This window comes from Marmota flaviventris, chromosome 5 (assembly GCF_047511675.1).
Source record: "Marmota flaviventris isolate mMarFla1 chromosome 5, mMarFla1.hap1, whole genome shotgun sequence".
Taxonomy (NCBI): Eukaryota; Metazoa; Chordata; class Mammalia; order Rodentia; family Sciuridae; genus Marmota; species Marmota flaviventris.
The window spans coordinates 34,552,939-34,625,027 of record NC_092502.1 but is presented as its reverse complement, the minus strand read 5'-3'; the positions used below and the strand labels follow the sequence as shown (position 1 = coordinate 34,625,027).

Genomic DNA, 72,089 nt, shown 5'->3' with positions numbered 1-72,089 from the left:
ATGTTGTCTAATATAAGGTAGTTGTAAATTCCATAATTTTACTCTTCTTTAAAGCTGAATAATGTTCCATTGAGTATATATACCACATTTTCTTTATCCATTCATCTATTGAGGGGCACCTAGGCTGGTTCCATAGTCTAGCTATTGTGAATTGAACAGCTATTCACAATTGTGGATTTGTCTCTGTGTCCTCTATTCTGTACCATTGGATTTGTCTCTGTGTCCTCTATTCTGTGGATTTGTCTCTGTGTCCTCTATTCTGTACTATTGGTCTACCAGCCTGTTTGGGTGCCAGTACCATGCTGTTTTTGTTACTATTTCTCTATAGTATAATTTAAAATCTGGAATAGTGATACCACCAATTTCACTCTTCCTGCTTAGAATTACTTTAGCTATTCTGGGTCTCTTATTTTTCCAGATGAATTTCATGATTGCTTTTTATATTTCTGCAAGGAATGCCATTGGGATTTTGATGGGAATTGCATAGAATCTGTAAAGTGCTTTTGGTAATATGGCCATTTTAATAATATTAATTCTGCCTATCCATGAGCAAGGTATATCCTTCCATCTTCTAAGATCTTCTTCTATTTCTTTCTTTAGGGTTCTGTAGTTTTCATTGTATAGATCTTTCACCTCTTTTGTTAGGTTGATTCCCAGGTTTTTTTTTTTTTTTGAGGATATTGTGAATGAGGTAGTTGTCCTCGTTTCCATTTCAGAGAATTTGTCACTAATATACAGGAATGCCTTTGATTTATGGGTATTGATTTTTATATCCTGTCACCTTGCTGAATTCATTTACTAGTTCTAGAAGTTTCTTGGTTGAACTTTTTGGGTCTGCTAGGTATAGGATCATGTCATCAGCAAATAGTGCTAATTTAAGTTCTTCTTTTCCTATATTTATTCCTTTAATTTCTTCCATCTTTCTAATTGCTCTGGCTAGTGTTTCAAGAACTATGTGAATAGAAGTGGTGAGAGAGGGTATCCCTGACTTGTTCCAGATTTTAGAGGGAATGCCTTCAATTTTTCTCCATTTAGAATGATGCTGGCCCGAGGCTTAGCATTTATAGCTTTTACCATGTTGAGGTAATTTCCTCTTATCCCTAATTTTTCTAGTGTTTTGAACATAAAGCGATGCTGTATTTTGTCGAATGCGTTTTCTGCATCTATCGAGATGATCATATCTTTCTTATCTTTAAGTCTATTGATGTGGTGAATTACATTTATTGATTTCTGTATATTGAACCAGCCTTGCATCCCAGGGATGAATCCCACTTGGTCATGGTGCATGATCTTTTTGATATGTTTTTGTATCCGATTTGCCAGAATTTTATTGAGGATTTTTTGCATCTATATTCATTAGGGATATTGGTCTGAAGTTTTCTTTCTTTGAAGTGTCTTTATCTGGTTTAGGAATCAGGGTGATGTTGGCCTCATAGAATGAATTTGGAAGTACTCCCTCGTTTTCTATTTCCTGAAATACATTGAAGAGTATTGGTATTAGTTCTTTTTTAAAGGTCTTGTAAAACTCTGCTGTATATCCGTCCGATCCTGGGCTTTTCTTGGTTGGTAATCTTTTGTTGGCTTCTTCTATTTCCTCACTTGATATTGGTCTGTTTAGGTTGTGTATATCATTCTGACTCAATCTGGGTAGATCATATGCCTTAAGGAATTTATCAATGCCTTCACTATCCTCTATAATTTCTAATTATCTTCTGTATTTCTGAAGTGTCTGTTGTGATGTTGCCTTTTTCATCCCGTATGCTAGTAATTTGGGTTCTCTCTCTTCTTCTCTTTGTTAGTGTGGCTAGTGGTCTATCAATCATATTTATTTTTTCAAAGAACCAACTTTTAGTTTTGTCAATTTTTTCGATTGTTTCTTTTGTTTTGATTTCATCTTTGATTTTAATTATTTCTTGCCTTCTACTGTATTTGCTGCTGATTTGTTTTCCTTTTTCTAGGGCTTCAAGATGTAGTTTGAGGTCATTTATTTGTTGGTTTTTTTCTTCTTTTAAGGAATGAACTCCATGAAATGAATTTTCCTCTTAGTACTGCTTTCATAGTGTCCCAGAGATTTCGATATGTTTTTTTAATTTCCTCTTTGATGTCTTCTGTAACCCTTTGTTCATTCAGTAGCATATTGTTTATTCTTCATGTGATGTAGGAATTTTTCTTCCTTATTTTATCTTGATTTCCAATTTCAATCCATTATGATCAGATAAAATGCATGGTAGTATCTCTACTCCTTTGTATTTGCTAAGATTTGCCCTGTGACATAATATATGGTCTATTTTTGAGAAGGATCCATGTGCTGCTGAGAAAAAAGTGTATCCACTTGATGTTGGGTGGTATATTCTATATATGTCAATTAAGTCTAAGTTATTAATTGTATTATTGAGCTCTATAGTTTCCTTATTCAACTTTTGTTTGGAAGATCTATCCAGTGGTGAGAGAGGTGTGTTAAAATTTCCCATGATTATTGTGTTGTGGTCTATTTGACTCTTGAACTTGAGAAGAGTTTGTTTGATGAACATAGCTGCACCATTGTTTGGGGCATATATATTAATGATTGTTAAGTCTTGTTGGTGTATGGTTCCCTTGAGCAGTATGTAGTGTCCTTATTTATCCCTTTTGATTAATTGGCTTGAAGTCTATTTTATTTGATATGAGTATGGATACCCCTGCTTGATTCCGAGGTCCATGTGAGTGGTATGATTTTTCCCAACCTTTCACCTTCAGTCTGTGTATGTCTTTTCCTATCAGATGAGTCTCCTGTAGGCAGCATATTATTGGATCTTTTTTTAAAAACCCAGTCTACTAGCCTATGTCTTTTGATTGGTGCATTTAAGCCATTAACAGTTAGGGTTACTATTGAGATATGGTTTGTACTTCCAGCCATATTTGTTTATTTATGTTACTTAACATAATTTGTTTTTCCTCTATGATTAGTTTTTCCTTTACTGTACTACCTCCTGCTGTTGGTTTTCATTGTAATTTTTCATTTCCTCTTCCTGAAATGTTTTGCCAAGGATGTTTTGAAGCACTGGTTTTCTAGCTGCAAATTCTTTTAACTTTTGTTTATCATGGAAGATTTTTATTTCATCTTCAATTCTGAAGCTTAATTTCGCTGGATATACGATTCTTGGTTGGAACCCATTTTCTTTCAGCATTTGAAATATGTTGTTCCAGGATCTTCTAGCTTTCAGAGTCTGTGTTCAAAGATCAGCCTTTATCATGATTATCCCTAAATGTAATCTGCTTCCTTTCTCTTGTGGCTTTTAAGATTCTCTCCTTATTCTGTATGTTGGGCATCTTCATTATAATGTGTCTCGGTGTGGATTTCTTATGATTTTGCACATTCGACCTCCTGTAGGCTTCTAGGATTTGGATTTCTGTTTCATTATTCAAGTCTGGGAAGTTTTCTAGTATTATTTCATTGAACAGATTGCTCATTCCTTTGGTTTGGACCTCTATACCCTCCTGTATCCCATTAACTCTTACGTTTGGTCTCTTTATGTTATCCCATAATTCTTGGATGTTCTTCTCAGGGTTTCTTAACATTCTCGCTGAGCTGTCTATGTTTTTTTTCAAGTTGAAATACTTTGTCTTCGTTGTCAGATGTTCTATCTTCTCAGTGTTCTACTCTTCTGGTAATACTCTCATTTGAGTTTTTAATTTGGTTTATTGTTTCCTTCATTTCCAGGATTTCTTTTTTTTTTTTTTATATAACCTCTCTCTCCCTGTAGAGTTGATCTTTTGCTTCTTGGATTTGTTTATGTAATTCATTGTCAAAGTTATCTTTCATTGTCTGATTTTGCTGTCTAATGTCTTCCTTGAGACTCCAGATCATCTGAAGCATGTATTTCCTAAACTCTTTATCTGACATTCCATCTGCTACAGATATTACCTCTTCTAATGTTGAATTGACCTGCATTGTTTGTGGTCCTTTCTTTCCTTGTCTTTTAAAACTACTCATGTTTCTTTCCAGGTTTGTGAAACTGTTGTGTTAATGATTTTCCCCTTATGTATTTATATTGCTCTTGTATAGGTCCAAAATCTCTCTTTTGTGGAGAAAGACAATGTTAACAGTTCCCAATATCAATAGTACATCATCTAAGCACAAGTTTTCAATTAATACATTTATAGCTAGACTCTAAGTCTACAAATATTGGCTTTAATTATTATTTAAAAATATAGTCATTAGTTTCATAAAAGGCATACCATTTCTGGTGGCATATAGAAAACTGAATTTCAGACGTAGGATGTTTTGTTTAGGGGGAAAGGAGTGAGGGTATATGGTTAATCTAACTTAGCAACTTTGGAGAACTCTATCCAATAGGCTGGTAATTTATGGAATTTACCCTATGTATAGATAGTAAAAGTTAGGGGGTTGAAAGTGGAATAGAGGGAGTAAGAATTAAGAAAAAAAATAACAAGGAAGAAAAGAGAAAAAAGAGAGGTAAAAAGAAAATAAGAAAGAAAAAAGAAAAAAAAAACAGGGGCGTGGTGGGGCATATGCAATTCCTCTATATTATATTATTCTGGTGATTCAGTTGTTAAAGTTCTATTTCATGCACAGTTCTTGGTTTCACATATGTTGAGGTTGTGACAGAGATAGAAGAAAAGATAGCAAAAAAAAAAAGTCTCTCAGAACTCTGTTTTCCTTTCTTTCAGTAGGTGGCGTTGTCTATTCCTAGCTTGAGCCTCTGTGTTCATGGTGGTGGATGTAGCTAGTGTGAAAGGACATGAGCTTCCACCTGTAGCCTCCCTACTCTAGTCTCTGAGATGGAAACCAGGTGCCTGTACAGTTGTTGTTTTGCGTTGATAGCTACAACCCCCAAAAGCTTATGGGCAAAATTTTGAGTTATCACAGCTAAGAGTGGGGGAGTTCGAAACCGGGTATCTGGATCAGCTGCAGAACCGTGCTGGTAGCCATGCTCCCAGGTCTGGCGTGGGGCTGGGCTGGCTTCCTCCTCTGGTCTGGTGCACAGGGCCCGGCTGGGTTTCCTCTTGCCTGTATTCTTGATGATTGCCATTCTGACAGGAGTGAGAAATCTTTATACGTAAAATTGTTTTGGCGTAGTGTCCCTTGAGATGTCATTGCTGGGTCAGTGCTGTATAAAATTCATTTTTTTTCTAAATAATTCATTGAATCACTGTCCTAAGCAATACTACTGACTCACTTTTACCCATCAATATTTAAAGTACTGATTCCCCATACTTAGATCAACATTAGATTTAATGATAATAACATTTATTTCTAAATTGGTAAGTAAAAGGCTACTCATTCTTCTATTTCATTTCTCATTATTAGTAATAAATAAATTTTTTTCCTATTCTCACTAAACACACACACACACAATAAATATATAATTCTAAAAGATGTCTATTTATGTCTTCTATAAAGGAATATCCTCTGTAAAGGATAGAGGCCAATCATACATTTGATAAAAATTAAGTTTTCATTTACTATAATGCCTTTCCAACTAAATAATATTGACCCTGTCATGTAATTCTTGCCAACTTTCCAGGCCAACTAAAGATAGTAAATCTCTTCTTATTATGGAAATACTTGTATTGTACTAGGCTATTGTATACAGTTTAAGGCTAATGATACTCTTATATCAACTTTTTTTTTCCAATTTTTTTTAAAGAAGGAGGAAAATATAACCCTACATGACCCTGCTAAATCTCACAAAATTATTTAAAAAATTTCTTTAAATTGTGATACTAAAAGTCTCACTGCTACTGGGCAACACATGGAATAATAAGGTAAATCAGATTTCAAAGGATAGAATCTAATCTTCTCATTGTTAAAATGGATGAAAAACCTGACATAGGAAGGTAAATCTCCAACCACAGTGTATACATCTATGCAGGCCTTCTGAACTATCAGGTAAGTAAAACCTATGGAGAGACTTCTATGGACCCATTTCCCAAGTCCACCTTTAATGTACCTTGCAATGTGGACTGGAGAATTTATCACACTATTTATTAATGATACCCATATGATGGATACTCATATGATGGATACTCATATGTATGATGGATTCTTAAGATACTCATATTACATCTATCCATGTGACTAGATTTAAGTATACTGGCTATAGTAGGAACCTAACTACATGTTGGTCCCATAATGAACATCCTGGATATTTAAAGGTAACTTTTGAGAAAAGAACAACATAGGAAGGACATAGATCAGCCAATCCTACTGGTCCCTAGAACTTAAGATTATATCTGGACAGTTGTTAAAGTAGAATGATTATCAAAATAGAATTTTTCTCATAACAAGGTAGTTATCTCCACAGAACATTTTCCAATATTTTACTGCCCCAATCATTCTACAATAGATGCCCCAATTTGGCATCTTTCTTAAGTGAATGAAGTATACAAATGCTTTGCTAGTGCAACATAAAATCTCTAGAGAGATTATGTTTTGGATTGATCTTGAAAAAATTGATAAGAGACAGTTGTATCAAGAGGCCACTTCCTACCAGAAAGACCAAAGCCAGGAGGACTTAATGTGGAAGCTTTGCCACTGGTAGGGATTCTGACCAAGGAAATATACAGGGAAGCTTTCCTCCATTGAGCAAACCCTCCAGGGGGTAACTGGCACTCTGTTTCCCATCCTAGTTTCTTCTAGGAGCTAGTAAGATAACTAATACATGTGCTATATCTAGCTGCTGTGGCAATGCTGCATGTGGAGGCTCTGTGCTAGAGTCTTATCAGCCTCCACCTTGATCTCAGGCACATAGCTCCTGGGAATAAAGGAACTCTCTTGTTAGACAACCACATTGTTTCACTGAGCCTAAAACTGTCCACATAACAGGAACTTTATATGATGGACTTTCTTGAGAGCTACACAAAACTTCTAACCTTGCACATTGCAATTAGTATGTAACTGAGGATAAGCTGTACAACCTTGCTAAGTCTGTAACCTGCCTAGTAATCCAATGAACAATATGTACTAATGATGTCAGTGCCCTAAAGTAACTTATTGATATAAATAAAGTTTGGCAGCTTGGCCCTTCTATCATTCTGCCATCATTTTTTCCTGCCTCTGCATCTTATCTCTGTGTCCCTTATTAATTTCTTTATAGCCACTAAATGTGTTTCACTTCTACTTCTTAAAGGAAATTTGCAAACAACCATGTTTAATTTAGATTCTTAATTTAGTAAAAGATCTAAAAAGCTAGATATATAATTGAATTATCTAAAAATATTTTCAGAATAAAAAATAAGATAGCTATACTATCATTTTGATTCTTTAAAAATCCATACATTTTAGATTACTCCCTATTGTTTGAGTATTATTTACAGTCATGTGATGAAGACTAAATTAAATCCTGGCAAACTGATCAATAATTAACATTTGGGTTTATAACAGTCATTTCTTATTTGATGATAATTTGTGTGCTATATATCTTAATGTATTATTTTAGGCTCATACCTGCATCCATATTCACTATATTTATGGATATAATCCATTTTCTCATATGCTATGACTCCTGAAAGTTTCATTGGTAATGTTCTAACTTTTTTCCCCTTTCTCCTCCTGCCTACAGACACATTTTTATTTGTTTTAATTAGTTACACATGACAGTACAATGACCTTGACATATCATATATTTGAATCAGATGGGATATACTTTCTCATTTTTCTAAATGTACAGGTTGCAGAATCATATTGGTCATGCAGTCACATATATACACACAGTAATAATAATGTCTATTTCATTCTGCTATTCTTCCTATTCCCCCTCCCCTCCCCTCCCCTCCCATCACTTCTCTCTACCTAATCTAAGATAACACCATTCTTTTTTTTGGGCTCACATCTTCATACCTGTCTTTTGTATAACGATGATGGTGTCCTTCCACCATTCATGCAATTCCCCTTCTCCCTCCCTTTCTCTCCTACCTCTCTACCTTATCTAGAGGTAATCTTTTTCCCATGTTCTTCCTCCCTACCCTACTTTGAGTCACCCACCTTATATCAGTCCGCATTTTTTTAATCTGCTTTAATGCCATCCATTTCCCTTCAAATGCCATGATCTTTTAATTTTTTTAGTGCTGAGTAATATTCCATTGTGTATAATTGCCACATTTTTTATCCATTCATCCATTGAAGAGCATCCAGATTGGCTCCACAGACTAGCTATTGTGAATTGTGCTGCTATAAACATTGATGTGGCTATATCCCTGTAGTATGCTGTTTTTAGGTTCTTTGGGAATAGACGGAGAAGAGGAATAGCTGGGTCAAATGGTGGTTCCATCCCAGCTTTCCAAGGAATCTCCATACTGCTTTCCAAATTGGCTGCACCAGTTTGCAGTCCCACTACCTTTTTCCCCCCGCATCCTGGCCAGCACTTCTTGTTGTTTGACTTCATAATAGCTGCCATTCTTACTGGAGTGAGATGGTATCTTAGAGTAGTTTTAATTTGCATTTCTCTGATTGCTAGAGATGATGAGCATTTTTTTCATATATTTGTTGATTGATTGTATATCCTCTTCTAAGAAGTGTCTGTTCAGGTCCTTGGCCCATTTGTTGATTGGGTTATTTATTTATTTATTTTGGTATTTAGCTTTTTGAGTTCTTTGTATACCCTAGAGATTAGAGTTCTATCTGATGTGTGAGGGGTAAAAATTTGTTTCCAGGATGTAGGCTTCCTATTCACCTCACAAATTATTTCTGTTGCTGAGATAAAACTTTTTAGTTTGAATTCATCCCATTTGTTGATTCTTGGTTTTAACTCTTGTGCTATAGGTGTCTTATTAAGGAAATTGGGTCCTAACCCCACGTGATGGAGATTAGGGCCAACTTTATTTTGTATTAGACGCAGAGCCTCTGGTTTGATTCCTAGATCCTTGATCCATTTTGAATTCACTTTTGTGCATGGTGAGAGATAGGGATTCAATTTCATTTTGTTGCATATGGATTTCCAGTTCTTCCAGCACCATTTGTTGAAGATGCTATCCTTTCTCCATTGCAGGATTTTGACACCTTTGTCTAGTATAAGGTAGTTGTAATTTTGTAGGTTAGTCTCGGTGTCCTCTATTCTGTACCATTGGTCTACCAGCCTGTTTTGGTGCCAGTACCATGCTGTTTTTGTTACTATTGCTCTGTAATATAATTTAAGATCTGGTATAGTGATACAATGTGTTTCACTCTTTCTGCTTAGAATTGCTTTAGCTATTCTGGGTCTCTTATTTTTCCAGATGACTTTCATAATTGCTTTTTCTATTTCTGTGAGGAATGCCACTGGGATTTTGATTGGAATCACATTGAATCTGTAAAGTGCTTTTGGTAATATGGCCATTTTAATAATATTAATATATTAATTCTGCCTATCCATGAGCAAGGTGTATCTTTCCATCTTCTTCTTTTTTTGAAAAATAATTTTTATTTTTTAAAAGTAAATTTTGCATTACAGGGAAAAAAACACAAGCAAAGAACAAAGTCATCCAGTTACAAGAAGCTTAGTTGGGGGCTGGGGATGTGGCTCAAGTGGTAGCGCGCTCGCCTGGCATGGGTGCGGCCCGGGTTCGATCCTCAGCACCACATACAAAACAAGGATGTTGTGTCCGCCGATAACTAAAAAATAAATATTAAAAAAATTCTCTCTCTCTCTCTCTTTAAAAAAAAAAAAAAGAAGCTTAGTTGGACGTGTCCCTCTAGGTGTGTGCATATATATATACAATATCCCATTTTGTGTGAATGAGATTGTGATGTATATCATGCTTTTCCACACATCATGAATATTCACCAATTCAAAATCCTGAAACTACATGAGTATTTTTTGATAACCAAGAATACACTACACCAACTCAATCTGTTATTCTTTCTTAGGGACAAAAATTTCACTGAAGACAGAAATGGCAACAGGCCTCTAGATAGACATATTGGCAGAGTTACAACTAAAACAATTCATTCCCTTAATGCTCAATTTAAAATGAAACAGCAAAAGAATACACCAAGCTTGTATCGTTACCAGATTTCTACTACTAAAATATTAGCAAGAATGCTTGTTCCCAGTGAATTAAAATATTCCTATAGTACAGCCAGAAGATGCACACACACCAGTGGCTCACATCAATATGTAAATCTTTGAGCACTTGCTCCCATCTTTCCCTGTGCCCCTCTGGTGCTAGCATAATGAACAAATCCTGATACACAATGCCCAGAGATAAAGCAATTCCATGTCCAAGATGCATCTTTTCTATCAATTATAACAAAAAGATATTTACAAGTTGGTTAATTCACTAGCACTACTTTTTATGAAATATAAAGGGCTTTATACAGGTATATTTTCTGTGAAGCAGAATTGGCCATTGTTCTTTATATTTGTGGGTTTTGTTTTACTATTCTGTGTAAATAGTGTATATAAAGGACAAATGAGTCCTATTTTACATCTAGTCTATATAGATGTTAAAGAGGTTGCCAGTGTATGACAAAAGCAGAGTTAGTAAACTAACACACCAAGTATATGTTGTGTTAAATTCATAGGAAAGACTGTTCTTAAAACAACTTAGGAAGTGAAATAGTTAAAAGTCATCTCTAAGCATTACAGATGCATATACTGACCCATTGGTTGATAAGACTAGAAAGGGAAGGGTTCTAGGCCAGAATATTACTGTTTGGAAGACATTTTCAAATTCTAGCCTTTAAAAAAAGGGGGAATTTTGCTTCAAAGTATAGCCTTTGTTAAGTAAGTGTTGCAGTTTATTAAGTGCTACTGTATGTATAGTTGGAAACTTAAGTTCTTGTTGGGAACATCTAGTGTTTCCAGATGTTGAAAAGTGCACAATACATGGGAAAAGTAGAGAGCTAAAGTAATGCCCTTTAAGTATGTTTTGTTACTACATAGGAATGGTTGCCATTTAGGGTAATGGAATTGTTGAACTTGATGTCTTGGAGGGTAGGCTGAAGGTTCACTGGGTAGGGGGTGGGAGAAGGAGAAAATATGCATAGAGAAGCAATCGGTGCCCTTTAGATTAGTTCAGATTGTCTAGCTATTGTTATATGTGCATTTCAGTTAATCTTGCTGGGTATTAAAGGATAAATCCTAATGCCCAAAGTTTGTTAACAGTAACAAAATAATCCCTATGTAAATATCCTGTTGTTAGTTTTTAGGAAGAACTGTCTTCTGAGAATGACCCTTGTTAATCCACCTCTTGGAGCTAGGAGTAGTGTTGAATTTAGACATTGGAATGGTAAAGAGGGAGAAGAGGAAGGGGGAGGGGAAGTGCTCTTTGCTAATGTCTTCATATTTGGAAGACAGTTTTAGATTATAACCATATATCTATATGTGCATTTTTTTGTAAATTGTGTTTTTATGCACAAAGTTCATACTTCATTTCACAACATCTAAGCTTTTTAGAGCCTGAGGTAACAGTGAATCAATTCTTAACTTTTTTTTATGGTGCTGGGGATTGAACCCAGGGCCTTGTGCATGCAAGGCAAGCACTGTACTGATTGAGCTATATCCCCAGCCAGAGTCTTAAATTAAATCTGAAGAAATAAGACAAATTGAGCTATGTTCTGACCATAAATGTGCAGTGACAATAAAGTTAAATAAAGTTAAAATGGCTAGTGTGTTCAGGCCCATTAGGTGTTGAACTGATTTCATTCTTCATCCTCTACTTATTTTTTATTTCACTCACTGATTTACTTTTGATTGGTGCTTTCTACATGTATTTAAAGGTGAAATTCTCTGTGGTATATTTATATATGCACATAATGTGTTTTAGATAAATTTATTCCACATTTCTTCCATTTTTAGTCCCTCCTTCCTTTCTCTGGGTCTCTTTCTTCTTCTCCACTGAACTTCCCTATATCCTTATGATATTACATTTCCCCCTTCTTTCTCTTATTTTGCTCTACCTTTCACATATGAGAGAAAACATTCTACTCTTCAATTTTTTTTTTTTGTAATTGTAGGTCAATAGCATGCCTTTATTTTGTTTATTTTTATGTGGTAATAAGAATGAATCTAGTGCATCACACATGCTAGACAAGTGCTCTGCCACTGAGTTACAGCCTGAGCCCAACATTCTACTCTTAACTTTCTCTTTTTGTGGTGCTAGGGATTGAACCCCCGGCCTTGTTCATGTGAGGCAACTAAACTATATCCCCAGCCCTTTTAAGTTTCTGAATCTGGCTTACTTTACTTAGCATGATCTCCAGTTCCACCCATTTACCAGCAAATATCATAATTTCATTATTCTTTTTTTTTAGTTGTAGGTGGACACAATATCTTTATTTTATTGAACCCAGGAGGATTGAACCCAGGGCCTCACACATGCTAGGTGAGTGCTCTACTGCTGAGCCACAACCCCAGACCCCATAATTTTATTATTTCATATTCTGAGTAAAACTCCATTGTGTATATATGCCACATTTTCTGAATCCATTCATCTATTAATCATCCTCTGGGCTGATTCTATAATTTGGCTATTATGAATTGTGCTACTATAATCATTGATGTGGCTGTATCCCTATGGTATGCTGATTTTAGTTTTATTGGATAAATACCAAGGAGTGGGATATATGTGTCATATGGTTGTTCCATTTCTAGTTTTTTGAGGATTTTCCATACTGCTTTCCAGAGTGGTTTTACTAATTTGCAACCCTACCAACAATATAGAGTGTTCTTGATAATTACCATTCTGACTGAAGTGAGATGAAATCTTTAGTGTAGTTTTGATTTGCATTTCCCTGATTGATAAAGATGTTGAATTTTTAAAATATATTTGTTGGCTATTGTGTTTCTTCTTTTGAGTAATGTCTGTTTAGTTCTTTTACCCATTTATTGATTAGATTGTTTGTCAGAGGAGCAGGTAATAAAGATTTTCTCTCATTCCGTAGGCTCTCTGTCACAGTTTTGTTTTCCTTGCTGTGCAGAAATTTCTAAGTTGATGGCATTCTACTTATTGATTCTTGGTTTTGCTTCCTGAACTTTATGAATCTTGTTGAGAAAGTTAATGAAATGTTGACCCTATGTTTTCTTGTAGCTGTTGCAAAGTTTCCTGTCTAATTCCTAAGTCTGTGATCCATTTTGATTTGACTTTGTGCAGGGAGAGAGAGAGAAAGAGAGGAATCTAGATTCATTATTCTATGTAACAGAGCTCAAATGCTAACCAAAGAGCTGAGTAAACATTTGTAGGACAAAGAAAGTAACACAATGATTGACTCTTTAGCTAATGTTTGTGTAGCTAACTCTAATTGAAAGAGTTTTTTTCTAGACAAACTCTGCTAGGACTCAGGTGGCAACACCCAGTCTGAGAGCTCAGGACAGCCTAGTTTTGTTCTGTCCCCATTCTCTTCACTCCAGGTCCCTAGCCATGGTCTGACAATTGCTTAGATGAAGGCCTGTTCCTAGAACCCCCTCTTCAAGCACTCCAGCATTGCCAGTTCTCTAGTGATTAAGGTAAAATCTTGTCCACACCATATGGGGTTAGAGGCTCCTCCAGGTGGGGAGCAAGGTGACAGGAGTCTATCCACTCAAAAGAGAATTAATTTGAGCTGCCTGCCTGGACCTTGGGAATTTCTCACTTAATAAAGTGTGATCCAAAGGGCTGTGGGCACCTTTGTGTCCCATATGTGGTCTCTGTCCAATTTAAACCCTGGATTGCTCCCTCTGTGCTTGGAAAGAAGCTGCCTCTGCAGGGTTCTGGTGGGAGTTTTACCTCCAGTGGTGACAGCTGTGCTGGTTTCCAGGGAACATTTCCACTTGGTAGGTGCCCCAATGATCTGAGAACAGATCATTACAGGTCTGTTCTCACCCTCTGTACTAATGATACTCATTTTGTTCCCAGAAAGACTTAGAAACAGTAGCTTCAATTTTGGGACAGTGAAGGCAAAACTGGGCATCAGGTTCTAGCCCCCTGAGTGTATTGACCACTCCAGATCAAAGAAGAATGGTCTCAGTGAGACAGATGCAAAAGACAGGTAATTAGTATAGATAATGAATAATAGCATCAGAAATATTGGGGCTAATAAGCTGCTAATGACTCTCTGGTAGGGGGAAGGATCCTGCTTTCTTTTTTTTTTTTTGTTTTCAATGAGGAATTTATTTCTCTTAAAAAAAAAAACACACACACACACACACAACAACAACAGTGGTTGGATATAGATACAGCAGCACTGTGACATGTGACGGAACATGAAAGTTTCAGAGCAGCAGAACAGAAGCAGTTATCCTCAGGAATGACCTCTAAAACAGAGCCATTTTCACCCAACACAATAAAATCTCCGGAAAAAAAACAACCTTTAGAGACTAGAATGATTATTATTATTTTAACAATGCCAATAGCCATGAAGCTCTTCTAATTGAGAACATTTATTTTTGGCCTAATACAAAAACAACTTCTAAATTGACTGGGGAAAGACAGCAAGGTTCTTCTTATTTGGGGGGAGTGTCTTTCTTCCCTCCTAGGAAGAGCTAGCTTTTCACATGTTTTAAATCATTCGTCTGGCACAAGCCTTTAAGTTTAGGCCAGAGGAGCGCCCCGTCCCCCATGCCCCTGCAGGGTTCAGCCTGAGCTTCAATAGCTAAGTGGCTGCTTGTGCAAACAGGTGCAGAAGTTGCCTTGGGGGATGAGGCTTCCCAATTGGGGTCCACTGTGACCTGGAAGAAGTGAGCTCTCTGCTGTCCATGAACTCACACAGCTGTGTGGCTTCCCAATGCGCAGGATTTCGTACTCACGATCTTTCCATAGCAAAGGCTTAGAAGTTAGAGGGTTCATTCCCAGGGCATCAGTTCTGAAGACAGGAGACAACCCGAAGAGGTTGCCCTTAGTAGGGTATAAGTATTCAGCCAGAAGGCAAGCACACAGAAACCCGTGAATGCCAACTCAGACTGGCATTCCTTCTTCCTCTAAGGAGACTTCCAGTGGTCCAAGAAGCCACTATTCCCATTGGCAAGGCTTGGGAAGGAGGCTGTGGTGCCTTCTCTGCACTGTCAGCAGCTCAGCAAGAAATTAGTGGGAAGGTAGAACTGATGACTTGAGGCTTAGGAAAAGAGAGGATGTGGAAGAAAAAGATGGATTCAACAGTGAAGCTGGGCTCTTTGGAGAGGCATGGAAACTTCCTGGCCTCAGCATCCTCTGGAGGCTGCCTGGGCTCCAGGACAGGAATCCACCTCTCACTTGTGCTTCCAGATACAAAGGGGTGTTCATGTGCATTTCCCCAGAACTCACACCAACATCCTCCTGGGGGGAGGTCTACCTGTCAGATGTGCATATCACAGGGCTCCACTCCTCTGAGATGGTGATGCATTTCAGCAGAGTAGCAAGGCCCTGCAGCTGCTGCAGACACGCAACACTCAGCCACAGGGCAAGCGAGCAGCCCTGGAGCCCCGCAGTTCAGAGGCAAGAACTAGCAGATGTGGGATGGATGGCACCCTCTGCAAAGGCGGGAATTGGGCCTTGTTGAAATTTTGCATAACATTCTGGGAGCCCCACATCCAAAAGCTTGACAAACACTCATCAGTGAGGGTGATCATGGCTAAGACTGCCCTGTCCACTGGGGACAGCAGCCTGCCTCCTGAACAGTGGAAGCAGAGATGCTTCTGTGAGACTCTGTGGCTCACCCCAAAGGCACAAAATCAGTGAATATCTGGTGAGAAAAATGTTACACTTGGAGCAAGAAAAGGCTCTTTTGTGAAGAGCTCAAATGCACGAGAGAATTACATCCAGCCACCATCCAACCCGCCATCTCCCGACAGGCAATGGGAAGGAGGGCTCGTTTGGTTTTAATTTAAAAATATCTTTAAAAAATGCAGCTGTAGTGCTGGGCACACTAGTGTGTGTCCTTAATTCCAGGGCTTGGCAGGCTGAGGCAGGAGAATGGCAAGTTTGAAGCCAGCCTGGGTAACTTAGTGAGACCCTCTCTGAAAATAAAATAAAAGGGGCTGGGGACGTAGCTCAGTGGTAGAGCACCCCTGGGTTCAATCCCAGTACCCACCTCCCCCCAAAAAGAGTATAAAAATCAAGACTGGAAGAGGAGCCAGGCAGGGAAGGAACAGGGACTGGGCCTCCTTGGGGAGAGGGGCTGGGTTCAGGCACTGTTCTCAAGATCTGCTCTGTGGTTAAGAAGACATGGATGACGGGCCAAAAGGAACAGGAGGACTGAACAGCCCTCATGACTGCCCCCACCTCTCCTGGCACTAGCAGGGTCAGGTGACGACCAGGAAGGAAGACAAGTGGTCCTGAGTCAGTGCCAAGTCCCGTGTGTCAGGACCGCTGGCACTTCCATGATGCGGAACCCTGGTAGCCAGGCATGGCTTCTTTCCCCTCCCTGGGGTTCTCTGCTGCATATGGACAGAGCCTTGGCTTTGAGGCATGAAGAGCCATCAGCACTGAGCCATCTGGCAGGGGTAGAGTGGCTGTGAATGGGGCGAAAGGAAGGAACCTTCTAGGCAGGAGGCTGGGTGGTGGCTTGGGCTGGTGACCGACCCAGGAGGATGATGGGCCTTTTCTTTAAGGAGCATCTGCAAGAGCTTGAGGATCTTGAAAAACTGACCCCAGAGCGCCCCCCTCCTGGCAGAACCCGAATGCAGCTGTTTGCGTTTGCTTTACTTGGCGCGGCCTCCTGGGCTGCTCTGGAAGATAATACTGTATGGTAGGGTATTTGAGAGGAGTCTGGCTATTTATTTTCTCCATTTGTTTCTAAAATGACCAAAGCCCAGACCCTTTTCTAGCAGCATGTCTGGGGATTCCCACTGAGGTTTGCTGGGAGAGCTTGGAAATGGGGCCGCAAGGCTGACGTACCCATAATGCTCCTCCTTACGTGTTCAAGTCCCAAAGCTGCTGGCTCACCTGTTAGGGACAGTCACATTGGTGACTGGTAGCCTAAGGTGCTGGTTCTCAGACTCCAGGATCATCAGAATAACCTGGTGAGCCTTTAGAAGATGCAGATTCCTGGGTCCCACTCCAAGGTCCCCAGGGGCAAAGCCTGGGAATCTGCATTTTAACAGAAGGCACCACTGAGGCAGGCAGCGTCCACCCCCCCCCCCCCCACCATGAGACACCCTGGCAGCTGCTGGTGGCTGACCAGTTCTGAGGCAGAATGGAAAGCAGGACTAGGTCAGGCAGGGGAGCAGTAGGCCAGCCACTTGCCCTGTCCTGGAGGGGAGCTGAGGGCAGATCTGCTCTTTGTCACCTTGTGAGGTAGCAGGACATGACCAGCAGCTCCCCAGGCTGGACAGCCAGGCTACAAGGGGCCAGGGATGCTTTCAGAGGCCCCTGGTCTGGAAAGCCCCTGCGCCTCCAGGGTCTACTTGTGCCTGAAACTGAGATGCCTGCTTAGACTTTGCTTCTACCCCAGCTCTCCTGCGGGAAGTGACAGTGAGATTGTCTTGAGTTTTTTTGGTGGCCCAGTCTGTCCTTGGACATGCCATTTGCCTGGAGAGATAACCTCATTCATGCCACAATGGTTAATTTGTGGGGGCCTGGTGAAGGTGCCCAGACTCAAGACTTGGTAGACACTTCAGGAATGTTCTGAGCCCTGGGTGAGCTTCCCTCCCCTCTGCAGACACAAAGGCTGAGAATGACCCACTGGATCTCACCTCCTGATGTTCCCATTGTCCTGAGGGTTTGGAACACTCGAGATTCCATGCCTAGTCCTTCCTGTTACTATGCTTCTCTTAGAAATACTATATGACAGAAATCCCCAAACACAGCACAAACCTCTTGGAAACTACTGGCTTTAGCAGCTGGGACCTTGCAGAAAGAGGCCCAGAGCCCACTGGGCTGTATGCAATCTTCTGTGCAGAGTGGCCACCCTGCAGAAGGAAGAGGGGGCAGTAGGGAGGCAGCAATGGCAGCTGTGCCCCTGTAGGGCTGGCTGCACAGTCCCAGAGAGGACATTCTCAGGGGAATTCCAAGTGGGTCTTGAGCACTTAGTTCAGATCATAACAAGCCAATAGAAGTGTGACGCCACCGTGAGGAAAGGTTAGAGATGGATGTAGGTAAATGCAACCAACCCTTTAAAGGTGAAAGGTGAAACATTTTCTACATTTAATAAAAACATTTTCTCATCTGAGTCTCTGGAAGTCTGGAGTCACATTTTTTTTTTGGTAACCCCCCCCCTTCTAAAATGTCTTAAAACACATGGCTTAATAGTGGCTGCACAGAAAAATCTACACCTCAAAGTCTGGACTTTCATTTAAATACAAATATACAAAATGTAAACTGAGACAATAGAGAAATTTACAAAACTTTTCTTTAAAAATAATAAAGACAAAAATTCAGTTCTAGTTAGGACGCCTATTAAAATAGGTGCAAGTTGCCGTATCCCATTGGGTTTCTATTGCAATGTTCAACGAGGGCAAATCCAATCCACCCCAGCTTGGGGCCGCCTTAAAAAAAACAGACCTGAGTGGAAATTTCTTTGAGAAACCTCGAGGTTCATTGAAGAGGTGGACGGTCCCCTTCCCTGGCTCCTGGGGGTTCCCCTGGCCTCCCAGCCAGAGTGGAAGCCCCACTGGCCACAAGTTCTGCTTCCAAGTAGAAGGGTCTGGGCTGGTTCCACTGTGGACTTCAAGGCCAAGGCCAAAACTAGCTGCTTCCAGTGGAGTTTGAACTGACGTGGTTTGAATTGATGTGGTGGTTATAACTGGTCTTGGAATTGGAGGAACTCTTGGAATTGTTCTGATGCTGACGCCGGAAGGGACTCTGGAGCAGGCCTTTCTTTGGTGGTTCTGGAGGCTGACTTCTGTTTAGGTCTGGTGAGAGGGTACCGTCGGGTCCAAACACATTCAGCTCCTTAAAGCATTCTGTTTCTATCATCTCATTTTGCCACGGGATGGACACGGAGCCTGTGGAGAACTTGGAGTAGAAGTCATTGTCCGTGTGGTCCAGGTTGACGCCTTTCACGGTGGAGAACTCTCGATGTCCAGCATGTCCTTACAGTACACGGCCCGCAGATCTGGAATGAAGGGAGGGTCCAACATCCCGGCCTCCAAGCACTTGAAGTTCATGTTCCTGAAGAACGGGTGCCTCTTGACCTCGGCAGCACCCTCCTCCTGGCAGCCCAGCCTCTGCTTGGCGTCTTTGGTGAGCAGCATCTTGCAGATGGACTTGGCCTCCTCGGAGAACTTGTGGGAGTACACCTCCTCTGTCTCCAGGACCCGGCGGTCCACCTCTTCCTGCTTCACCTTCTCCTTGCGACCACGGAACGGTGACTGGCCCTCGATCATCTCATAGATGAGACATCCCAGGCCCCAGTAGTCAGGGCTCAGGCCATATTGCTGGTTGTTCAGAACCTCTGGAGCCATGTAGCTGACCGTGCCCACCCGGCCGTGGATCAGGTCTCCCTCAGGGATCTTCACAGCCAGCCCCAAGTCTGAGATCCTGATGTGGCCATAGTCGTCCAACAGGATGTTTTCAGGTTTCAGATCTCTGTAGACTGTTCTCGCGGTGCAGGTCTTCCAAGCCGCAGAGGATCTCAGCTGCATAAAACAAGGCTCGCTCCTCCTCAAAGCCAGGGTTCCCCATGTTGTAGATGTGGAACTTCAGGTCGCCCCCACTCATGATGGTTAGGACCAGGCACAGGGCATCCTTGGTCTCATAGGCATAGGCCAGGTTGACCACGAACTGGCTGTTGACCTTCTCGAGAATCTGCTTCTCATTGAGTGCCATGGACTCCCCTTTCCTCTTTTTGATCCTCTTCTTCTCCAAGCGCTTGCAGGCATACATTTTGCCTGTGGCCCGAACCTGGCAGGCACAGACCTCCCCGAAGCCCCCTTTCCCGAGTACTCGATACTGCCTGAACGTGTTTTTGGTCACTGGTTGCCTCTCCAACCATTTCCACTGGAGAAAGCGATCAAAATACATGCTGTCCAGATATTCGTGGAATGGCTCTCCGCTCAGGTCGTCATGGACAGACTGAGCACAGGCAGAAAAGAGTTCTTTGCCGGGCCTCTGCATGAGTTTCGCCTCCGTCTGGGAGACCAGGTCTCTGCTAACTTGGGCGATGAACACCGGGGACTTTGGGGTGAGGTACTTGGTCATAATTTCCTTCCCTTTCTCTCCCAGCTTTTCATCTGGTGTAACTTCGTATTCTGCCACCGAGTCCAGGAACTGAATGTAGCACTCCAGCCCAGGCCTGGTTTCGCAGAACTGCCGGAAAAGCAGCCTCCCGATGGGCTGCCTGTCACACAGGCCGCAGTAATCTCTGTCTATGGTCCTCCGGAGATCTTCACACTGGCTGATGTGAGGGAACTTCAGGATTTCTTTCCACTTCTTGCTTTTCCCTTTGCGCTTTCCTCCGCCCCTTTCCCGGGCTTTCAGCAAGACCGTGTTGGCCACGATGTTTTCCAGCTCCATTGACAGTCGACGGTCAGCGAGGGAACCGGCCGGCGGGGCTGTCAGCGCCTGGGGCGCTGCCGCTGCTGCTGCTGCTGCCTTTGCTCGGGCTGCCGCCACGCTGCCGGAGCCGGGAGCCAGAAGCCCGCCTTGCCTACCGCATTATTCCTGCTCCGAGCCCTCGGAGTTTTCCCCCTCTGCACAGAGGAGCCGCCGCCGCCGCTTCTTCCTCCCTCTGTGTCCCCCCTCCCCCCTCCCTCAACACTCTCCCCCCCACCCGCCACCCTCCGCGTGTCTCTGTCACTCCATTCTCCTCCCCTCCGGCTCCCTCGGATGCTTTAATGCCTCGGATGCTTCAGCCTCCCCTCCGTCCCTCCCGGGGGTGTGGTACTCGCAGGCTCGGGCCGCCTCACTGCCGGATCCTGCTTTCTGACACAAGTGATTATCTCCTGAGGCTACTCTTTCCTTACTTTTGGGCATTATGCAGAAAATAAAGAGAAAGTGGTGGTCTATAAAAAAGCAAGATACACCTATTTCTGTGGGCACACACTCTGAGTCCTGTCTTCTCTCTGGAGAAGTCTATCTATGTCTCTTAAATAAAACTCACTTTCTATACTTGCCTCACTATTTCTTGGGTGTTTAATCTTCAACACCAGGGGAATAAGGACCTAATCCTGATTTCCAAGACCTGTGTATCATCAGTTGCCCTTTGCAAATGGGCAGTAAGGTCATTGGAAAAAAACCTATGTAGCATCTCTGACCCTGGTTATTATATGAGTTTCACATTGTGTTTCTGAATGTAAGTGTGTGCATGTGAATCTTGTAAGTATATAGTCATATGGGGTGCATGAAAGGGTAGATCTTCAGCAAAATAATGGAGGGGCACAGTGTTCTTTATAATTTCCTTTAAGCCACTCTCCTTGGCACCTTCTGAGTTGTACTCTGGTTTACTCTTCTCATCTCACTATCCACTGCTATCACAAATTCCCAGATGTGATGTCACTTCCTCATTGTATAAGTGATGTTAAAATTTCAACACAAAGGTTTAACCAACTGATGAACTAATCAACAACAAAAAAAGTGATTTCAGGTGTATAGCACTGATTTATGTGTGTATGCTTTTGTATGTAGATTGGCATTTATACTTGTGTGAATTTTATCATGAGTCAAACCTTGGGAATTTCTCACTTAATAAAGTGTGAAATTTATTCTCTTTCAATAGACAGGTACTCTGTTCTGAGGATAAGAAATAATTACTTTTCTTAGGTGATATTCACATAATTGTGTTTCCTGTTTTTCTGACATTGAACCCACTCTTCCACCACATAGACATTTCACATGGAAAATTCCTGTCTTCCCATCTAGGCTACAGGTATGATGATAGTCCCTTCTTTCTTCATTTCTCCCAGAGCCAATAACACACTGTGGATGAGGGTAGGTGACAAAGTGATTGATGGTTAGAGATCTAGTTCTCAGATGTGTGGGTGCTCTCTTGTCCATTGAGGAGGCCCATGGAACAGGGTAGAGGAGAGTGTGGCTTCAGAGTCACTAATCAAGACCTCTGGAGACCAAGCAGGAAGCAGGTCTGATTTTATTGCACAGTTACCATGTATAATATATTCAAGCAGTAGCTAAGCAGATTATAGGCATCCACCAATGCAATTTCTGCTAACTGCCTTTGCAGTGACCAATTGAGAAGTGGGCATGGAGCAAGTGCAGGGACTGCAACACATGACCTCACCCCCAGGGCTGTGTCTATGAGGTAAGTGGCCTGCTGCTCATGTACCTAGCATGAGAGGAGTGGCCTGCCACTCAGATGCCCTTAATGTATGCCATGTATGCAGTACTCCATGCATTGTCTCCACACTCAGCCATATACATCCATTCACATTGTAATTTACCCCATATGAAGCAGACACTAGGTGCTTGTGCTTTCTGTGCTGAATCTTAATCTACTTCTTCAAATTCCAAAATTCAGAGAGGGAATCACATCCCTGTTGTACAGAAGCAGAAATCAACTTTCAGCCTTTGGCCTTCTGTGGTGTTTTGCTATCTCTGTTGGCATTGTCCTTATCTTCCTGTGTATGGTTACACTTCTCACAGTTGCTTCATGTAGTCATGAAAATTTGATCATCATTTCAAGTATTCATGGTCCCTGGGTTCAGGTTCACTCTGCCCTTACATTGTCTGGAATGCCTGTTTTTCACCTTCACCAGCACAACACACTCTGAGGTTATACTGCCCAGGGGGTACTGTGTGACCTCCATTCCCTTCCTGCAAAAAGAGGCAGGCTCTCCCTTTCCCCGCAAATTTGGATAAGGGAATCAAGTTTCAAGTACAACAGACACTGCAGAGAAAGGCCCAGGGAAATCTAAACAATCTTGGGCAGCTTCTCTGCCTGATACTAGTTGTGTTTCCACTTGTCACTTGTCTTCACTCTACTTAGCTTTTAAATGCTTGAGGAGTCTCCTGCTTTTGTCAAACTCACAAGGACAAAGAACCACTCTGCTGACCTGAAGAAGAGGGACCAGAGCTATTGGAAAGTGGACCACTAAATTCTTGCTGGCTGGAAGGTTTGGAGCTTTTGCAGTTGGCTCACTACTGGTGTTCTCATTTCCTATTGGAGAGGAGAGCAAGAGCAGAGACCTGTAGCTCCTGAGAGTTGCCTAAGGCTCCAGCTAACCAAAAGCTCCAGCTACACACTAATTATCCCTGTACAGACACAAAGCAACATCTGCAGAGGAGACTTTAGCCCCAGGCCTTTCCCTTTCCTCCGTGCTTCCCTCTTCTTTCTCTCTTGCCACACTTTTCCCAGAGCCACTCTTGGTAATTTTTCACCTTAGATGTGATGGATTCCCTCATCTTGGGAGTTCCTCTGTAGTTTTGGACCTGTCTCTTGCCAGAGTCATCCATGGACAATGTGGGCTGTCACCTACAATTGTAAAAGAGGAAGCAGAGAGACTGAGAGGTCTCATTTCTTTTTAAAAATGTTCTCTTTTATTGTAAACTTTGAAAACTTGCTGACATACTCCTTTTCTTTCTCCAGTGTTCCCCTGGCCATAAGAGAGCACAACCTCCATAACTTCTCAGGAGTCATTGTAGACCTACTCTGGCTCCAAGTGCCTCTCTATCCTCTTCTCTCTCACTGAAGCATCTGAAATTGATAGATGATAGTTAAATAATAGGTAGGTAGATGGAGATAGATTCTTTCTCATTAAAAAGCCTGCACTACAGTCGAATTAATCAAATATAACCTTTCTATGTTCATATATGACTACATGACCAGTGTAACTCCACATCATGTACAACCACAAGAATGGGAAGTTATACTCCACATATGCATGACCCATCACAATACATTTTACTGTCATATATAACTAAAAAGAACAATTTAGAAAAAAAGAAGGAAAAAAAGCTTGTACTGTCCAGAAAAGTGTAAACAACATTTTTTCTGGTTTCATTTTTCATTGCTGGCCTCAAACAATCAGCCAATTTTCTTCAGAAATGTGGAGTACACATTAGAGGATGTTTTTTGGTCCTTTCTGCTGCCTCACACAGTGGGTCTCATCATCCCAGGTATCCCAGACAGGGCAGGGCAGAACCTACTTCAGTCCCTTGCTCCCTGCAGTCAGTGATCACCAAATCACATAGTATCTCCTTTCCTAGGTGAGGACAGGAGGTCTGTGCAGAGATAATCCTGTGACACAGGCTATAGCAAGCACTTCACCAACCTCAGCAGTTCTGCTGTTTTATTGGAAACACTGGATCTGATCTCTGACATCAGAAATATGTTTTTTCTCCAGGACTGGAGAGTGAGAAAAACTCTTTGGACTTGTGGTAACCATTTGGTGGTTTTGTGCTGGCTGGTGGAGGCTGTGATTCTGGGCAGCAATCACTCTTCATGTGGCTGTGAGGGAAGTGAAAGACCAGGAGGAGCAAGTCCCCAGTGATCTGTGGAAAGTCACCTAGTATTACTTGCTGGAACCTGTCTTTCATCCTGAAACTCTCCCTCTATCTCTTGGATTCTTAGATCTTTTGTGTAATGGTGTGAATAGCTTTATAATATCTTTGTAGGGCAATTAAGAATCTGAAATGAAAAATCTCTACAGGGCACACATCTAATTTTCACTAACATGAATTTCTCACATTCCCTCCCACTTCTTCCCACTCTTGGTAGATACATTCTCAATGCTTAAAAACAGGGTTCTGAGGATCTTGCTGAGAGGATCTGTGCTGCTGTTAGACTACTCTGATTCTCACAGAAGAAATATAACTTAAAAAAATGAACTTAGGCTTTACTTGCCACATTGAAATCATATGTAGTTTTGTTTTAGTTTATTTTATTTGCAGTGCTGGGATTAAACCCAGGGCCCTGTGCATTCCAGACAAGCACTCTACCATCCAGGGACACTCTCAGCCCCACAAGAAAGCAACTATAAACAGAAGTAAAGTACACACACACCTGTAGGGGAGGTATAGGGTCTGAGGAAAAGGGCAGGGCTTTGTGTAGTTGAAATTTTCTCAGGACATGGAGTGTTGATGTCCAGATCTGTCATTGGTCCAGGCTCTGCTATACCAAGGTCTTTGTGCCCACTGGTCCACAGGTTTCCTTTACCATTGTATATTGCCTTAGACCTGTCTCTCAGATGCCAGCTCACTACTTAGCATGCCAAATTCTATCCTCCATGAATACAGTAAAGGAGATTCCAGGGCATAGTGTTGGGGCCACCAAAGTTTCCGCTATGAGTTTTTCTACAAAGTGTGAAGACATTCCCTTTAGGAGAGTTCCTTTTCTTCTGTGTGTAATTAATCTTTCCTATGGAGCACATCCCTCTGGAAAAAGCCCTCTAGTCATCCTGGAGATAGCACTATGTGAATAGATGTTTTTTAAATTGACAGTTTCTAGATATAATCTTCCTTTCTCATAGCAAATTAATGGAAATCTCCCCAAATAATGTATTAATAATTATTGAGTTGCCTTGCTTTCATCAGATATGTGTATTTTAACATTGACAATTTGAAAAAATAATAGGGAAAATTAGAGTTTCTGTTTATTACTTTAGCCACTTTCTGCCATGTGATCTAAATTCTATCCAAACTCACACACAGGTGAGAAACAGACATTAAGCTACCATGATACAGCTCTTACCACCACCACCTATGGATGTGTTTACGCCCCTTATGGAACATACCCTTTGGTATTCAAGACACCTGGTAAGTCTTGTCTCTGCACTTGTCACCCTCACCTCTCCAAAATAAGTCCTGTCCCAATTTCCTACAGGTCCTGGTGAATGAGGCCTATATAAAGAAGTTTTGTGCAAACATGCTGGCCTGAGCCATTCTTCTTGCAAATATAAAGGTGCTAGTCTCCATATTGAGGTTTCAGACAAATGCAGATTCTGTCTGCATTATTTTCCTATAGCTGTTGTAAAAAATGGAAACTGTCTTATTTGGTGCAGAACCACTGGGGACTGCAGGGTAAACATAAGGTTGGAAGTTTGGTACCAGGGGACTGTAAACTATACCACTTACAAGAGTTAATTGCATCCTTAGGGTAGCAGGAAGACACTGGAGATAAGATAACATCTTAAAAAGGTTTACCACTTGATAGCCTGTTTGGAGGTTTTAGTAGGGGAGAGCAGCTACTCATATATCCTTGACGGAAGAATGGTCCTTCTCAACTGGGAAAGGTTGTCCTCTTTGGCCAAGCATGAAGCTTCAGGAGGATCACACATGGAGCAATGAGGGAGGAAGGAGACACCATCCTAGCCAGCCAAATCAGCTAAATCAACTTTGACAATTAATGAAGTGACAGATGTCTCAGCCAGATTAGTGTCACATACAGTTTATAGTCTCTTTTATCTGAACCCTTTCCTTTAAATAATGAGTTTCAGATTCATCTATGTTGCAGTATATATTAATACTTAAGTTCCTTTTATTTCTGAGTAAGATTACACTGTGGGAAATATCCACTAACATTTATGTTGTCTTTAAGTTTTGTCATGTTACAAATAAAGCTCTGTGATCATTCATATGCAAATATTTTTAAGGATGTGAGCTTTTATTTCTCTTGGTTTTATATGTAGCAGAGATATTACTATATCATAGGGTTATCTTTGCTTTTTTTTTTTTTTAATGTTTGTGGTGCTGGGGATTGAACCCAGGGCCTCAGGCATTTTAGGAAACTGCTCTACCATTGAGCTACACCTCCAACTCTGTTTAAAATTTTTTAAGCCTGACAGATTGGTTTCCAAAATAATTACATCATTTTACATTCTCATCAGACATTTATGAGAATTTTAGTTGCACATCTTCACCAATACTTCTTATGATCAGTCTTTAATTTTAGCCATCCTAATAAATATATCATGGTTTTACATTGTGGTTTTATTTTTCATTAATGGTTAATAATATTGAACACATTTCATCTATATACACACACTTATCTCTATATGCTGCCCATATATCTTCATTGCTGAAGAACCTGTTCAATAGGGGCTAGGGTTGTGGCTCAGCAGTAGAACTCTCACCTAGCATGGGCAAGGCCCTGAGTTCAATCCTCAGCACCACATAAAAATAAATAAATTAATTAATGATATTGTATTCAACTACAACTAAAAAATAAATATTAAAAAAGAACCTGTTCAAATATTTTGTGTATCTATTAAATGTGTTACTTGCAGAAAACAAATAACAAAACAAAACAAAAGAAACAAAAATAAACTTTTTGCCACTTGAAATAAAGGTCACTTGTACTTGACCTAAGTCTGTCTTCCTAAAAATTGCATAGGTGTGTTTAGGGAATTTTGTAATTAGAAACATTATAGTAGTAAGAATAATATAATAACTACCCTTTTTATCCATCATTCAGACTGCATAGTTACATTTTCTATTATATCTATCTGTCCATTTCCTTGTTCCCCAAAGCAAATCTCCCCCCTAACCCACTCTGCAAAATAGTAACTCCCCAAACAAAATCAAGAAAACTTCTCATTTTACCCCTATCTACTTCAGGAAGCATTTTCTTTAAAAGAGAATATTTTATTACAGAAATTCAGGAGCTTGTCATATTCAACAAAATTAATAGTAATCTTTGGTTTTGATTCATGTCCAGTGCATTATTGCATTTCTATGACTGTCTCAAGTATGTTAACTCTTAGTTATTTATAGAATCCCAATTCCATTAGGGCCAATTGTGTTTCCATTTTTCCTTTCTCCCCTAGTCCATAATTCCTTTCAAAGGTGGCTTATAGGTCCTGGGAATGTTCTGCCCTCAAGAATTGGCTGTTTGTCTGTCTGCGGAATCATTTAACTTGTGTCTCCATTTCTGGTATTTCATTTACTTGGAAATTAGCTCTAAATCACACTTTTGCTTTCTCTTTTCTAAAAATCATTTTAATTGCAAGAGATTTCATTTACTTATTATTTACTCAGCTCCTTCTTATTCTCACCTGAAACCAGTTCTTGTTCCCGGAAGAGCTAAGAATAGACGTTGGGATGCCTCCCTCATCTGCAAAGAAAACTGATTCAGATCAGGAAGTTTCCTGAGTCCTAAGGATTCAGGGGATGGAGGAAACCTCAGATTGTGTGTCAAAGTTGAATTTGTGCTTATTAGAGGGGTGTGTTGCTTAAAGATCAATTAAAACAATTAAAGTAACTTTGGCCAAGAAAAGGTGATATCTGACTTAGAAGGGTGCTTCTGTATCAGTCAAATGAAACATTTCTTTTTTATCTTTTTTTTTTAATATTTATTTTTTAGTTTTTGGCGGACACAACATCTTCGTTTGTATGTGGTGCTGAGGATCGAACCTGGGCCGCACGCATGCCAGGCGAGCGCGCTACCGCTTGAGCCACATCCCCAGCCCAAAAATGAAACATTTCTGAGAACTCTGTGATAAGACTCAAGAAGAGAGGGACAAAAGTGAGAGAGGGAGGCAGACAAGACAGGAAGTCAAAGACTGAGAGGAAAGAGATTTTGAAGGAAGGAAGACACTTTGACGGAGAAGCCCTTACGCTGGGCTGGGGTCAAAACCCACTTGTAATTTCAGATTAATCAGACCTTGCCACAACTTTTAGGTTAAACCAGACTTGGAAATAACAGGAGGTAAAGCCACCCCCAGGACAAATATCTGGGAAAGACCCTTCAGGACTGGCTATGTTGAAACCACATTGTCTAATAAGAGCCAATGCCAAACTGATCTGCATGATCAGTCCTAACAAAAGCAAATGAGTCCTAAAGAATGCATTAATGAGTTACAAACATCACCAGTTTTCAGGTTGGATTTTCCTTAACAGTTTAGGAAAAAAGAGAGCCTACCTAAAGATTGTTAATTAAGCATTAATGTGAATATTGATTTGGTCAGCTGATAGTTTGCCTGGCAGTAAGTAACAAATGAACTCTTTTCTTTTTTCTTTTGAGCTATTGCACATCTCTTCTCTGATAGAGCAGTCTAATACCTCAGCTCTCACTTGTCCTCCTTGTTTGCTTGGTCTAGAGAATTTGTTTTCATCTCTGACATAAAAATAGAAGCTGGAAAGAAAATGGGAATACAGAAGTAGGAGTTTCATATGTTTCATTGAGTCATTAAAATGGAGCTCTGGGAGCAGGGTGTGGTGGTACATGCCTGTAATCTCAGGGACTGGGGAGGCTGAGGCAGGAAGATCATTAGTTCAAAGCCAGCCCTGGTGACTTAGGGATGTCCCCAAGCAACTTAGACTGTGTTTCTAAATAAGATATAAAAAGGATTGGGGATGTGGCTCAGTGGTTAAGTGCCCTGGGTTTAATCCCTAGTACCAAATGATAGATGATAGATAGATAGATAGATCAATAGATTAAAAATAAATAAAACAAAGCCCTGGGGGGCCTAGGGAACTTCTATCCTTCATTCATAGCTGAAACCACTTCTACAACCTCTCCTGGCCTCTGGGAGGAGACTAAGAAACCAGCCCTTATTAAAAGACTGGGCTCAATTATACATGTGCATTTTCAAGGTGGTAGGTATATATACAGCATTTATCATTATAGTTCCACTGTAGATTTGAATAAACCTAAAGTTCATCTTTGGAAAACTACTTAGGTATGTTATATCACATTCACTTAAGTAGAATATCCAGCTCCATGAAAGAATAAGAGTGATATGGAAAGATCTCCACAATTCTTTACAAGGTGAAATAAGGAAAATGGAGAAAATACTACAAGAAATTAAAGAGAACTTAAGAAAAGATAGTTATACCACACTCATCATATGTATATGCTTCAAGATTGTAGATGCCAATTCGCAATTACCCCATGGATTCAGTATATTCCCAATCAAAATCCCATCTGGTTTTATTTATTTATTTATTTAAATAAAATTTAAAACTTTTAAATTGAGGTGAAATTCATGTAACGTAAAATTGATCATTCTAAAGAGCCAGTCATTTAGTATAATATTTAGTATAACAATGTTGTGCCATCATTCCCTCTATAATGAGTTCAAAGTTTTGTATATTATGATGGTGAGGGTGAGGAGTCACTGTTGATATTGGCTGCCACATGACCAATGTTCTCAGGAACTGGAAGATAATATTCTTTTTCATAATTTTTCATTTAAGTTTTAAAAACATCAGCATGATCAGAAATACTCACCTGTGCACTTTTGATAAGAAACACAAACCAGAGACTGCCCCTTCCTACAAGTAGACTACTGCAGGAGGTGAAGCCCAGTGATCCAGATTCACCTACACTGTCCTCTGCAGAGCCCAGGTGCACAGTGGGCTGGGCCCACCCCTTTCCTGGTGGGGCAGACACTTGCCAGAGCCTAGCCTCTTGTTCAATACAACCAGTTCTGACCAGTGCACTACTGCAAGAGCCAAGATCCAGACCAAATGGCTCACAACAGCTCACATGGGATCAAGGATTTCACTTGGCCTGTTTTACCCCTCCCCTGGTGGGGTAGACACTGCCAGAGCCTAGCCTTTGGTGCAAGATCATCCCTTCCTACTAGCAGACTACCTCGGAATTGTCAAGCCCAGCAGCCCAGTTCCACCCACTCCAACTTACTCAGGTCCCAGACACAAGATGCAGTAGCATCCATTGAGGGACACCAGCATAATCTGGAAGCCCAACATCAAGGTGAGTTACAGGCAATCTACACAGGTACTACATACATATAGGGAAGAAACTGTAATATCTCAGATCCACACTGCAAGAAAGGAAGACACATAGACACATAGATGAAAAAACAAGGGAGAAATTGTCCCAAACAAACCAGGACACTATAATAACAGAACCTATGGACAGCAAAGTGGATGAAATGTCAGAGAAGGAGTTTAGAAGATTCATAATTAAAATGATCTGTGAATGATCTAAATGAGCAAATACAAGCAAAAATTGATCACTCCAACAATAAGATAAGAGAGCAAATACAGGTAGTAAAAGATTACTTCAAGAGAGAGATAGAGACCCTGAAAAAAAAAGTCAGAAATTCTTAAAATGAAGTATAGAATAAATCAAATAAAAAACTCAACAGAAAGCGTAACCAACAAATTAGATCACTTGGAAGAAAGAACATCAGATAATGAAGACAAAGTATACAATCTGGAAAATAAAGTTGATCACACAGTGAAGAAAGTTAGAAACTATGAACAGAACATACAAGAAATATGGGACAGCATCAAAAGACCAAATATAAGAGTTATTGGGATAGAAGAAGGCACAGAATTTCAAACCAAAGGAATGCACAATCTCTTTAATGAGATAATATCAGAGAATTTCCCGAGCAAGAAGAACAAATTGGGAAACCAAATATAAGAGGCTTACAGGACACCAAATGTACAAAATTACAACAGATCTACAACAAGGCACATTATAATGAAAATGCCTAGCATACAGAATAAGGATAGAAGTTAAAAGCTGCAAGAGAGAAGAATCAGATCACATATAGGGGGAGATCAATTCATGTCTCAGCAGATTTTTCAACCCAGACTCAAAGCCAGGAGACCATGGAACAACATATACCAAGCTCTGAAAAAAATGGATGCCAACCAAGAATCTTATATCCAGCAAAACTCAGCTTTAGATTTGATGATGAAATAAAAACCTTCCAGGACAAACAAAAGTGAAAAGAATTTACAACCAGAAAGCCTACACTACAGAACATCCTCAGCAAAATACTCCAAGAAGAAGAAATAAAAAACAATGATGAAAATCAGCAGAGGGAGGGATTACACTAAAGTAAAACCTAATCAGAGAGAAGAAACCAAGTCATGTTAAATACCAAAAATAAACAAAAATGGCTGGGAATACAAATCATGTCTCAATAATAACCCCAAATGTTAATGGCCTAAACGCATCAATCAAAAGACATAGACTAGCCGATTGGATTAAAAAAACAAAAACAAAAAAATGCTGCCTCCAAGAGATACATCTCATAGAAAAAGACATTCACAAACTGAAGGTGAAGGATTGGAGAAAAGCATACCACTCACATGGACTGCAGAAGCAAGCAGGTGTTTCCATCCTTATATCAAATAAAGTAGACTTCAAACTAAAGTCAATCAAAAAGGATAAAGACACTACATACTGCTCAAGGGAACCATACACTAACAATACTTAACAATTATATATGCCCCAAACATGGAGCAGCTATGTTCATCAAACAAACTCTTCTCAAGTTCAAGAATCAAATAAACCACAACACAATATTTTTGGTGACTTTAACACACCTCTTTTATCACTAGATAGATCTTCCAGACAAAAGCTGTACAAAGAAACTATAGAACTAAATAATATAAGCAATAACTTAGACTTAACTGACATATATAGAATATTCCAACCTTCAACGAGAGAATATACTTTTTTTTTAGCAGCACATGGATCCTTCTGTAAAATAGACTATATATGATACCACAAAGCAACTCTTAGAAAATATAAAAAAGTAGAGATACTACCCTGCATTCTATCAGGTTATAATGGAATAAAATTAGAAATCAATGATAAAATAAGAAATAAAATGGGTGGGTTTGAAGGTGCCTCGGCGGCCACCACTGCTGAATCGACTGCTGGAGATGTGGGTCACCTCCATGAGATGAAAAGGTCTCTTCCAGACACTCCATGATGTCCTGTGCTGTCCCAGGCCCAGAGCAACGTGCCAAGCCCATGGAATGAAACCTGCCAAAGAGATGGATGAGACTGTTGCTGAATTTATCAGGAGGACCATCTTGAAAATCCCCATGAATGAAATGATGTCAATCTTAAAAGCCTGGGATTTTTTTTTTTTTTTTATCTGAAAACCAACTTCAGACCATAAACTTCCAGCAGAGAAAGAAACGTCTGGTTCAGGACTTGGTTCTGCTGTGTGAAGAGAAGTGTGAGAGTGTAAACGATGCAGCCCTTTTAGACATCATTTATACTCAAGTACATCAACACCAAAAAGTTTGGGATGTTTTTCAGATGAGTAAAGAACCAGATGAAGATGTTGAACTTTTTGACATGGAACAATTCAAACGTTCATTTAAAAAAATTCTCCAGAGAGCATTAAAAAATGTGACAGTCAGCTTCAGAGATGCTGAGCAGAATGCAGTCTGGATCCGAATTGCCTGGGGAACACAATGTACAAAGCCGAACCAATACAAACCTACATATGTGCTGCATTACCACCAGACTCCCTATGCCTTTACCTCCTCCCCGCTGAAGAGCCTTATGCCCCTTCTTGGTCAGGCACTGACAGTTGCTAACAAACACCATCAGATTGTGAAAATGGATCTAAGAAGCCAACACCTGGACTCTCTCAAGGCTATTGTTTTTAAACAGTATGATCAGACCTTTGAAAATCACAACTCTACAACACCTCTACAGGAAAGATGCCTGGGACTAGATGTAAATATGGATTCAAGGATCATTCATGAAAACAGGGTAGAAAAAGAGAGAGTCCAAAGAATAACTCAAGAATCTTTTTGAAACTATCCTCAACCACAACTAGAATTTGCACAATATAAGTTTGAAATGAAGTTCAAAAGTGACTTAAATGGGGCATCTTGGCTGAGAGGAAAGAACCCCTCTGGTGCCTAATAAAATTCTCTAGCCCTCATCTTTTGGAAGCATTGAAATCCTTAGCACCAGCTGGAATTGCAGATGCACCACTTTCTCCACTGTTCACTTGCATACCAGCAAGGGAATGAATTATTTTAAAATCAGAGACAAATAAGCTATATATGGTTTTATAGCTTATAAACCCAGGGGCTCCTTGGTGATGGTGTACAAGCATTCCAGTTAATGGTTATATGGACAGCCTCTGGCTATAAGCTACTTTAGAAATTAATCCTTAGTATTGAAAATGTTCATATAATTTTGGGACTGATTCTTTCCTCCTTGTGTCCCCTCTCCCACTTTTCCTGCTAAATATAGCAGTTGTGGGCATTTGAGAGGTCACAGGATATGTATAGGGCTCTGGATTGACCTTAAGCACAGAATGCTTTGAAGCCAAGCATATGGCACTGTGGTTGATCCTGTTGGCCTCATATATAGTGCCCTTTTCCCCACTCCTGCCTCTATTCAATCCTAGGGAGGACTAGTTCCAATTGTTGCTTTCTAGGGATCTTCTGTTAAGCCTTGATCACTTGAAAGAAACTATATTGAACTCAAAACCTAGAAGAATCATAAAATTAGTCCAGAGAATAGAATTGAGTCCACTAAGTTATTACTGGAGGAAGTTACATATCCAATGACTCACTTTTATAAAATAATTGTTTCATTGTAAATATGATACTTTTCATAATGCATTTTATCATACACGTAACATCCAAACTGACCATTACAATACTGATTTGTAAATAAAGATACTGAAAAACTGGTAAATAAAAAAAAAGAAATGAAATCCACTCCATCACCTGGAGACTAAATAGTATGCTACTGAATGAACAACGGATTACAGAAAACATCAAGGAGGAGATTAAAAAGCTTTTAGAGGTGAATGAGAACACAGATACAGCATATCTAAATCTTTGGGACAATATGAAAGCAGTTCTAAGAGAAAAATTCATTGCATGGAGTTCATTCCTTAAAAGATGAAAAAGTCAACAAATAAATGACTTAAAACTACATCTCCAAAGCCCTAGAAAAAGAAGAACAATTCAACACGAAAAGCAACAGAAGACAGGAAATAATTAAAATCAGAGCTAAAATCAATGAAATTGAAACAAAAGAAACAATTGAAAAAATTGACAGAACAAAAATTTGGTTCTTTGAAATAAATAAATAAAATTGACAAACTCTTAGTCATGCTAATAAAGAGAAGGAGAGAGAAAACTCAAATCTCTAATATACATGATGAAAAAAGAAATATCACAACAAACACTGCAGAAATACAAATGATAATCAGAAATTATTTTGAAAACCTGTACTCCAATAAAATAGAAAATATCAAAAGCCCTGACAAATTTCTAGAGACATATAATTTGCCCAAATTGAATCAGGATGATAAAAGAATTTAAACAGATCAATTTCAAGTGATGAAATAGCAGACACTGTCAAAAGTCTACCAATCAAGAAAAGCCCAGAACCAGATGGATACACAGCTAAGTTCTACAAGACCTTTAAAGAAGAACTAATACTAATACTCTCCAATTTATTTCAGGAAATAGAAAAAGAGGCAGCACTTCCAAACTCATTCTCTGAGGCCAATATCACTCTGATTCCAAAAACCAGGCAAAGAAAAATTAAAAAAAAAAAAAAGAAGAAAGAAAGAAAACTTTAGACCAACATCTCTAATGAACATAGATGCAAAAATTCTCAATAAGATTCTGGCAAATCAAATACAAAAACATATCAAAAAGATTGTGCACTATGATCAAGTGGGATTTATCCCAGGGATGCAAGGTTGGTTCAACATACAGAAATCAATAAATGTAATTAATCACATCAATAGGCTTAAAGATAAGAATCATATAATCATCTCAATAGATGCAGAAAAAGCATTTGACAAAATGCAGAACCACTTTGTGTTCAAAACACTAGAAAAATTTGGGATAAAAGGAACATATCTCAACATCATAATGGCTATCTATGCTAAGCCCAAGGCCAACATCATTCTAAATAGAGAAATGTTGAAGGCATTCCCTCCAAAACCTGGAACAAGACAGGGATGTCCTCTATCACCACTTCTATTTAACATAGTTCTTGAAACACTGGCCAGAACAATTAGACAGATGAAAAAAATTAAAGGGATACACATAGGAAAAGAAGAACTTAAATTGGCACTATTTGCTGATGATATGATTCTATACCTGAAAGACCTAAAAGTTCCACCAGAAAACTCCTAGAACTAGTAAATGAATTCAGCAAGGTAGCAGGATATAAAATCAACACCCATAAATCAAAGGCATTTCTGTATATCAGTGACAAATCCTCAGAAAGGGAAATGAGGAAAACTACTCCATTCTCAATAGCCCCCCCCCCCAAAAAAAAAAAACCAAAAACCCAACAACAACAACAAAAAAAACTTGAGAATCAACTTAATGAAAGAGGTAAAATATCTATATAATGAAAATTACAGAACCCTAAAGAAAGAAATCAAAGAAGACCTTAGAAGATGGAAAGATCTACTTTGCTCTTGGATAGACAGAATTAATATTATCAAAATGACCATACTTCCAAAAGCACTATACAGATTTAATGCAATTCCAATCAAAATCCCAATGACATTTCTCATAGAAATAGAAAAAAGCATTCATGGAATTCATCTGGAAAAATAAGAGACCCAGAATAGCTAAAGCAGGAAGAGTGAAGCAGGTGGCATCACTATACCAGACCTTAAACTATACTACAGAGCAATAGTAACAAAACAGCATGGTGTTGGCACCAAAACAGACTGGTAGACCAATGGTACAGAATAGAGGACACAGAGACTAACCCAAAAAACTACAATTATCTTACATTAGACATGCATTGGAGAAAAGATAGCCTCTTCAACAAATGGCGCTGGGAAAACTGGAAATCCATATGAAACAAAAAGAGATTAAACCCCTGTCTCTCCCCATGCACAAAACTCAACTCAAAATGGATCAAGGACTTAGGAATGCAACCAGAGAACCTGCATCTAATAGAAGAAAAAGTAGGCCCTAATCTTCATCATGTGGGATTAGGCCCCAACTTCCTTAATAAAACTCTTGTGTCTCAAGAATTAAAATCAGGAATCAATAAATGGGATGGACTCAAACTAAAAAGCTTCTTCTTAGCAAAACAAATAATCTATGAGGTTAATAGAGAACCTACATCTTGGGAGCAAATCTTTACCCCTCACACATCAGATACAACACTAATCACTTGGGTATATAAAGAACTCAAAAAGGTAAACATCAAAAAATAAAAACAAACAAACAAAAAACCCCCAAGTAACCCAGTCAAAAATGGGCTAAGAACCTGAAGAGACACTTCTCAGAAGAGGATATACAATTAATCAACAAATACATGAAAAAATGTTCATCATCACTAGCAATTAGAGAAATGAAAATTAAAATCACTGAAAGATTTCATCTCACTCCAATCAGAATGGCAGCTATTATACATACAAACAACAATAAGTGTTGGCAAGGATGTGGGGAAAAAGATACACTCACACACTGCTGGTGGGACTGCAACTTGGACACAGTCACATCAATGTTTAAGCAGCACAATTCTCTATAGATAAACTGTGGAACCAACCTAGATGCCCTTTAATAAATGAATGGTTAAATTTAAATGGCATATATACACAATGGAATATTACTCAGCAATACAAAAATAAAATCATGGCATTTGCTGGTAAATGAATGGAGTTAGAGAAGATAATGCTAACTAAAGTTAGCCAATCCCAAGAAACCAAATGCTGCATGTTTTCTTTGATGTAAGGAGGCTGATCATAGTGGGATAGGGAGAGGCAGCATGGGAAGAACAGACAAACTCTAGATAGGGCAGAGGGGTTGGAGGAGAAGAGAGGGGGCATGGAGTAATTAATGATGGTGAAATGTGATGATCATTACTATCCAAAGTACATGTATGAAGACATGAATTGGTGTGAATATTCTATGTATACAACCAGAGATATGAAAAATTGTGTTCTATATATGTAATAAGAATTGTAATGCATTCTGCTGTCATATATATCATATATATGTCAATATATATGACATATATATTGATATATATACATATATATTGACATATATATGATATATATATCTATATATCTTTATATATAGATACACAAACACACAAACACACACACACACACACGCACACCATTAGGATAGCTCAGGTGAGGATAAAGACATGATTTTAGCCACTCTCTAGAGATTTATAAATGGTCATTTTTGTCCCCTGGATGTTCTTTCTCCATGGGGCACCATTTTGTTCATCTCCTCTTCCTGTGAGGGGAAAGGGTAGGGAGGTTGGTGGTGGGGCTGAATATAAATATACACATTTCACAGTCCTCTGTTCTATTCACTTTTAACACTTGGGTTGAGTTAGTGATCCTGGAGGGAGGAAAAACCTCAATCTCTCAAGGCTCCTTTTTATTTCTGGGCCTAGGAATTGTAGCAACCTCTCACATACCTATTGGTGATTCATGTTTCTTTACTGTGAATTCCCTTCATAATTTTTCATCTATTGAGTTGAAGACAGGGATTCTTGGAGACTAGTGCAATGCAAGGTGGGGGAGAGCTTGGTATGCTGAAGCCATGTCTGTTGGAACTTGGTAATAGAAGTGGCACACCTAATTGTATCCCCTTCTGTGGAAGATGGCTGTGGAAGTAAGATTTTCTGTGCACGTTCATGCTCTGCACATAGTCTTGATGAGTGGTGTTTAATAGGCTTTTACACTGATGTGACTAAAAGACTTGATGAGAACAATTTTGGAGGAGGAAGAGTTTATGTGGGGGCTCAGAAGTGTCAATCCATAAAGGGTGAGGCCAGCTCCATTCCTTGGGGCTTGAGGTGAGGAAGAACTTCATGGTGGAAGAGTATAGTGGAGGGGAGCAGCTCATATGATGATCAGGAAATAGCAAGAGACTAAGCTCAGTTCACCAAATATATACTCAAAGGCTACTCCTAGTGACCCTTCTCTTCTAGCCACACCCTACCTGCTTTCAGTTACTACTTGGTTAATCCCATCAGGGGATTGATTTACTAATTGGTTAAGCCTCAACCATTTCACCTCTAAGCCTTCCTGCATTGTCTCACACATGAGCTTTTGAGGGACACCTTGCATTCAAACCATAACAAATGATCATGATGGTGATGGTCAGGGAGTAATTGATGGCTGTGGGGGCTGCATCCTCTGAGTAGATACTCTTCTATGTCCCTCCTGCCCTGAGAGTCTGTACTTCCTTGTTGCTGACTTTGACTTTGGCCCTGGAACTTGCATTGGCCATGAGATGAGGCAGAAGTAACACAAAGAATTTAGGAGAAAAGTGAAACAAAGCTAATTAGGCTCAGTGGCATTCGCAATAGAATAGTTATATTTAGCAAGTGAGATTTCCCTTAGTTTGCAGTGCTATCTCCACAAATGCAAAGGGAATATCAGGTGACACTTTATTTGCACAGGGTCACATTAATGGGGGTGGCTCCATTAATGCTCTTTTCTTTTTTTTTCTTTAAGAGAGAGAGAGAGAGAGAGAGAGAGAGAGAGAGAGAGAGAGAGAATTTTTTTAATATTTATTTTCTAGTTATCGGCGGACACAACATATTTGTTTGTATGTGGTGCTGAGGATCGAACCCAGGCCGCACGCATGCCAGGTGAGCATGCTACCACTTGAGCCACATCCCCAGCCCCATTAATGCTCTTTTCAACCCTGGGGCCATTTATTTTCCCATTTTACAGATGAGGGAAATGAACATCCCTGACAAAGCAAAGACATCATGGTTAAGAAAAAACTTCATGAAAATACCAGGAATGCAATCTACACTGTAGAATTTTTTAGCTATTCATCTGTGAACATTTCTTGACCTAAATGTGACCTAAATGCCAAGATAGAGTGTGGTAAGCCATTGTTATAGATCGTGGCCGCCATTAGAAGATGGTGCCGGCTTCCACTGAGGCCTGTGGTAAACAACTCCTTTTATGGAGAGTTGGCACGCAATCCCTGACCACCCTATGAGAAAGATCCACGTGGCGGCTTAAGATTGGTATGCGGGAGGCTTTATTAGGCTATGCTTGGGTGCTCGGCGGGGGGGTCGCTAGAAGATGATACTTTAATCAAGGCCTGAATAAACTGCTGAAAGAAGAATCCTGTGTCGTGTTTTCCCTTGCCGGCGAGGGGTCGCGACAATAGAGTTGGGAAGTAAGTGGTAAAAAAAAGTAAGGATTTCACTTTATTTAAATAAGTGGGAAATCCCTATGGGGAAGACAGTCATTTGTGAAGAATTGCAGATAGTTTAAGGAACAGAAGATGTTAAAAGGATCAACAAGGAACTTACTAGTGTTTATTTTCTTCTTTTTTCAATGTAGGTAGGGGGTTGAAGCCAGGGAAAGCTGTCCTAGTGATGGGCCTTTAAACTTGGGACTTGAGGGATGAGGAAAAAGTGGGTGAGGAGATTCCTTGGCACAGGGAACAATAATAGGTGCAAGACAAAGGGTGAGGCTCCTGTCAGGAATCTGAAAGTCATTACAACTCTTTGTCCCAAAATTTTCCTTGCATTGAGCACCTGAAGCAGTGGGCAATGGCAGTTAAATAGCTTCTAGGGCTCTAATATGGAAAACTCAAAGACTTCAGTCCTGAGCTTGTCTTTTCCTTTTTTATTTCCTCTTACCCAGTGTTCCACTCATTTTTATGTTGCAGAGTGTTGTCAAATAACATGATAAGATGGGAATTAGAAGAACCATAAGATAGGAATATCATGAGGGACCATCAGGAATTACTTCGGTTGACTGCTGATGTGTGGATGCTGCAAATGTTTATTGAATGCCTACTGGGTGCCAGGTATTCAGTAGAGCAATTTTTCAAAATTACTATGTATACATTTGCCAGGAGCTTCCCTGGATGCAGACATTTAAGTCCCGATGCCTTGGGGTACTGACCAATTATTTAGTCTGGCATGATAGTGCCAGGTTGCAGTAACTTGAGTATTACCCCAGCACAGATAATAAGGTGTCAGATGTAGGTGTCACTCATGGGGGTTGAGTTACACTCACCTTTTTCTTTGTAATCCTACCCCTTTTTGGGATACAATGTTCCATGGAACTTCCCCTTGTGTGTTCCCTATATAAGAATAAAAATTTCTGGGCTGGGGATGTGGCTTAAGAGGTAGCATGCTTGCCTGGCATGCGCAGGGCACTGGGTTCAATCCTCAGCACCACATAAAAATAAAATAAAAGATGTTGTGTCCACCAAAAACTAAAAAATAAATATTAAAAAAATTAAAAATAAAGAATTCTTGTGGCTCTCTCTCTTTTTCCATGGGCACTTAAGGTCACAAAGCCATCCCTGGAATATTGAAAAGGTACTTCTGTGTGTTTGTGTGCTTTCTTTGTCATTTTCTTAAGTTATTAGAATAGTCAGATTTTGTGAACCCAGCATCAGGTCACCAGCTAGGATAGATGGCAACACACATTAAGTCCACCCTTGGATTCAGGGTAGCTGTGTCAATGATAGTTTCACTTCTCAGTATTGAATTACATACACATCCCCTTTCTTTATTTTCCCAAGGGAGATTTAGTGAGCCTCTAGATCAGTTCCCATTTTCTCAAGGGAAAAGAATTAAGGTAGGAGTAGAAGCATTGAAATATCTGGAGTCTTCTCTGAGGGCAGGAGGGCCAGAACTGCTTAAATGTTAATCCATTAGCTGTGTGCCAGACACCAACGACAGACTGAAAGTAGGGTCCACTGGGCCAGGTGCTTCGCTGTTTCCATTTTACTTCTCGATATGCAGTGGTGGGTGAAATATGGAACTTTCATGGAAACCACTTCTGTGAAAGAAGATATTAAAACTAAATGTGTTTATAATGTTGTTTTTTCACTTGTGGGAAGAGAAAACTCTGCCCATAATATCCCAAGTGAGAAAAGGTAACAAGAATGGCATAGCACCCACAGATTCTAATTCCTGTCCTGTAATAAACACGTCCCGGTAGGTCATCTGCAGGTAGCAAATTCTCCTGTCAGCTCCCTTCAATTGGAATTTCTACAGGGTGGTTTGTGTTGAAATAGAACAATTGTAGCCATTGCTAATCAAAGTGTAAAAGAAAAAAAATGTCCTATTTTGATGTTCTGTTACACTTGCGTCAAGAACTTAAGTCTGCAGAGAGGGTATTTTTTAATACTTTAGAATAATAATTTTAAACCACAAAACGAATAGGTATTGAGTTTGAGAAGCCATTTTCACAAAGGTGAAAGAAAGATCAGATGAATTCCTTTTTTGTCAAAACAAAGCAGGAAGTGGATAAGGCTGATGACTCACTTTCTTTACAGTGAGTCCTAAAATTGGGGGTATCCATGGATTCAGTCCTGACTCTGTTCCACCTACATCTGTTTACTCTCTTGGTTATTTCACCCATCCCATATTGTCCAGTACCAAGCATTTGCTGCAGATTCACAATTTTCTACCACCTACATGAACATTTCCTGAACTCCAGATCCCTTCACAAACTCCAGATCCAAATATTCCATTGTTTATAAAATATCCTCTACTAATATGTCTAGGACGATCTTGACTAAGTAAGCATGACAGAACCCAACCCCAAACTCCCCTTCTCTCTCCCAGCCTCTTCTAGTCTTCTTCATTCCAGGTAATAGCAATGCCCACACTACCATTTGCACAGGGGTCAACCCACAATACTTTTTCTCCCCATCTACATTGCCAATGTTGCTGCTTAATATTCCATGTCTATTCAGAATTTGGTCACTTCTCCCATTCTGATCCCTAATTTCTAAATCCTAACCACCATCATCTCACCTGGGATGATTGCAGAAAGTCTTTCAGAGGTATCTTTCCTCTTCCTGTAACTCTCCACATTTATGCTGGAAATAGCAACCAATGGTTTTTCTAAATGGTTTTTCCCAACCTGCCTCAAGCTCTTGCCTCACCTGGAGAAAGCTGAACTCCTCAAGACTCTACTCCAACACTGCCTCACCTCTCACTTTGCTTTGCTTCAATCATCTTCCTATTATTCTTCCAACAAGGCCAAACCTGTTCCTACTTTAATTTTTCTTCAATCTGTAGTTTCAAATACACCCAAGGCTCCCTCTGCCCACTTTGATATTTTCAAGTGGGACTTCTCTCACTAAACTATTTTTTTTCTACAACATTCTTCTTCCTGACCCTCCTCAATGACTCCCTTTTTTATTTCCCCTCTGCACTTGCCAACATCTGAGAGACTGTATACTCACCTTTCTTAATCTATGGGTTTACCTTTCTTCCCACTGAACCCAACGTCTCTTCCATCCATGAGAGCATTTTTGTCTGTTGTGTACCCTACTTTTTCTCCTGTCACTAGAAAAGTACACAATTATGTGCTCAAAAGTACTTGCTAAGAAATTTATATACATGGGATGCATGTACATCCCCCACATTTCAAGACTCTACATGTAGAGATATGAATGAATGTTCTCAGGAGCATGACATGAACTTTCTCTTTGAGAAAGTGGGTGATGCTCTCCTAGTCATCAATATGAAGAGATTCACTTCTAGTTGTTCTACAGGAAAGAACAGTAGCTCAGCAGATGAAGCAGAAGAACTTGATGGGAAGAAACTCCTTTTTACCTTGAAGAATGACTTAAATCAAGCAGTTTTGGTGTCTTCCAATACTCAGCACCTAAAATCACTTGTTTCAGGTTGCTGAAGTTCAGCAAATTGCTTACTAAGCAATGAGCAACTATCCTGCAGAAGAAGAAGGTAAATACACACTGGTCAGGGAAGCCTGAGAACCAGTGGACCAGAAATGTCAAAGTCTAAACAATAGAGGAATATGGATACAAATAGCACATGTCCAGAGCAAATTTCAACCACATAAAACATGTTCAGACTCTACCTCACTTGTGAGTGTGTTTACTTCTGTGCAATGTTACTTTTTTTTCTAAAATAATCAGAGTAGGATATCTAGGGCACAGAGTTTGGGTGGGTCCCCATGACCTTGTCTTTGAATCTTTGAGAATGTGTTTACTAAGGGTGGTAAACAGAAATGAGATGGAATGTGAGAAATTCATATTGATAAGAAATAGGTGTGCTGTGGGTTTCTCATTTCAACTTTTTAATGGTTCTACAAGTATAAGCCTTTACATGTGGAGTCCAAGCAGTAGCAGAATAATTCCAGGATGAGAGACAGGCACCTGAAACCCCAGGCATCAAAAGGGCCTATGTCCCTAGACCTGGCCACACACTGCAGTCTCCTTATCCTCTAAGCCACCTGAATAGGGTGACCTGGCTTCTATTCAGGACCACAGCCTCTATTAGCCAGACTTATCTTAAGTCCTCAGTAACTAGTTGTGTAAATCCAAATAATTTGCTCACTCACCATATCAGGAAAGCAAAGAGGTTTCTAGTTTCAGAGACCAAATCCAGTATTTTAACTAAAACTATAGAAACTGCTTAGGCTGTTGAAGTGCTTACTGTAGACTAAGGCACAGAATTAACCCTTGCACAAAGTTCTTACTCAGGAAGGGAGATACCATGTGCCCCTGTGGTCACTCCAGAGAGAAAGGGGGCTGGTATAGCCTCTGATATGCTCTTTTTGGGGTGATGAGTATGTGTGCAAGTCATCAGGAAGGCCTACAAACATCCTCTGATATGTGCTCCCTCCTACTGGCTGATTATTTATGGCCTAGATTTAGAATAAAAGATAAAAATAGAAAATATTGTTTAAACTTTTCTCAACAGTACAAGTATTGGTAATATATATATATATATATATATATATATATATATATATATATATATATATATATATATATATGACTTTAAGGAGCTCAGAAAATGGGCAAGACCAAGAGGCACTTTCAGCCACAGAAGCACCTGCTGGATGACTCCTGAGATGTCACCTAACAATGATACCTATAGGATAGGCTCTCACAGAGATAGAGGAATCAAGGGACAGGAATAAATGCTATGAGCAAGTTTTCAAAGTTTCCAGGGAATAAGAGAAACATTTTTATTAGGAATGAGTGGAGCTCTGTCTTTTCTCTGTGTCTTTCTCTTCTAGAAGCTCTGATGTTCACTCACTGCCCACATTGTCAATACTTATGCATAAACAGTTCTGGCAAGATAGGTATCCAGAGCCAGGAAGCAACATTTACAGAGAGTCTGTTGCATGTAATTAAAAAAACAAAGTATCTCTACAGGTTTGGGGAAACGTGGACAGATAGAAGAATGGCAAGAAGAGAGGGAAGGGAAAATGCCTTTGTCTAAAGCCTCTTCTGAAGATGTTGTTCTGTGGTTGTAGAGCATCTGGCAGTTTATAGCTGTGGTTTTGAGTTAGATGAGGCTTATGCAATGCTCAGGAAGAATAGGTCTATGCATTGCACATACAGAGGAACTTTTACACAGGGAGCCAGCTTCATGCAATAGCACAACTACCAGCTGTCAAGAACTTAGTAAAACATCTGCAAAGAGGCCCAATACCTATTCTCCAGGTCAGTGATGGTGGTTTTTATCCTTGTGAGTGTGGCAAAGAGAAAATCCCCAAGGGATTAAGAGCTAAGTGGAAGGGAGATATTTCTCCTAAAAAATAATTTGAAATAAATAGTCACAAAAAAACTGCCCAGAATTGTTTAGATTCACCTGAGCTTTCCTTGCAATCTCTGTTGTACTTGAAACTTTGCCCCACATCCAATCTTTGTGGGCATGGGGGCACCCCAAATACAGTGGACACCCCATAACACTCCTTAGGCAGCATGGCCTCAACTCTGTGGGAGGTAAAGATATGAAATAGGCTTTCCAGACAATTTCAAGGGCAGAGTGGACCTGAACTGAGGGGGCTCCTGAACCCTTCAAATGTTGACCAATTTTTCATGGCTACCTGAAGCAACTTTGAGTGGTATAACCACATACAGGAAGATAAGGACAATGCCAAAAGAGATAATAGAGAATCAATCTGTATACGGGGTAAAAATGGGAGTTCATAACCCACTTGAATCAAAGTGTGAAATATGATATATCAAGAACTATATAATGTTTTGAACAACCAACAATAAAAATTAAAAAAATTGCAAATCTTAAATAAGTGCATGCCTATAATCCCAGCCACTGGGGAGGCTGAGGCAGGAGGATCCCAAGTTCAAAGCCAGCCTCAGCAACTTAGTGAGGTCCTAAGCAACTCAGTGAGTCTGTTGGTCTATTTCTCCCAACATAGAAGGAAATGTCCTACTCAGAAGGTAGGAGTTCCATCTGTTTTGTTCCCTCTTTTCATTCAAATAGTAGGTACTCAACCAAGTACCTGTTTTGTAATAGTGGCTTCTCCTTTGGGAGTTGTCCTTGACAGGGTTACTTTTGCCTTCCCTCCTTTTGTCCAGTATTGTAAATTCTAAAGAAGAGCTGCACCTAAATTATGGCCATGTTAATTGCTCAAAAACTTCATTTAGATCTACAGAATCTAGAATATCTGGTGACCTTTGGATAACACCAGAATGTGTAACACCCCTCCTTATTCTTCAATTCTGTGTATCAATGAACAGGGAGCATATAAATTTCTAGGAGGTTTAATTTGTGTAAAATAAATGTGTTTGTAGCTAAAAAAAAAAGAAAAAGAAAATCACAGAAGGCCAAGATTGAGAATCACTTATGAATTCTGTATTCATGGGGTGTGAATCCATCTCTGGATCTTGAAAAGTAAGGAACTGGATAAGGATTAAATACAGAGAGATCCCAAGCTCCTGGGTCATGTTTGGCAAGGGGTAGATTATGTTGCAAGTAGATGCATGCGACTTGAACTAGGCCCCTGACTATCACCTCTTTTCTCATCTATCCTTGTTCATGGTGTGTGTGGATGGTCCACTCTGTAAAAATGACTTTGAAGTAAATGAAGAAAAAATAAACCATTGTCATATGTACAGTCTACTTGGGGAGACTGGAATTTTCCATGTAAAATGTGTACACAGTGGGAGATTGAGTTCAATATTAGAAAATCAGAAAATATGATCCATGTGGTTATCTCCTGCCTTACCTCCTTGCAGTGGGAGCTCAATTGCTTCTGAGCTCCACAAAATGTTGAGAGCCACAGCCGAAGGGGCCCCAGCAAACTTCCAGCTGCCAGCAATCCAGCTGCCGGCTGATGATTGGCTCACAGCGGCCCCAGCAACATCTAGCTGATTGGCTCCTCGGCCCCAGCAACATCTAGCTGATTGGCTCCTCTGCGGTGATGCTCATTGGACTGTTTCCCTGCCCTTTCAGACCACGGAGCTGCTCATTGGGGGACTTTTTGGCTCTGCCCACGTGACCCAGCCAATCGGCCTCAAGAGCAGGAGGATTGTGGGAGGTGGGGAGAAGCTTGTGGGGGGAGAGACAGGCTTGTGGAAAGCCGGTGGTGGCAGTTGAGGCTCTGAGGGGTTTTTCCTGAGAGGCTGTTTGTTTGGCGTGTTTGGTTCTAAAAATAAAGTTAGTTTCTTTTGACAAGTGGCTCCTGATTGTGCCCAGCCAGACTGCGGTATTTGGTGGCCCGTACGGGGAACGAACCCGCGACCTTGGCGTTATCAGCACCAAATAAAACAACAACAAAAGACCACTTATCTATATTGATAGAATACATACTTTGAAACATAATGAGATTCACATACATGCAGATGATCACATATCCACATACACAGATCAAATGCTGCCAAATGACTGAAATTCCTTGTTTATTAATTGGTTGGTTTGTTAACATTTCATGTCTTGAAGTTGAGATTTAAAGGTCAACACTTACATTAGAAAGAGTCAACAACATATATGAGAATTTACAAGAAAATGGGGAGATTGAGATAAGAATAATAAACTGAACTGGAAATCATCAGATGTATAAAATGTGTGTGAAAGGCAAATGGCCAATAAGTACAGGGAAAAAATTCAACATCTTTAGACATCAGGGGAATGCAAATCAAAATTACATAAGATTTTATATCTCAGAATGGCAATTATTAAGAACACAAATAACATTGACAAGGATGTGAGAAAAAGGTACATTCATACATTGTTGCTGGGAATAGCAAATTAGTGCAACCATTCTGGAAAGCAGTATGGAGATTAATCAAAAAAGTAGGAATGAAACTCCATATATACTAGCTATCCCATTTCTTGGTATATATCCAAAAGATTTGAAATCAGCTACTACAGCCACATCAATGTTTCTATAAACACTGTTCACAATAGCCAGGTTATGGAATCAACTCAGATGGCTCTCAATTGATCAATAAATTAAGAAAATGTGTCATACGGCATTTTACTCAGCCATAAATAAGAATGAAATTGTGACATTTCCTGGTAAATGGATGGAACTGGAGAACATCATCCTAAGTGAAAAAAAAACACAGACTCAGAAAATCAAGGGTCAAATGTTCTCATATGTGGAAGCTACAACAAGGTAAAGGGGAAAACAGAGACAGGGAAGCAGCAGAGTTGAAGGAGATTGATGAGGAGAGAGAAGGGATGGGAAAGAGTAGGAAATGAAGAATTTGACAAAACTATTCTGTGTGCATGTATCAACATACCACAATGGATTCCACCTTTGTATATATCTATAAAGCATCTACTAGTGTATGTATGTGTGTGTGTGTGTGTATATATATATATATATATATATATATATATATATATATATATATATATATATATATAACTACAAGGTAGACCAGTAGAACAAAAGAAGGAGAATTAGCTCTTAAAGCTAATTTGTCTCTTAGATCTTCTGAAGGGATTTGTAACTGGGCCTAGAGAAATCCCCAAAGTCCAGGCAGCATCCCAAATTCATTGTGTTTTGGGTACAATTTTTCCCACCATCTGGAGGAGCCTCTAACTCTATGTGATGTAAGTAAGTCAACTCTCACCCATCCTATGACCTAGCAGTCCTGGAGGGTTGAAATAGGAGTTACATTAACAGGCATACACCTGAATTGGTGTTCACATGAACAGGGACTGCAAGCATTCTCTGTGAAAGAGAATGGGGATGTCTGACTTGTCACTGGGTAGATGGGGAGTGAGCTATTAGTTACTCCAGGGCAGTACTTCTGAGCTACTCAGCATGAGTTTTCTTCACATACATGAGAGGGATTGTCTTGTATGTGTGGGACCAACCCATTATTGTGCAGAAAACAGCCCAAGCTACAGCTCCTGTGGGTGCCAAACCACAGAATGAATAAGGGTGACTTTTGAAGTAGCATACATAGCCAGGGTCTTAAAGAGAACCCAACAAAGTAAGATTTCAGTCCCCAAAGATATTACTTTGGGCCTGGGTATTTTTAGAGGATGTGGAAGGAAATATATAGGATGCCATGAAAATCATGGAGATAGGTTGTGAGGAATCAAGCAGATAAGAGAACAGGAACCTGGTGACAGAGACTAGAGGGTGAGCAGATAAAGACATCAAAATTCTGGGTCTTGATCAGATTTTAATCACATAAAAGCCATGTTCTGTTGTTCTGTTCCCATAACTTGCCTGAAACACAAGAGCTTTGGTTAAGTTGATTTCTGCTGCAATAATAAGTTTGTGGTAGCTAGGGCAGAGACCTTATAAAATTGCTATGACAGCTGTTCAGAGTGTATCTGCTGAGTATGAGCAGGAGAAATGGGAGAAAATGTGAGAAATATTAAATAAACCTTAGGTGTTTATCTGTACATATATTCCTCAACCCAAATAACTGTACAAGGATATTATACTGATTTTCACCATCCAATTAAGAATCAAAGCAACTGAAAGGGTGAGAGACAACAAGATTCTTGACTTTGGCAAAGCTCAAGACTAAGATTCCAGGTGACACCCTCCCTCCACGTGCAGAGGCTTTTGCAAAGAGAAAAAGGCCAAGACCACAGTTTGGTGAGGAGAATTGAACCAAGGAGTGGAAATGAAGACACATGGATTTCTATGTTTCTATAATTAGATGATATTCCTTGTCTTCCAAACAAAAGATATTAGATGAGGTACATTAGATATCAGATGTTTTCAGTGAAAGTCACTAACCATTGACACCCCTGACTTTCACATTAGAGGATGTGGAAGGAAATATATAGGATTCCATGGGTAAATGACTATAAAGGAGTGGTCAGAGAAATAAATTTTGTCTGTGACTGGCCTCTAAAAATTTCCCAAGTATTTAAATTATTTGAATGGTTTAAAGCTGCCCTTTAGCCTTTCAAGTCCCTAGCTCTCCAAATTAAGCATCCAAGATTTGTTTCCCTCAGTCCTACAAATCTTTAGTTCTGCTTTTAAGACTATATTAAATCCAAAGTATTTTCTTGCCCACCAGTTTCTGAAAGAAAATAGATTTCTTTTTTTTTTTTTTTTTTTTTTTTTTTTTTTTTAATCTTGCCCTAAAGGCAATTATTTATTTATTTATTTTTTAATATTTATTTTTTAGTTTTCGGCGGACACAACATCTTTCTTTGTATGTGGTGCTGAGGATCGAACCTGGGCCGCATGCATGCCAGGCAAGCACACTACCACTTGAGCCACATCCCCAGCCCTGAAAATAGATTTCTTATGTCAGAGATGAGCTGCAAACATTCTTACTGGAAGAACAGAAATTGCTGTGTCTGATCAAGAGCTCTTTGAAAGCAGGAAATAATTTCTACACAGACTTGTCCTTATCTTGCAGCCCAAGTTCTGCATGCTTGTGTGGCTACCACAAATAAAACATGGGCTGACTTTCATCTGAACTGTGTGTGAAGAGCTGTAGGGCTTAAATTATTTTTGACATTTGCCCTGCCCTCACAGGACTCTGGCCAACAGCATAGAAGGGTATTTTCAGAATACTCAATTTCCAAGAACAGAAAAGTGAAAACAAATTTCTTTAAACCCCTTTTCCCAAGAAATTGAGGCATGCCTGGGAGTCAAATGTGAAAGTCTCCATGGCCAAGGTTTTTGCCTGTTCTTGGCACGATGCTTGAGGGGAGGGCACGGGAGCCTAGGCAGGGAGATTCCCAGTGACCGAGGAGAGGTCACTCCAACCAACCTTAGTCTTCAAGCCAGGCAGCATCTGAATTGAACTTAGGAAATACAAGCTTAAATAATACACTACCACCACCACTAACAATAGCAAGAAGAAGCAGAAGAAAAAAAAAAGAAATGAAACAAAAACCCTACCCAGTAATATAGATCCTGAATGTATGGTAATAAAGAACTCTTTTTCTTCTCTATTGGAAAAAAAAAAGGAAGGAAGGAAGGAAGGAAGGAAGGAAGGAAGGAAGGAAGGAAGGAAGGAAGGACAAAAGAAAGAAAACATAAGCTTGATTTCCATGAGCTTCCCTATGAGCTCCTCACAGACCAAGCTCTATGGGAATGAGGTATAAAGATTATGCTTGGTCTATGTCCCTGGCACAGTTTCAAAAATACTTGGAATTTCCAGTGGTAGTAATATCTTTGTTAACTCACTGTGTGCTCCTGATAAATCATGAGATCCTATATAGGAAGAACAATAAACAAAGGGTTCAGATTTAATAATTGCCCAGAAAACTTAACAGAAATCAGAAAAGTTACTAACAAGTACAGTTTTAATATAAAGGACATACATAGGGCAAGATTTTGAAGAGAGTGCAAAGCTTTCATACCCACTTCCCATGGAATTAGGATGTATCACCTTCTAAATATGTTAATGCATTTTTCACCCAGGAAGGGCCACTGAGCATTGACATCCAGAGTTTGCATTGGGTTTCATTATGTAGAATAATTGATTAAATCACTGGTCATGTGATGGATCTCAATCTCTAGACCCCTTCCCTATCCTGGATTCAGTATTTCCAAAATATAAGCCTTTAGCCAAGTGGTTGGAGTTTCTAAGTGACCAGCACTCCTGTTGAAGCTATCTAGAAGCACATAACAAAATTGTATAATATTATTTGGAGTCAGAGTATGATAAGTTATAAGTGCATACTATAAATTCTAAAGTAATAATTAAGCTCAGAATGAAAGCTAACAAACCATTAGTGAAAACATGGGACAAAATTTTTAAAAATGCAGGAAAAAGGAACAAAGGTAATACAAAACAGAATAGAAAACAAATAGGAAGATGGAAGATTTAAATGCAATCATATAAATAATTGCATTAAATAACAATGATATAACTATAATTAAAAGCAGAGAGAAGGCTTGGCACAGAAGCACACACCTATAATTCCAGTGACTGTAGAGGCTGAGGCAAGAGGATCACCAGTTCAAATCCAACCTTAGCAATTTAGTAAGTGGAGAGGGTTTTTGAGATGGATGTGAATGGGCTCATGGAGTGAGGTGATCCCAGAAAGTAGGGTCCACCTTGGAAGGGGGTGATGGGAAGGCACTGGCAGACAGAATAGAGGATTAAGTTAAAGGTGAGGGTCAAGAGAGCAGCAGGCGAGACTGGATGGAAGTATATATGAAGGGAGAGGAAAAATATAACCCCCAACTTTGGGAGGAAGTCTCTTCCCATAAGGGGAACAGGGCACTATGGAATGACTAAAAAGGAGTGGGTAAAAATTATAGAGCCAAAAGCACAAACAAGACTAGGTGTCTGTAAGGGTTGGTAAGGTTTACCCTCTATTCCAATAATATAGGTCATAGAACAAGTAGTAGGCACCCAAGAATCATTGAGGATGGAATATGTAGCCCTGGTGTCTAGGAGGAAGGAGACAGGCCTACCTGAACTATGCAGAGTTACCCTAGGTTCCTGCAGAGTGATGCTAGTTGTTGGGTGACAGGGACTTGGGCCTAGTCAGTCCTCTGCAGCCAGTCCTAAGTGTTGGAAAGGGGAATCAGAAGGGCTGGATGGCTGGGGGCCATTATGGGCTTGGGGACAGTCAACAGTCCAGTGTCCTTCTTGATGGCATTTAGGGCAAAGGCCTGGAGGCTTTCGAGGCTTGGGACATGTATGAGCCCAATAACCAGTCTGACCACATTTAAAACAGGGTCTGGGTGGTCCTGAGGAGCTCTCCCACAGGCCAGTGGAACCAGGGACAGATGGTGAGGCTGGATGGACAGCTTGAGTGAGCATCTGATATTTCTGCTTCTTGTATCTCCTGTTATACACCTTAAAGGCCATTCCCAGAACCTCAGCTTGGGAAGTTAGGTGCTCCCTCTTGAGGAACCTTAGTTTGACTTTAATATTGGGGAAACTGGGCTGGGATTGTGGCTCAGAGGGAGAGCCCTCACCTCATGCATGAGGCACTGGGTTCAATCCTCAGCACCACATAAAAATAAAATAAAGATATCATGTCCACCTATAACTAAAAAAAAATGGGGAAACTCTGGGAGAAAAAGTAGATTATTAGTAGTTGTCTCCCATCTAGAGCCTCAGGGTCCAGATTAGTATAATGTAATAAAGCCTTGGTCAGGTGATCTAAAAATGCTGAAGGGTTTTCATTCTTATCTCAGATGACTTCCTGGAACTTTTCAGTTGATAGCCTTATGGGCTGCCTTTTTAAGTCCTGCCATGCGGCAATTAATGAACTTGTTTCTATTAGTCCCAATTGGGGTCCTGATCAGGAACTGCTTCAGTGCCAGTTGTATGGGCATGGGAGGCCTGATGAACCTAATCAGCGTAATTTCTAGCTTGCTCTCAAATTTGCCTGTGCTCCTTGGGCAGGGGGTTGTTAGACAAGATCATATGGACATTGTGGAATGTCAAATCATATGATTGAATCAGATATTGAAACTCTTTGATATATGTGGTGGGACTTGAAGTATAGGATACAAGTTTCTTTTCTATCTGTGAAAGATCTGACAAAGAGAAAGGCATATAAACCCAGATTACACCATCTACCCCATCCACTTCATGTAGAGGACATAGAGATGCGTCTCAGGCTGTGGCAGCCTGTGAGCTTGTGGCAGGAAGAGAGAAAGGTGAAGGGGCTGAGGGGACAGTTGCTGAGGCAGCTTCATCAGAAAGAGAACTGTGGTATGGTAGAGGCTTATCTTCTGGGTAGGGGATGTAAAAGCTAAGAAGACTTGTGCAGGAGAGCAAGAGTTGTAGAGAGATGGCGTAGAACAGAGAGGAGAAGGCCTGAACATATGATACCTCTTTCCATTTTCCTGAATGCTCACAATAGTTGAAAATATCCCTGATAATACTGGATCTAGAGTGCCATTAAGCAGCCATTTAGAGTCATTATTCAAAGGATATTTAGGCTAGATCTGATTGCACAATCAGATAAGTTTTGGAGGTTTTAGGTCCAGAATGAGAGAGAGATTACTCAAAACCCGGACCCAAATAAAAGACCATCTATAGATTCAGTCAACAGTAGGGATGAGCTGTAGCTATGAAAGCTGTGGCTTGGGGTGCCTCAACCACATGGTAACAATGGGAATGCCAGTCATTTCAATGATCATTTCCTGGCACCATAGGTCATTTAGGTCCATCAGAGGCAGGGGTCTTACCTAATTGTCTGGTGGTGGGTGCAGAGAGGGTGTTTGGCAGAATGGAGGGCCTGGTCCCATGATGGAATTCCCATCAGGGCCTGGGGATGCTCAGTGACCCTCAAAGAGGGGAGTTGGCACACTGAGGAACCGGATCCTGGGTTTCGGCACCAAAATGAAAGGAAAATGAGGAACGAGAGATGGGTAAGTCAGAAATGAAAGATGGAGACCAGGCAGAGAGAAATACACATGAGAGTTTATTTGTCAAAGCTGACAAATAAAGGCCATCTCTCTATAGGAGAGAGAGAGAGACTTTTTCCCTCTGGAAAAGCAGAACTCATCAGAAGGCAAAATTATGTAAATCGATTCTAAATGTTCATTAAAGTTTTTGCATCTAGAGATTTTAAAATATTTTAGTTCAGAATTTAAAACAGACTTGAGTTTTGGAACTTCTATGGGGGAGGCTTAGGAATCAGAGTGGGTAGATCTTAATGCAGGTGGTTAAGGGTTGGGTTGGTATGAAGGAGTGGTGAGCCTTTCTCAGAAAGGCCTTTGGGCAGGAATGCAAAACGTTTTCCTTAAAATGGTGGGTGTCACTTAAGATGGCCGTTCAGATGCTAAGCAAGGACCTTATAGTTATAATAGTTGTACTATAGTTATACTATACTACCTTTGATAGGATTTTTTTCCAATTTTTCATTTGTTCTTTTTAGATATACATGTGATTAGACGTTTATTTTGAAATATTGTACATACATAGAGTATAACTGATTGTAATAGGATCCCATTCTTGTGGTCATACATGATGAAGAATTCCACTGGTTGTGTATTCAATTGCTCATGTTTTGCAATATTTCTTTTCACTTTGTTGTCTTTTGGTACTGGACATTGACCTTGGGTTGCTTAACCACTGAGCAACATCCCCAGCCCTTTATATATTTTATTTAAAGACAGGGTCCTGCTAGGTTGCTTAGGGCCTTGCTAAGTTGAGGCTGAGGCTGGCTTAGAACTCATGATCCTCCTGCCTCAGCCTCTTGAGAGGCTGGGATTACAGTCAAGTGCCATCATGCCTGGCTGATTTAAGTATTCTCATTGTTCTGAAAGTTCAGCTAAGCAGAGATCAAGTTACCAGATGCATCATTATCCAAACAGAAATTTTGTTCTCACAGGCAAGACCCATGAGACCAAAGAAATAAAGACACAGTGAGGTATTGTTATAGGTTCTAGGCATTTTAGACTGAAGCCTCTCTAAGGAGAGGGGTTTACTCCAGATGAATGAAGTAGGGGACAAGCATCATAGCTGCTTTTTTTGACTGTATCTAAAATTTATATCTTAATTACGTATTGTTAAGTTTTGCTTCATTAATTGTAGAACTGGCAGCTGTATTGCAGAAAAAGTCACTCAAGACAGGCCCCCATCATGTCCAGATTTGAAAGTGTTTTGGGATCAATAAAATACACCAGAACACTTGTTTTACTTTATCCAAAACAAGTAATAAATGTCAAAGTGTTGATCTAATTTATATCTTAATTACCCCATGGACAAGCTTCAGGCGCCTTTCAGAGACTGGGTGGATCTGAGGTGCTCATATCTTGAAGGCCTGACATAACTCACACATATTGATGAGCTGGGCTCACAGGCCTTGGTTTATAGACACCACAGAGCTCTTCCCCCCGCACTCAGACCTTCAGTCCTTACTCTTAATCACAGTCCCCTACATCCCCCCTTTGTACCGACAGGGCTTCCTTCAAGATTTCCCAAGTAGTGCCAGGCAGGTGAACACTCCTGGGTACAGTACTGATGAACTTAAATATTTTAAAATCTCTAGCTGCAAAAACTTTAATGAACTCTTCAACATTTAGAATTGATTTACATAATTTTGCCTTCTGATGAGTTCTGCTTTTTCAGAGGGAAAAAAATCACTAACCCTGTCTGTCATCTGGGAAGAAGGCAATATTGAAAAAAAAAAAAAAAAACCCCACAGTTGAAAATACTGAAAACTCTTGTTTTTGTGATAGATGTTTTCTCCAAGGACACCCAAGACCCATTTAAATTGTCCTTTACTATCTGATTGAAGGTCAATAAATTGAAAGTCAAAGACCCCCCAGGGTCCTTGGAAACATTATGATTTCTGGTGTGTGTGTGTGGGGGGGGAGGTCATGTGAGTCCTAGTGCTGAATGTAGCTTGTTGACAAATGAATAAGAATGAGAACTTCCCATGGACAAGCAGCCTGGGTCCTGAGAGCCTAAATTCCATTTCCCTGCCCCCAGCAATTCATTCTGGTACCTGACCAATGTGCTGTGTCCCAGGGCTCCTTTGGTCTGTTGTAGATTCCTCAGTGCCTTGTGGTTCACCATGGCCATGCTGCTGGTGGTGCTGGGCTGAGTGTGCAGGGTGAGTGCCTGGGTCAGACTTGAGTCCAAGTGGCTTCTGAGATCTGTCATCTCCTGCACTGTGTCTCTTTTTACCCTGGCTCTGCTTCTGCTAGGTCAAGTTGTCTGGCTTCTATTTAGTCCACTGGGTTCTGCTGCAGCTTCCAGAAGTCAAGCCAAATCACTGAGACAACAGGCAATGATGTGAGCAGCAGAGAGAAAAAAGCTAAGCAAGTCATAGCAGCTAAAGAAGATTTTTTAAAAAATATTGTGCCAATGGTGCATCATTGCACATTGGAATCTCATTAATGAATTTGGGCATATTTTTACTTGTTATTTCTTGTGATGTGGACACATATGCAGTCATATTTAAACTTGGATTTAAAGAGTCACTGATACAGTCAAAAAAAAGCAGCTGTCACAGAGTCTTTGTGGTAGCCTATGCAATGCACATTGGTTTGCACCAAGGAAAATCAGCATTACCTTAGTCTCTGTGCCCTTCATTGTCAGGTATTTTTTTGGGTAGAAAAGTCACCCAAGATAGGCCCCCATCATGTCCAGATTTGAAAGTGTTTTGGGATCAATAAAATACACCAGAACGCTTGTTTTTCTTTATCCAAAACAAGTGTAATAAATGTCAAAGTGTTGATCTAATTTATATCTTAATTACTTATTGTTAAGTTTTGCTTCATTAATTGTAGAACTGGCAGCTGTATTACAGAACATTGCATGTTAAAATCAAGCAGAACATTGCATATTTTAAACTTTAAGGTGGAAAATTCTGATGAATATTTCTTTCTTTCTTTCATTCTTTTTTTGGTACCAGGATTAACTCAGGGGTGCTTAACCAATGAGCCACATTTCTAGCCACATTTTATATCTTATTTAGAGACAGGGTCTCACTGAGTTGCTTATGGCCTTGCTAAGTGCCTGAGACTGGATTTGAATCCTCAATCCTTTTGACTCACCTTCCCCAGCACTGGGATTACAGGCATGCAAAATAGTGCCCAGCTGAGTTTTTAAATTAATTATTGGTACTGAAAACCTGTTTATTTTAGATCACACAATTTGGATTGGTTTTAGTGTCCTAGGATTTTTTTTTTTTTGTACTAGGGAGTGAACTCAGACCACTTTACCACTTAGCCACATCCCTATAAGGAAAGAATCAAGTGAAGGAAATAGAAGAGGTAGGTCAACAGTAACAGATTTATTTAGGACAAACCTGTGGAGGTGGGGCTCAGTGGAGACTTTTGCTTACAGCCTGAAGTAGAAATAGGGACATGAAGGAGTGGGGGGAATTCTTGCCATTTAAGTGTTCCATATTGAACCAGTTGCTTTTCAGGAGTTCAGCCCCAGACAACAGTTTCCTTTCTTCATATGTTTGGGGTTTCTTTGCATAATGATAAAGTACTGTCTGGGTTTAGGTCGGGTTGAGTTGGAATGACCCTGAGGTGACTCTTACTCTAAGATGGAGGATATGTTTCAAAATGGTGCTGCCTAAGTCAAATTTTCCTAACAACTCCCAGTTCTTTTAATTTTTTATTTTGAGATGCTGTCTCCATTAAGTTTCTGAGGACCTCATTAAGTTTCTGAGGCTGATCTTAAACTTGCAATCCTCCCACTTTAGCTTCCTAAATTGCTGGGATTACAGGTGTGTATCACTGCACCTTGCTGGTTTTAGTGTTCTAGGATTTTAGGGGGTGAGGGAACAAATTGCTATATTCTTATGGATTAATTTTACCTATGTTAGTAAATATCATGTTTTTGAATACTTATAATTTTTTGCTTTATACATTTTATATTCATTATAAGGCCTTGTACACAAAATGTCAGCAAGACATGAGTTAACATCTCAAAATCAAACAATCTATAGAATGTTCCTCTTAGAAGATTGCTGGTGAGGACCTGTCTGCAAAAGCCCCAGGGGTTGATCTTCGCTCAAGCTCTTGAAAAGCAGTGATTAGCTGGTTTTAAAAATTCCTCTTCTGGCCAGGTGTGGTGATGCTTGCTTGTAATCCCAGCAGCTCGGGAGGCTGAGGCAGGAGGATCACGAGTTCAAAGCTAGCCTCATCAAAAATGAGGCACTAAGCAACTCAGTGAGACCCTGTCTCTAAATAAAATACAAAATAGGGCTGGGCATGTGGCTCAGTGGTCAAGTGCCCCTGAGTTCAATCCATGGTACCAAAAAAAAAAAAAAAAAATTCTCCTTCTGCTGCCCCCTATGCAGCATCAACAAAGAATCTCAAGTAGGGGTGACAGGAGATGGAGAAAAACACAGAGACAAAGAAAACATAGAGTCATTTTCAAGTAAAGCTGGGGCCAAGAGGAACACTGCACTCTGATGGAGGAAGAATGACCTAGAACTAGTTCCACAAGTTTATTTTATAGGGTCTTATAATCAGGAGGTTAAACTATAGGGGCATTGTAAATTTATCAAGGCTTGTGAGTTATCAAGAGGCTTCTTTGTGCACTAAAAGAGCTAGAAACATTTTTGCAGCTATCACACTGTTACGTGGTAAGAACATCCTGCTGCTACCAAGAAGCCAAATGTCAGAGCTGAATGTCAAGGCTGTTATCATCCTTGCCTTTTGGCAAAGAAATGTTTCCGAGGCTTGGCTTTTGCCAATACTGCAGATCAGCTGATGACTGTGGGCTCATCTGCTCAACACAACCTTTCTGTGATTTGCTGTCAGCAGATTGTAGTTTAACCTGTAATATTCTGCAAAACAGCTGCCATTTCTACAATTAATGAAGCAAAACTTAAAAATATATAATTAAGATGCAAATTAACTCACTTTGACATCCATTACACTTGTTTCAGAGAAAGAAAAACAAGTGTTATTTATAATATATTTCTTTGATCATAAAACACAAATCTGGACATGATGGGATCTATGTTAGGTAAATTTTCTGAAATTTTATTAAGGTAGGTCAAGGTTATTTGTCTGCTAAGGTAAAATATGAAAACCTTTCCCAGTGGTACTGGCCTCACATGGCTCCTGGAGACCATATTAGCAGAAGAATTTGGATATCACAGGTATAAAAAGGTAAGGCAATCTTAGCTCTTCTTAGACAATCTTTGTTTAACTATCTCTCTCTCAAACTTCACACATTTCAGAAATGTCACAATGTTTACATTGTGTTGCTTACTAATGTTTTTTTAATTAAAATTATACACACACGTGCGCGTGTGCACACACACACACACACAAAGATTTGTGCCACTAATATTGGAGACAGGAATTCTTGACTAAGTGTGGGTAGAAAAGAAATGAGCAGAATGAGTAGGGATGTACAGGTAAAAGCTTTAATCTTTTAATAATGGTCTACGTTATGCTTTGAATATAGCCATTGTTGCTTTGGACTGCAATTTATTTTTAAAATGGACACATTTTCTTTGTTTTCCTTACTTCCTGCTCCTACCTATTCTCTTCCCTACCCTAATCTCAAGGGAAACAGGATTAATTACCTTTCTTCCCCATCCTAAGCAGAGTTATCTGTACTTGAGTACACATCCACCATAGGAACAAAGTAATCCAGACTTTGGGGATGGCACTAGAAGATCTCAGAAATGACTATGTCCCAAATTAAAAAGACAACATGTGGAATGTAGCCTTTAAATCAACTCAATAAAAGCCCCTTGTTTCTTCTGATGGGCAGAATCACAGCCTTTGGGACAAGAGTCTCCTGTGTTTCTCCTTTGCTAGCAAAGCAATAAATGTCTTTTTCTCTTTTCTCGAAACCATGTCCTCAGTATTGGATTGACATCATGGACAAGAACCAAGCTTTTAGCAACAACCAAGTAAAAATAGAAAAAAGGGCTTAAACCTGAGGAGATGGGGAACAACTCAAATTGAGAAAAAAATCAGTGTTGCCCCTGTTAGGGAACAGAGAGATGAGGATGGTGGGAATAGAGGCTAAGAGAATAATTCTATAAAATGGGCCCACTGTGATGACCCCCCTCATGCTTTATTTTCCAATAAGCAGTTTACCTGCTAATGTCAATGAAAACTACCCAGGAGATCCTTGTGATCAGATCCTGAAATTCAGGGAGATAATGATAATTCCTCCTCACAATAAAATCTGTAACAATGTATGATTAAGAATCCAATTAGAAACTGTTAATGTAATCCAAGGTGACCTAGAGTTGCCATGGCAGTTTAAAGTCTGATATCATCCTGCTGTCAGTCAAAAGTCAAAGTTGGACCTAGGCAGGACTCTCTGGAAGGTTCCCTGGGACCTCCAATAAAACTGGAGTGAAGGAGATGCATAAGGTCCCTCTCCTCTCTGACAGGATCTACTCTATCCCTTGAGACTGTCCCTGTTTCTTTTTTTTTTTATCCCTTCAATAAACTCATTCCTATTACTCTGAGTGTCTTGTCTGAAATCTTTCTGAGTTCATCACAAAAAATGGGGTTTGAAATGGGGAGTCTTTGTGTTGCTTCAGTTCTCTGAAGGCTGTAGTCCTGTGAAACCATGACCACTCTAGGTCATTATGGCCCATGCTAACCGGTTCTAATTGGAATCTCTTGTTACAGATTTTTATAGTTAGAAGGAATTATTACTATCTTCTTGAGTCCTGGGATCTGATCTGTGAAAGGGTCACAAAGGTTCTCCCTTCAGGATGGTTTGTGTTCCTCATCAGAATTATTTCAGGCCTGCATTTCTCCTGCAGGTAACAGGCAGTTTGCTGAGAAATATAACATATCCTATCCACTTAACCCAGGCAGGGCTCCAGGTAAATTGCTTTTTAAAGATTAAAGCACATGGGGGTCAGCACAGTGGGCCCAATTTATACAATTTTTCCCGCCACTTGCATCTGTCTGACCCCTCTAACAAGGACATTTCCATAGCTGAGCAAGATGCCTAATATTGATACTGAAAGTTCAGTCCTTTTTCCCTGATGTCAACTCAATAATGAGGTCAAGATTTTGAAAAAAAAGAAAAAAAGAAGTTTTTATTGTTTTGCTTAGAAAAGGAGAAACAGGGGATTCCTGTTCCAAATGCTGCAATTCTAACTATTAAGGGGAATAGAGAGCTATTTAAAAGGTAATTCAAAGACTAAACTCCAGTTGGGCCTTGTCAGGAGTCCTAATTTATTTGTAGCTGTGAAAGATAGCCCTTTTTTAGATCTGCAGATGCCAACTATGCAGTCTAATTTTCTTCATTCCTGTGGTCTGTGAGTTGAGGGGCAGATAACTTGACCTAGGATGAGAGGAAAATTAATCTTGCTTCCCTATGATTAGGGAAGGGGAGAAGGAGAAGAAGGCAAAAATCATGTCAGTTTTAAGGTAAACTACAGTGACAGAACAGCAAGGGTTATGTTCAAAGCACCAATATTAGGTATTTTCTCCTGTGGACTGGGCATAGTCTTTCTACTTGTCTTGTGTTTAAACAGTGATTCATTAACTTCAGACACTTAGTAATACTAGTCTCCCATTCAGATACTTAGTAATGCCTATGCAAAAACAGTGATGGACACTGAGATTTCCTGGCTTAAATGCTTACATTTCAAATTTTGATTGTGTGTGGAGTAATGGGAGAAATTGAAAGAACAATCAATAAAACTAATTTTATACCAAATAGCCAGCCCTATTGTTATTTTCTAAATCTCAACCCCATTCCATTCCTACAGCCAGTGGTCAAGACAGGAAAAAAATGACTGGAGAGGATGAGGAGACCAAAGGGTCAGGGAATTAAAACATTCAGTGAACTCACCAGCCAGATAAACAAATTGCTTGTATTTATGTTGCTTTGAATGGAACTAGGGAGATGAAACCCATCTCTTTCAAAAATGTAGGCTATTGTTCTCCTTTAAATTGTTTTGATAAAATGATCAGCTGTAATTCTGTGAAATAAATATCTTTTCAAAGTTAAAATTTAAAATAAATTCTGTACAGGCAATATTGTAAGGTCCTTGCTTAGCATCTGGGTGGCCATCTTAAGTGACAGCCGCCATTTCCCCACCCAAGGACATTTCCTGAAAAGGCTCACCACTCCCTCATACCAATCTAACCCTTTACCACCTGCATTCTTTCCCACCCTAGTGTATACCAACCCCGCCGTTAATTGCCCACATTAGGACCTGAGCCTGGCCCATAAAAGTCTTTGTGACAAAAAACTCTTCTGTGTATTTCTGCCTGGTCTTTGTCTTTCAATTCTCACTTGCCTGTCTCCTGGTTCCTTGCTTTCCTTTCAAATATATGTTAGTATCTGAAAAACAATATATCTTAACATGCATGTGGCCATAAGATAGAGTCAACAAAATCAATCCCTACAAACAATTTTTATATTAATTACAAATGAAACTCAAAGTATTTTAACTTTATTACCTGCGTGGGCTCTCTCTCTCTCATCCAGCGAGGAAGTCCGCAGAAAAGGGTAGAGGAAAGTGTGGCTGCAAAGTTGCTACTCAAGACGTCCGGAGACCAAGGAGGAAACAGGTCTGATTTTATCGAACAGTTACCATGTATATATACTCAGGCAGTAGCTAAGCAGATTACAGGCAGCCACCAATGCAAGTTCTGCTAAGTGACCTTGCAGTGACCAATCCAGGAGTGGGCCATGGAGCAAGTACAGGAACTGCAACACATGCCCTCATGCCCAGGGCTGTGCCTAAATGATCTGCCGCTTACATGTCTAGCATGAGGGGAGTGGCCTACCTCTCAGATGCCCTTAAGGTATGCCATGTATGCAGTACTCCATGCATTTGTCCCCACAATCACCCATGGCAAAAATTGACTCCTTTCACTCAGGGGACTGTCCCATAAAGTAGGGGAACAGGGAGAGTTCAGGTTGATTGTGGACTACTCTGCCCCTCTATATGTCAGTGTGTTGAACCCATGACACACAAAAAAAGACCAACAACTCCAATTTTAAACCAAATTAAAGCAAGCTTATATTGTGTACACAAGAGAGTTGGTCAGTGATTGCCTCACCCAAATGCAGGGCCAGAGGACAGTGTCTGGTTTAAGAGCAGGGAAGTTTTTATAACAAAAAGTTACAAAGGTGAGTGTCTTGGGAACTTATAGCTGACAGGTTCTGGCAAGTGAAATACAAGGGCAGATAGCAGGTAATGATCTACATGGCTTAACATCTCAAGGTAGGGAGCAAACTCAGAGAATTAATGAGGAGCACCTGGGATTTCAGGGAGGGTTGTTATTTGGTCAGGGAGAACTGGGCACAGGTAAGTCCAAAGCATGGGCAGAAATCCAAAGTAAGTTTTTAAAACATCAAAGTATGGTCAGGCCAAATAAAAATCTTAATATTTTACAGTAAAACATAAATGAACTTTTCATGATGAGATGGCTCCCAATCTTAAAATGAAATTAGGCTGGGTTTATCAAGTGCCCTTCACTTCTTAGAGGACAACTTCCAGCATAATGGTGAATTTGAAGGACAGTCTCCTGCATGTACAACTTTTACTACAAATAGTATTTATTTTTACCTGTGATGGGAGAAAAAAGAAAAGAAGGTTATATGTACAGTTGCTGCAACAGTAGGAATGATTCTCCAAGAATTTAGGCAGGTGTTGTTGACTTTTGCTGGTTTACTTCAGAGGTTTGACTTAAAGAATATAAGCAGAAAGAAAACACACACAATTGTCCTTCTTATGCCAGTTCAATTCATCGTTGCTTTCCAGACTCCCTCTCTAATTCATCTTCACTTTCTCCTACTGTCATGGGAGAAGAGATGTCTCCAAAAAGGGATTAAAGTATTCCCTGAAAGAAGGGGGGACTTGACTCAGAACCAGAGGGATTCTTGACAGAATGTGACAGAGATGAATTTCAACATGCACCAGTCAGAAACAGAGATAGATGTTTATTAACACATTCAAGGGGAAAATAGGGGGAGGGGTGATCTCAAGAGAGAGAGGCCTTTTGCAGTAAAGTAAGGACTACACATCCAAGGGAGTACACATTCAACAGCAATTCTTGGAGACTCATTTCTACTGTTTCAGCAACTGTACAATAACTTCCCTTTCTTGTTCTCCCATGCAGGGTAAAATCTCTAGAGGGAGAGACAGCAATCTGTTGGTGTGGTGTGGTTGCTGGGTGTTGGAATAGAGGTGAAACTAGATCAGAGCTGAAGCCAGAATTAAAGACAAGCAGTCAGTGTAGATAGGCGATCTGGGGTCAGAGAGAGAAAAGGAGAAAATGGTTTGGGTCTGGGAAGTTGGAAACCACCACCCCTGGGAGATTGAAATGTTAATATCCCCAGAGCCTGGCCTACACTACCCCTCCCAATGGGTTGTTAATGAAGCAACTCCTAAGCTGACAGGTGCTGTTAATGTACCCTGGGCCTCCTTCCTCTCTGGATCACTCCACCTTGGCCCCTCCAATCCACCTATTTCCCATCTTTTGGCCACACCACTGGCATCTCCCGGTCACAAATTCAGGATGGGGGGAAATGAATAAGAAAAGAGAGAATGCAAACGAACAAAGAAAACTTTAAATGTATAAAAGGGATGGGACTTCCTCATCCCATGGATTCTGCCTTAGGGTCCTCATCTTCCTCCCAGGGGGAAATCTATTTTACTCTCCTTTAAATAAAGCTTCTTACTTTCTATCCAATGCTTGCCTCTGCGTGCTTCTCTGGTATTATACTTCAACATTCAGTCAATCAGAACTCGTCAAGGTAACCAGCAATATCAGAGCTACACAATTTCATGCCAGTGTCCCCTGCACTTGCTTATTGCCCTCAGGTACCTTTTGCAGACAAGGGCATGGGTCAAAGGTGTTGGCCAAGGGCACGGGCTGCTTCATTCAGAAGTTGCAGTTGTCCTGGGTGCTTTCTGCATTTCAGTGGTTCATGAGGGTTTCCGTGGAGACTCAATATCTCTCCCTTTATTCCCAAGTTCCTACTTGATACAACCTGCCCCTCACTGTGTCCTGTTCACCAGAATCTTAATCAATCCTTTGCTGGAAAGTCCCCAGATATAAAAACCATGACCTATATATGTGATATACAGACCATTTCTATAATTCTTTCTCAAGTTCCTCCTTGTCTTGCTACATTTTCCCACCACAAACTTTTTACTATTTCTTTAATCAAATTCCCATATTTTTATATCTTCCCTTATTTTGATGAGAAGGTTATTGAGAAGATGTATAATTCTTGATTGTTACAAACTCTTTTGTCTGAGCCAAAAATACAAATGTGAACTACTTTATAATATGTTGAGATTAAGAGAAAGCATATAGAATCTGTTAGTTGTGGAGCAGGCTGAACAAATGTTAGCTGCAGGATGGGCTGAACACTCGGCCCCCACCCTTACCCATCTGGTTTCTTATCACTTGTTCACCTCAAGTCTGAACACTCAACCCCACTCAAGGCTGAACACTGGACCCCCACCTGTCTGGTGCAAGGGAAACCCACATCTAGCCCCTTCCCAGTCTTCCTGAGGGCAGAAGATGATACCCTTAGCAACTACTGTATGATACAATCACTGTATGCCAACAAGGCAGCTTGCAGACCCAAAGACCCCATTAGATTTTGGCTATAAAAATTCTTTCTTGCTGGGCCTCCCTCTCTTACTCTCTCTTTCTTCTCTCTCTCACACTTTCTCACCCCTTTCCCCTCTTTCTTCTCTCTCCCACCCTCCTCTCCCTTTGCGCTCTCTTTCTTCTCTTTTTCCTTCTCTCTCTCTCTCTCTCTCTCTCTCTCTCTCTCTCTCTCTCTCTCTCTCTTCTCTTCCTTCCCTGTTAATCATAAATCATTGCAATAAAGATCTCTTGGTCACTCCAAGTGTCATGGTCACTTTCTTTTAATAATCGTACTGTCATAATTTAAAAAAAATCAATGAAAGTAGAAAACAGGCTATGGCCAAAACATCTGTGTGAGGTCATGAGCAAGGGCCTTCTTTCACTGAACAGATATTACTTCAACATTTGGGAATAGCTGGCCTATAGGATGTTAGGAGAATACAACTTCCATTCTCGCTCTTAGAAGGCAAGACTTGAGGTTCATTCAGCATTTAGTAAGTTGTGCTCTTACAGGAGAAGATGTGTCTCTAGAGAAGGGTCTAAGGAGTTTCCAGAGAGAAGGGGAAACTTGACTCAGGACCAGAGGGGTTCTTAGATTATGTATTGATGGAAAAGAATATAAGTATGTGCCAGTCAGAGGCATAAACAGAGGTTTATTTAGGAAAGTAGATATACAAGGTATCTCAAAATGAGAATGTAGGGCATCTCAAGAGAGAGAGAGAGAGAAATGGTACATTCAAGAAACAATATGTGTTTCTTGACATGAACAAGAAATATACATTCAAAAGAGAATGAAGGCCATCTTGAGAATGAGAGACACATTTTTAGGGTTCCTGACTCTTCTTTTAAAGGAAACTTGGTGAGAGGTGGGTATAAAAAGATTTGTAGAAATGATATCAGTGTGGTGATCTTCAAGATGTTTTATGGTAGTCTGGTCAATCTCAGGATCCTTGGGCTGATGTAGTCTTTGTTATCTTGTCAACAGAGGTGGAAAGTCACTCTAAATTACAGGTCTCTCAGAATATCATATTTCTCTTTATTTAATCTATTTGTTGGGGGTGGGTAATTAACAGTGAAAAAGGTAGATTTACATGTTTCCCAGGATTTTTGGAGTAGCAGACCAGGCTGTTTGAAAGATACTGGCTTTGGTAGTGATAGGCCCGGAAATGTATGTGGAACTTCTGAATTAAAATTTATTTTTCTTTCTTTATGTCTCCTTTGTGCCTATTTAATTATTTTTAGAAATTTCTCCTACCTCAGTGCCACCTCTATCTCATCCTCTCAGACTTGAATTTTTAAAGTCTTTTTTTTTAAATTTAATTTTTAGTTATTGGCGGACACAACATCTTTGTATGTGGTGCTGAGGATCGAACCCGGGCCACACGCATGCCAGGCGAGCGCGCTACTGCTGAGCCACATCCCCAGCCCTTTTTAAAGTCTTATGCAAGAGAATTTTAGCATCATTAGCCACAGTATCAAGGAATTTCAAACGTAAAAAGTAGATTTTTAGAAGTTGGAAGACAGCAGATATGGCACCTCCATTCACTGAACAGCAGCACTCAGCACAGCTCCTCGCCTTTGCTGCTATACTATCATCCTTCACAAGTTGCCAGAAATCCAAGGACTTGATGTATGTCTTGATGCCCTGCATAGAAGTGCCCAACTTTTCAGCAAGTTCTTCAATTGACATATCATCAAGACCAAAATGATTTCGGTAAACCTTCAAGCACTTCTCTTGTTCAGGCAAATCAAAGCCATAGATAATGGGCATGAAGGGGACAAAGGCCAAAGATGCTGACTTCACAGCATCCAACCAGATCTTCTCCTTGAGGAAATCTCTCTTTATTTCAATAGAAGCATCAGAAAAAGTGGGCAACAGAAGTGCAAAGATATGACGCTTGTGAGCAGGGAGATCCTTCAGCAGAGTCTCCTGTAGTCTTGGGAAATCAAAATTATCCAAGTTAAAATTAGAGACTAGGAAGATGCATGGCTCAGGTACTCCAATGGAACTGAGATTAGCCAGACAGTTGTCTCGAATCTGCTGAAGGACTCTCTCCCTTTTGAAGGACTTCGGTTTGGTTACCTCTTCATTATATAAATCACTGTCCACTTTGGTTCTAACAAAGTAAAACTTCTTCCCCTCCTCTTTGATTTTCTGAGCCAGGAGAGCATCATTGAAGCTGAACCGGGAGGAGGAAATGATGATAAAGAAGTCATAGCTAGTAAATCCCACAGTTTCTAGATAAGTGTCTGGAAGGAAATTGGGAGTCCCTGTTCCAGGCAGGTCCCAGAAGGTCACCTTGGGATATTTTGGATGTTGATAGGGGGTCTTCTCCATGGTGGTCTCTACAACTCCAATGTTAGCTGCTCCCTCCTCTTCAGAACTAACCCCTCGCAGGGCATTGATGAAACTGGACTTGCCAGTCCCAGACTCCCCTATTACAGCCACCTCCAGAATACAATTTTCTGCTGCAGCAAGTGATTCTTGGATCTTGTCCACTGCATCATTTAGCTTCCCTTCCTGAAGGTCTTTTTGAATATTACTGAGGGTTTCTGGAGAGAGGATGCCTCCTACCTTACTAATTAATGTGGAGTAGTGAGGCATAAAGTCGTTAGCCAAATGCTGAAAATTCTTTATCGATGAATTCTTCAGGAAGGCTAAGATGAACTGATCCATGGTAGTTAACTGTGGAAGGTCTGGGGGAAAGGATACAGAAGGAAGAAGTAATAAGAATGGAGTACCCAAACAGAAACACAGGATTGGCTAAGAAGCACAATAATCTCTTTGGGCCACTTTCATACCGATTCATTTTATCATAACTAATTTAATTTGCCTGATGAACTTAATTTTCACCATATAGGAGAGTACCTATTCTCTATGCAATTGATTTCTATGTCCAAGGAGTCAGGACAGTGTGGTAGACTGAATAAGAGTACATAAAGATATCTACCTCCTAAATTCCAGAACCTGTGAGCATAATATGTTACAGAATAAAAGGAACTTTTCTGATGTAATTAAATTAAGGATCTTCAGTGGGGACAAATATTCTGTATTATCCAGGTGAACTCAATATCACAAAAATCCTTAGATTAGTAAGGCAAGAAGAACAAAGAAGAAATAAATGAGATGATGGAAGCAGAGGTTGAAGTAAAATTCCATAAAGATGAAGGAAGAGTGGATTCAAGGAATGCAGTTGACCCATAGATGCTTGAGAAGACAAGGAAATGGATTGTTTGCTAGAATCATTAGAAGGAACCTGCTGATACATTGATTTTAGCAACTTATTGTTAATTTAGGACCTCTAATCTCCAGAATTAGAAGAGAATAACCTTGTTTTTTTTTAAAAAAACTGATGCATAATTACTGTATATTCATGAAGTACAGTGTGATATTTCCATACATATATACAACATGTATAATCAAATCAGGGTAATTAGCATATCCATCACCTTAAAATTATATCATTCAAAATTCTCTCTTCTAGCTATTTTCAAATATATAATAAATTATTAACTCTAGTCACTCTTCTGTGCTATCAAACATTAGAACTGAATTTTTCTGACTGAATTTTTGTAGCCATAACCCAGCTCTTCTCCATCCTCCTGCTGTAGTTTGGATCTTGAATGTCCCTCAAAGGCCTATGTGTTGAAGGCTTATCCCCAACCTGTGGAACTATTGGGAGGGGTTATAACCTATAACAAGTTATAACCTATATTATTTCCTAGTATAAGAAAGTAGTATCACTGGGGGGCATGCCATTAAAGGAGATATTGGGATCCTGACCCCTCTTATTTCCCTTTGCTTCCTGGCCATCACCATCAGAAGTGAGCACATTGTTGTACCACACACTCCTTGCCATTATAGGCTGTCATGCCACAGGCTCAAAGCCACAGAGTCAAATGACCATGGACTGGAATCTGAAACCATGAGCCAAAATAGAACTTTTCTCCTTATAAGTTGATTATCCTGATATTTTGTCACAGTAATAGAAAGCTGACTGCTCTTCCCTCCTCCCTCCTATTCCTAGCTTCTGGTCACAATTATTCTATTTTCTGCTTCTATGAGATAAATGTTTTAAGTTTCTGGCTTATTTCATCTAACATAATGTGCATCAGTCTCATCCATGTTGCTGCAAATGACAAGATTTCATTCTTTTTTATGGCTGGCTAATTCTATTTGTATATATGCACATTTTCATTATCCATTCATTCATTGATGGACACCTCGGTTAACTCTGGATACTGGCTCCATCTATTTCTTCTGTTCACTGCTGTACACTGTCTCTCAGGGCCTGAGCCAAAATTGTGTTATTTTAACCAACTAAGTTTGTGGTAATTTTTAATGATATCAAATTGGTTGACAATTTCTGCTTTTCCCCAAACCACAATGCATAGCACAGCAGATTTCTAGTCTGCAGAAAACTTACTCAGGCCTGCATTTTAGTGAGCAAAGAAGACTTCCAAACAGGCTTGATTTCCCAAGCCCTGCAGAAAATTGGGGCAGGTTTTATCCTGAGGGCAAGGCAAATGGACAGACAAGACATCAAGTGTCCTGTACTCCAATGTTCCATAAAAGAGATAAACACATAAGTCTGTATCCTTGTAGCTTAACTAATGTTGGTTTACCTCATTTAATGCATGAGTTTTGAGTGATTTAGAGCACATGATGCTACATGGCCTAGGAAGTAAACAGAAGATTGAATTTTCCCTATAAAATAAAGCACAACTTTGAAACACAGACATTTGGCCAAACAAAAACAACTACAGAAAATACTGCTGTTTGATTGGTTGGGCCATTTCTTAATTCATTGTAAAAATGAGGAGGCTTATATCAGGAAACTGAGAATTAAAAAATTATCTAACATAGTGTTGGCTCAGGGATGAACAGAAGCATTTTCCTGTAGAGTGTGCTGAGGGTTCCCCATATTCCACAGGTCCTTCAAGGAGATTTTTAAAGAAGAAAAAAAATCAACTCTCAAAGTGAACATGTGTTAAGGACTTTATTGGTAATTATTTATGAAGTAATGAAGCAGGTATCATAATCAGTAGAGTTCTTTGAGAATCTTAACAAACAGACATATTTATCTTCAAGTATATTTGCAAGAATGTGAAAATAGGCAAAAGTACTATCTACTATGGGGCAGGATCATCTGATCCTCAACAGACAGATTTTATTTATGTGCCAATGGAGAAATATTGTTAAAATTGCTACTAATTATGAAAAACTCAGAATTGAAAAATAGTTTTATGGCAATGAAATGCTACATTCAGAAAACCCAGATATTTTGCAATGGATGCTGTAGTTTCCTATGGGAGACATATAGGAAATATTCTGCTTAGTCCAAATTTTCTCATATTTTTCAACAATAAAGCCATCCTTCAGACACATGTTCTTTGTCATGTAAAGATGATTACCTGGCTTTCTGCCTCTACCAGAAAGACCTGCCCTCAGCCCTCCAAGAACAAAACCAGACCCCAGCCACTGAAAATCCAAAAGGGTTTCTTACTCACCAAAGAGATTTCTGGCATCAAATAAATCCACAGGAACAGCAGAAAATGCTGAGACTGTGAAGCCCACAGCACAGAGCTGTCCTCTCCCAGAACACACACTGTGTTCTGGAGTCAGCACAGAAAGCAAGAGGTGAGGCAAGTCTCTGTTCTATCTAGCATAATGAGCCCAGTGTGGAAGCAGAAGTAAAGAACCACAGCAGCATGTGGCTCCTGCACTTCTGGTCAGGAGGGAACTGGCTGATTTAGAAAATGAATTTCTAAAACTTGAAACTGAAACCAGTTCAACTTTATATCCTTTCTTGCCAGCCTAAGCACTTCCAGGAAAAGAAAACATTTTGGGACTTCAGGGTGGTCAGTGGATAAGAGGAGGACTGAGAGAGAGATTTCGGTCTGGGAGAGGTAGATTCCTCATGACTTCTGGGAGGTCACTGAGAATTGGACTCACCAGGGGAAGGAAAGCACTGGGAACAGGGAGGATACTTGTGAGCAAGTTCCCAAAATTTCCAGGGAGAGAGGCAGAAGTATTTTCCAGCAGAAAAGAGAACTCTAACATTGTGTTTTTCTGCTTGTGCTTTTTTCATCTAGAAGTGCTGATAGTTGACTGGCCATATTACCAACACCTGGGTATGAGAGGCCATGGCACCTCAACTGTGAAGGTCAGATATTTGGTTACACATGAATGATTCAAACTACTCAGAGAGGTTCTGGAAAAATGTAGTGAGATAGCACAAGGGAGAAGGAGAGAGAGAGAGAGAGAGAGAGAGAGAGAGAGAGAGAGAGAGAGAGAGAGAGAGAGAGAGAGAGAGAGAGAGAGAGAGAGAGAGAGAGAGAGAGAGAGAGAGAGAAGGAACCTGAGCCAAAGCCTGTTTGGCAGATGCTGCTTTGTGAATTGCAGTTACATCAGACAAGTTTGCAGCTGTGGATTGTTAGATGTAGGCTCAGGAAACACTTAGGAGCTAC

At 40.0% G+C, this 72,089-nt stretch overlaps 2 protein-coding genes, 1 long non-coding RNA gene and 1 pseudogene across 3 annotated transcripts; 1 reads left to right on the top strand and 3 right to left on the bottom strand.

The window, feature by feature from the left end:
• Positions 1 to 17,986: 17,986 nt before the first annotated feature.
• LOC114107589 (G protein-coupled receptor kinase 5-like) lies at positions 17,987 to 20,394 on the bottom strand. The gene is given in 3 exon segments (XM_071612124.1): positions 17,987 to 18,887; positions 18,890 to 19,410; positions 19,412 to 20,394. Coding segments are annotated over 3 exon segments (1,767 nt in total). The 5' UTR covers positions 20,329 to 20,394; the 3' UTR covers positions 17,987 to 18,558.
• A 12,047-nt stretch (positions 20,395 to 32,441) lies between these two features.
• LOC114107591 (centromere protein N pseudogene) lies at positions 32,442 to 33,494 on the top strand (annotated as a pseudogene).
• Positions 33,495 to 40,959: 7,465 nt separating this feature from the next.
• LOC139705671 (uncharacterized) lies at positions 40,960 to 62,525 on the bottom strand. The gene is made up of 5 exons (XR_011707495.1): positions 62,466 to 62,525; positions 56,048 to 56,317; positions 53,781 to 53,916; positions 43,019 to 43,135; positions 40,960 to 41,228 (listed from the first exon to the last, which is right to left on the bottom strand). It is a non-coding gene; the product is annotated as an uncharacterized lncRNA (long non-coding RNA).
• Positions 62,526 to 65,883: 3,358 nt separating this feature from the next.
• On the bottom strand, positions 65,884 to 71,300 carry LOC114107594 (interferon-gamma-inducible GTPase 10-like). Its single transcript, XM_027955015.2, has 2 exons — positions 71,130 to 71,300; positions 65,884 to 68,315 (listed from the first exon to the last, which is right to left on the bottom strand). The coding sequence occupies exon 2, from the start codon at positions 68,293 to 68,295 to the stop codon at positions 67,021 to 67,023; it is 1,275 nt and encodes a 424-aa protein (XP_027810816.2). The 5' UTR covers positions 68,296 to 68,315; positions 71,130 to 71,300; the 3' UTR covers positions 65,884 to 67,020.
• Positions 71,301 to 72,089: the final 789 nt, after the last annotated feature.

What these genes read in the sequence shown, in the direction of transcription:
- LOC114107594 (XM_027955015.2), bottom strand. Translation starts at nt 68,295, where the DNA reads ATGGATCAGTTCATCTTAGCCTTCCTGAAGAATTCATCGATAAAGAAT.